A 72,089-nucleotide genomic window follows, 5' to 3' on the forward strand; every position below is an offset into this window, starting at 1 on the left:
AAGTTTATATATATCATATTATAAAACATTTGATAAATACTTTTAAAAACTATTATTTATGTATGAAGTACTATTTATTAATATATATTATTTAAAATTTAAGATTGCAAGTAAATTGTGCTTAAGTACAACTTATTAAAGCTCAATTTTGAATTCGTATAACTGCCCGCAAATAAACATAATTAAATACAAAATAAACATCTCATTTTATATATAAAAAATCTAAAATGTAATTAAGATAATCATTGAGTTCTAACATAATCATTATCTTTATAAAAATTATATTGTTAAGCCAAAAATAAATTACTTTGCTATTAGAACTAAATTAAATTATAATAAAAATTAAATTAAAGAAATTATAAGAAAAACAATAACTTTTAAATAGTTAATTTGATATTAATATCGATATATTTTTTTCAAAATTTTATGATATCTTCAAATGTATTTTTATTTAAAAGTAAAAACATCATTTTTATCAAAACCACATAAATCGTATTATATATCAACAAAGACAAAAAATAAAATAAACCATTAAAATGAAGATATATCTTGTTGCATTATGCGAGCATCATTCTAATAATTTATTAATACATGCATACAATTTCATTTTAACTTCAAAATCGGTCGATAAACATGTCCAAATACAAAATAAATAATAAGTAGTATTAATACGATATAATATTTTTTTTTAATCGGATTTTGTTTTTAATCAAGAATTAAATTATCATTTATAATAAAGTTTAAAATCGTGTTATATTACAAAAATACAAAATTAGATATGTATTTAAATAGTATTGCGTGCATTTTGTTAACCCACGTAAAAAAAACGCATGGGCATAAAAGTAAATTCACACTCGATAGAATATATTTACGTTATTTTACCATGCACTATTTAATAATTTATAATTTATTGGGAATTCCAATTTATTTTTTTAATTGGAAAAAAATACAAAATAAAACCAAAAGGGAATCTCCACTGAAAAAGTGGGGTTAAATCCGGCAAGCAAAGCATATAAAATAGTAATCCATCTTTTCAGGTGGCTTTCCCTATCTATTTAAATTTTCATAATACCCCCATGTGATTCAACAAATTGTTTGTTTAACCCAAAAGTTTGGAAAATTGTACAATCCACCCTGTGTGCAAAAAAACGTTATGTCATGTTTTTATTATCTCGAGATAAACATCAACATTTGTCTGGTATTTTTTTGGATGGATATAACGTTTTATTCTGTATATTAAAAGAAAATACAAGTGTACAAGGAAACGAAAGCGGTTAATTCTATGAGAAGCAAAAAACAAGTCGACAAAGAAGAGCTCAAACGCATGAAAAACCAAAACAAGATTGAAAAGGAAACGGCGAAAAAAACACGGCCAACCGAACAACAACGATACCAACCAAAGCTAACAACCAAGAAGCAGAAACCTATAAATGGTCGACGAAACCTTGAGCGATGCACCAATCTTCCCAAGAGATATTTAGGTTCGACCCAAATCGAAGTCCACTGGAGAAGATAAATACATGTTTGTTATGATGCATTCAAATTGAATAGAAAGTTACCCAGACAATCGCATTCCAAGCATGTCATGTCGACTTCAGGATATAGTGTGAGTCTGTAGAAGAAAACATATCATCTATTGATGATATCGTTATTTGTTATGGATGTTTACGACATGGTATAAATGGTATAACCCCTTTTAACGGACCAAACTGCAAGTGTGGTTTAAAATGTACAAACTCTGAGGTTTGACATTCGGTGAGCAAACCAGGTTAGACCAGATCATAAAAATATGATTTGGTCTAACTTGGTCTCCAATATTTGAAACTTATTATAGGATGAGATGCATCAGATCGGTTCCCAAATCAAGATATTATCATTCTTAGATGCACATTAGGAAGAGATGCATCGGATCGGTTCTCAAATCAAGCGTGATTCATGGGTTTGTTTTAGATTAAAGGTGATTAATAGTCCAAATTCCTTCTTACGCTTATCACCTTAACTTTCTTTCTCACATGATACTTCGTTTATAATAGCATGCTTTATATTTTAGCTTATTTAATATATTTATATATAAACTACGACTAATATATAATGTCCACTCTTAAAGTCGTTACTTTTTAAAAATATATACATATATAATTGCAAATTGGGACAACAACAGCATAACTATTTTCAAACCAAATCGCACCGTTAAACCTTAAAAATCAAAGAAAAAAAACGATGTGGTTTGGTCTTGTTTGATCGGTTATTATAGTTCAACGATTTTTTCGAACACTCTAATATATTGCTTTAAAGCAGATGATTGCTTGAGACTGACAAAAAAAGTTATAATCAGATCGGTGATCAGAGTAGAAGAATAAATATTGAGAAAGTATGAGGGTGTAAAGTGACTATTTCTTGGCTATAAGGACTAAATTAGAAAAATTCAAAACCAAGGGTAGTAAAAACATAAAGGTTCATATCATCAATAAAATGACAAAAATATCCATTTCACTCGTGAGTATTACAGCTACCGTTTTACTTTAGGACCACCGACGAGAAGGGCATATTGGGCAGAAAGAGCCAATTGAAATGACCAAAAGATCCTTATAAAAGGCACCTTTTTCAAGCATTTGACTTCGGAGTTTTGTGTTTGGGAAGACACCTTTTTGCCCCGGGGGAGAAATTCATGAAAGTAATGCTTTTAGTTTATTGAAATATATATATATATATATATGTATATAATATATAATGTTATGAATAATCATTATTATTTTATTGTTTAATAATAAAATAATAAAATAATAAAATTTAAATAACCTTTTCTCTCTTTTTCATACAATTCTTTAAATTTATCGTATCTTATTATTAGACAAATAAATGAAAAGGTGTATCGGGAATTGAACATACACACATACATATATATATATATATATATATATGTCGGGTCCAGGAAAAAACTGTAAAAAGATGAGAAAAACATTGATAATCGTACGTCAGAATCGAATGTATATATGTATATAAATAATTTGTAAGCAATTTGTCTAGTATGTACATGTACATAATATGTTCACGTATATAAAAATAAAGAACAACTTCAATCATTACATGCATATGTACATATTGTCCAAATGAATGATTATTAAGGTGTTTCTTATGTTTTTTTTTATTTTTTGGGATGTTTTTCACTGAACCTCTCCTCTCTCTCTATATATATATTATATTAAGAAGACTATAATTACTGAGATTTATGAGAACCAGTGCATTATTTTTTATTTTATCTGATTTTTTTATTTAAGGTAGAAATTTAATTTAGTGATTAACATATATTTATTTCGCAATATGTTTGTTTTACATGTACTCGGTATATAATAATTGAGTGCATTTAAATGTTTAATAAGTAATTAATTCTGTAATTAAATATTGTTTTAAAAAAATTGTAATTGGAGACAATTGGAATTCAACATGACAAACAATAATTCCACTTTTTAAGATTCTTTGGTCAATAATAAATATAATTTATTTAATAATAATTAGTCTTATTTTAATTGAATTTTTATTTACTAATTGTGACCCATAATTATTAATTACCTTTTAGACGCTTTAATTATTATTTTCTAATTAATGTGGATAAAGTGAAAATCTATTATTCACTTTATCATGCATGTTAATTATGAGTGTATAAAGATATAGGAATGATGATTTCCCAGAACCCGGTAGGGAACTCGGCTCATCCAATCTGAACGGGGACGAGAATTCTTTGCTTAAACGGATCCAGGGGTCGGGGATTCCTGGTGGAATCAAACCGGGGTTGGGGTCAGGTAGCGTATCCCCGACCCGCCCCCTAGTATATTATTTTATTGAATATTTTTTATAATATGTATATACATATATTATTTATTTTCCAAAATTAAGTCTTGACCGAAGACGAGGATCGAGGTTTGACCAGAAAATAAAAGCATTTTAATATTACACTTTTTTTTAAAAATGGTTGCTTATTGGCAAACCTGATCGACCCTACACACAATGAGGTATTTCAGAGCTGGCTTAATGATTAAGGGTTGGAAAGGGGTTAAAGTTCATTTGCTGCAATATTCAAACTTGAACTTGTTTGTGTGTTTGAGCAAAGTCGTTCCGCCTCTTTGTCAACTGAGCTATACACCAGAGCACTACAATTTTTTTATTAACATTATTTGACAACATGAATATGGTCGACAGTTTCTACGTTACAACCCACGTATTTTTATAACCATGTTGCAAGGTTTAAAAATAGAAATTACGTAACCGAATGAACTTTTGTATATATTTGGCACGTGTTGCTTTCATGGGGTTGTGACGCCTAACAGAAATCATGAATACTGAATAAATTCAACAATGCCTTAGAAAGGTTACATCTTAAGATTTAAAACATAAATTTGTCTTAGCTGTTTGACAGTTGCTAAATAGTTTGGTGCAAAATGATTGAGAAGTTTTCATGATATAGTACAAAATGAAGTATAATTGTTTGGTAATTGTTTACAATGAAACTAGGGCGCTTAATGGTTAAGAGAGGCCCCAGATACAAAATCATTCAGAGGGTTTTAGAACCATTAAGAGACGGACTTTTTTTTGCCAAACAAGATTCACCTCTTAACGATTCAGATGTTACCTCTTAATGGAACTAGTAAAGAGGTAAACAAACAACCCCTTAGATAAGTTTAAATGAGATGCATGTCAATGGTTAGTTTTATGCTTGATGAGTCCATGATTTAATGCTAAACCGCTCACAGATCATATCATATAAAATCACGGCATATGAAATACTGACTTTATTTAACATACAACATATGAAACTGAAACAATTGCATGTAACATACAAAAGCTTTTTCTAAAGCATTTTAAAAACAGTTACATATGTAAACTGATAAACATGGGCACAAGAGAATATATACTCGACAGTGAGATCTCAAATCTAAATAAATATATGACTTTTGTCAACTGTGTTCCTACCAGGTATTAGTGATTCACCAAATGGTCATTGGCTTAACGACTCCTAGATTATTGGTAGATCTCAACCTCCGTGGAGGTCAAATGTTCAAGTCTTACCATATGTGAGAAATGCGTTATTTTTGTCGCATATAACTATTAGATAATCCCAAAAATACAGTGACTCTCAATGTATGCTTATACTTATCTAAACACTTGGCATACAGAAAAGAGGTATCTTGCTACATGTGTCGAACCTTGCATCTTGGCTATGCCCCACCTATCACTATCGGTGCTCAAATACAAGTGCCTCGGCTTTGTGCAACCTCCAAGCCGCGTGGGGTGTGTAATTTCTTAAGCAACTTACATGTTGCGTTTGACGTCTTTCAGTATATTCATATTAGTGGCTTTTGGACACAACTTCCCTATGTAACTTCCAAGTATCTTATTAAAGATAGAAAAAAAAAACACTGTATCGGGAGGGGGGGGCGGTTTGACTGTGGATGGGAACAGAGACGGGAGCCTATGAATTTATGAATTCGATGTAGGGTTCCTCATTCGTCATTGGGGAAGGGATGGAATTTTTTCAACGAAGATGGGAATCAGGGTCCATGTACCATGAAACCTCGTTGCCATCTTTATTATCTTACATTGCACAAAAAATCAACGTGCACGACTCCCATCCCTTTTCCAGACCATTTTACATAAGTTTCTACTGTTTTTTATTGCATTAAAAACACATGTAACATGCATTTCTATCCTTAAGCATACGTGAATAATGTTTTTATGTTTTGACTAAACATACATAGGTACTGTTAAATCGTCATATGATGATATTTTCTTCGCTTTTTCGGAACTTGTACATAAATGGGGCCAATCCTAATAAAAGAGGTGAATCTGAGAAACTTCATGGATTGTTTATCTGCTCATCTTACAATCACATGTAGAATTTGAACATGTTCTTCGAATTTGTGTATTTCAGTTTACGACTTTGTCGTTACGATATTAATCCCCACATACTTTTGTCTTTCATGAATGTCATATCTAGTCTGTAACTTTGACGTTTTTATATCATTTGAATCAAGATTTTTGGGGCGTCACATGTTTTTCGACAACACTTGTGAATGTCACAAGTTTACCTGGATATCCTAAAAACGATACTTTTAAAGATAAAACGATGGACCTATGTTGATGGACTAAATAGGCAGTGACGGACTTAAGATTTTTGCAGAACGGGTGTACCTTTTAGGTGAATTGAAGACCTATAAAGTTGCGGTTTCTTATATTGGAAAAGCTGCGCGGTTTGACCAGGGAAAAGTCAATTCTGTTGATTTAGGGAATAAAATACATTTTCTTGAAAATGGAATTGACCTTTTGAGCAAGACACAACACCACGTCTTAAACGTAAGTCCGATGTGCTAACCGAATTCCACCTTTTCGAAATATCTTTTAGTTTTTTGGTCGATTTGAGGGATTTTTTTGGCTGATTTCAATGGACTTTTTCAGTTTTTCGTTTAATATCTCAAAGCATTTTTCATAGTTTAGCAGGTACATGGGACCCCTCTGATTCTCTACAGGTCCGCCCCCTATAAATCAGTACTTGAATTTGATAACATTTACAAAAGTAAAAATAGAAATTTGTTAATTAATATTTGTGCAAGTTGCATAAAAAAAAACGTACTTAACTTGATTCCTATTTTGGGTAACGTACTTACAAAACTTTCATTTTGGTACCTAAGATGTAAAGTTTTAAACATTTAACTACTCGGATAACCGGTTGAAGACTAATTTTAGATTAAAAAAAGTTCATGTCACGAACCACGTCAACAAGTAATACCGAGTTGGATACCACATCAACATGATAACCGGTTAATGTTTCAACCAATTACCCGAGAACTTAAATATTTAAAACTTTACATCTTAGATACCAAAATGAAAGTTTTGAAAATACGTTACACAAAATAAGAATCAAATTAAAATACGTTACTTTTTCATGTAATTTGTCCTTAATATTTTTTTTATAAAGAAAAGCCAAATGCATGTATGTTTTGATGATGATGGCATAATGATGATGATGATGGTTGGAGTGCACATGAAATCCATTATATGATGGTGAGGTATGAGCTGGATGCGGATATTGGAGACTGAGGCAGGTGAGATTACCATGATATGTCATTATCTATCCAATCCATGCATATCATCTTTCACCATCATCATACACCCCATGTCATCATCATGTATATCATTTTTTTTAAATAACCCGTTTTTAGCAGAAACATAAACACTTATTTTGAAAACCGAGTTTAAAAACAAAATTTTAACAGCGTTTCCAACAAATTATTTATAAGAATTCTAAAATTGACACCTTACAAACATTTCAACTAATTTTAAAAAAACTGGTCGAAATAATTATTTCTCTCTCATAAATTGATCTTATAGTCATTTCTTTATTTGATTTACCCAAATGTCACTATTTTCGCAAATGGTACCTCTTTCCTCGCGGACTTAGCTAAAAGACAAAAAAATTACATTTTCTTCCCAGGTCCGCAAGTGGGGGAGGTACCACTTGGGGAACTAGGTAAAAATTGTAATTTTTGTTTTTGTTTTTTAATTAGGTCCACAAGTGGAGGAGGTATCACTTGCAGAGTTAGTGACATTTGGATAAAACCGTGAGATAAATAACCATTTGTATTAGGATAATACTAGAAGGGTATTCACGCAATGTAGCAAAATATATATATATCGATTTCAATGTTTCATTTTATTTTTTGGTCTCTATCGACGTTATAATACGAATTTATGTCGTTTTGAGCAAACAATATTGTTTTTCTTACTAAAATATGAACTTTAAGATATCATAAAAATTAAAAAATATAAAAGTTCTCAATTTTTGTGTAATTTCTTTAATTCAATTTTTTTATTATAATTTAATTTAAGTTTAATGATGAAGTAATTTATTTTTGTTTTATTAATATAATTTTTATAAATATAACAACTAAGTATTCTTTTATAACTCAATAATTATTTTAATTATATTTTAGATTTTATATTTAAAATAAAAATTTTGTATTGTATTTGATTATATTTATCTACAGTTATTTACATGAATTCAAACATGAAGCTTAATAAGTTGCACTTAAGCACAATTTACTTGTAATCTTGAATTTTAAGTAATATGCATCAATAAAAAGTACTTCATGTATAAAAAAAAAATTTTAAGAGTTCTTATTCAAATACTTTATAATATAGTATATATATATATATATATATATATATATATATATAATAAACAAATAATATATCAAATACCTACTTAGATTTTTTATAATCTTTTAATCAAATCATATGCTAATATTGTTATTTTTTTAGAAAATTATTTGACCAACTAATATTCCTTCTAACCTTTTTTAAAATTGATTGTCACTAATTCATCTATTGTTTTTCAAGACTTTGACATGCAAATTAATAATTTTGTAATATATAAATAATAATAAAAAAATATTTTTATATTACAGTCAGTATTTTTTCATTTCTACTGACATTAAAGGAGGTGAATTGTAGGTGATAAAATGCTGGTTGAATGAGTGGGGTAACGCGTCAATTCATTTCATGTTAAAATGGGTCCGGGTGAATTTAATTTGTCGATAATATTTGAGTAAAAAAGTTGATTAGCGGTAACTTTAAGAGCTCGTACACGAAACCAATATTCAGAAACACCAACGTGATTTGCTTATAATATTATTTTAATTTAATAAGTAAGTAATTAATTAAATATGATTGTAAAAAATACATAGTTAAAGTAATGATTTATTGGGCAAAATGCATGAAAAAATAACATATTTTAACTCGATCCTTATTTTAGTAACGTACTTTCAAAACTTCCATCTTGGTACCTAAGAGGTAAAATTTTAAACATTTAAGTATCCGGGTAACTGGTTGAAACATTATCCGGTTATTATGTTGATGTAACGAATGATGTGGTATCCAACTCAGTATTATTTGTTGACGTGGTTAATGACATACAAATTTTTAAATTTAAAATTAATTTTCAACCGGTTACTTCGGTACTTAAATGTTTAAAACTTTATATCTTAGATACCAAAATGAAAGTTTTGAAAGTATTACCCAAAATAGGAATCAAGTTAAGGTACGTTGTTTTTTCATGCAATTTGCTCTAATTTATTTTATTTTAACAACATAAAAATCATAAGCATGTGGACACATTAATAATAAGGTATATTTTATTAGAGTGATCAAATAAAAAAACATGAAACAATTAAACCACATGTGATTTTTTCATTATTGTCGACTTCTTAAGCTCACATTGGGCCCAATTTCAATATTTGAAGATTTGGATCAAACACCTTATAACAAGGCCCATTGGGCTTTTCAAGGAATGGGGAATGTAGGTGTTGTTTGTAGGGCTGTAAACGAACCGAACGAACACGAACGGAGGCTTGTTCATGTTCGTTCGTTTAACTTAACCGAACAAACGAACGAACACGAACGGTAAACGAACGAAAATCTTTGTGTTCGTGTTCGTTCGTTTAGAAATAATGTGTGTTCGTGTTCGTTTATGTTCATTCGTTAACATACTAAACGAACGTAAACGAACAAACATAAACGAACAGCCTAAATAAACATAAACGAACGGGCTAAACGAACATAAACGAACGGGCTAAACGAACATAAATAAATATTATTTGAATTATAAGTAATTAAATAAAAGATTGTATATTAAATTTAATATATAAACGAACATAAACGAACGATAAATGAATGAACGTAAACGAACGGTAAATGAACGAACGTTCACGAACATAAATGAACGAACGTAAACGAACGGTAAATGAACGAACGTTCACGAACATAAATGAACGAACGAGGTTCTTGTTCATGTTCGTTCGTTTAACTAAACGAACAAAAAAAATTGTTCATGTTCGTTCATTTATTAAATAAACGAACATAAACGAACTTCCCGCCGAACGGTTCACGAACGGTTCGCTGAACGTTCGGTTCGTTTACAGCCCTAGTTGTTTGTATTATTGTACACCAGAAGAGTGCTCGTGTAATGCAGCGAGATAAATCTCGATTTTAATGTTTAGTTTTTATTCTTTGTCTCTATCGATATAATACGATTTTATGTGGTTTTAAGAAAACGATAATGTTTTTATTTTATATTGTTTTGAGATAACGATAATGTCTCTATAAAAGATGATGGTTTTGATTAGAAATGGCCAAAATGGGCCCGACTTAGGACCGTGACCGATTATGTTTTTTTTTTTAATGAAAATTCAAGGCTTGCCCTGGTCTGAGACCGTTATGGGACCGGGACCAGTTATACACACGCTCAAATTGAATTCTCCGTGAAAATGCGGAGTACCAACAGATCCAATGAGCATGCCGTAATAAAAGGACAGTCCAACTTCATATATATCCCTTTTCAACTAAATTCAGAAAACACTATCTTTTAAGTGTTGGAACGCTAAATTTCAAAGATCATAAATTATAGAAACATTTTCTCTGTGAAAAAATATTTAAAATAAAATTTAAAATGTATTTAAATGATCCAATTAGAGATTTTAAAATGTATTTTAATAAAACATTATACAAAAAAGATTTTAAAATGTTTAAAATTGATTTTTGGGACCGATTCAGGGACGAACGTAGCCATTTTTGTGGTGGCACATGCCACTTTTTCGTTACTCCGTTATAGTGTAAAAAATCATAGGGCCGTGAAAAGTGTCACTGTATCAATTCGTTGTGTGCCACCATATATATATATATATTTTGAAACTACAAAAGTATCTCTTTATAAAGTCGAGTTTTAAGGCTTTCCTTTCATCCTAGACCCGAGTTCAAATCTCGTCGGTGTCATTTCTTGTTTTTAACTTTTAATTTCAGATCTATCGTAATTATGATTTTTTTTGCAATATAAAACTTGAACACATCACCTCAGAGGCTTAGATATAAAAACAATGAATTAATCAACTGACTAAGAATGGTTTTATGAAAAAATATCTCTATATTTGTTTCTTATAGTCAAATGATGTCACAACTTGAAAATTTTTATTGGTTCGTCCTTGGACTGATTTGGAACCAGCCTGGGTGACCGATTATAGGAACCAAACTTTATACATAAAAAACAGGCCAGGTATTTTTGGTCGAAACCAATTACAAAAGGAAAATCTCAGACGGGACCCGTTTTCAGTTTCGAAGATGGTAAATCTGTAATTCCTTCAAAAACTAGAAGGGGGTCAAGTGCAATTACCATAAACAAAAGGGGTAAAAAAGCACAAATTCATCATTTCCACATTCGTTTCTTCCATTACATCCCACTGTCTAAAAATACAAAGAAACCACCATGTTCTTTCATTCCTTCTTCATTCTTCCACTCTCAAATCCTCTTGTTCTTCTCTGATCACTTAAATTCTCAATCACAAACTACAACAAAAAGCGATTAAATTTAAGCGATGTTGTTTGCATACAAAGCATTCGTTTTTGCAGCTTCCCTTCTTACAGAGTTAGGGAATGTTCTTAGCTTTCATTCAGCTCTGAAGCAATCTCTGAAATGGGTATCTCTCTTTCCATCGATTCCATATATATCTAATCTGGGTTTTCGATTTTCATTTGTTGGGTTCGTCAAATGGGTCCGAATACTGGAATGGAGCTCCGAATGTTTGTTTGAAGAGTAAGTTTCTTGCTTTTTTTTTTTTCTTGAAAACCCTTCATGATTTTTGATACATGATCATCTCTTTGTTGTGGATTGTAGTTAATATGTTATTTAGGGGAGAAAAATACCAAAGTTTTGTATGTTGGGAGGCTCTTTCCTTTGATTGTTTAGATTTTTCTTGAACAACCCTCTACCATTTTTCATAAAAAATCGTTTTTTATGGTTAACCGTGGGCATACGGGCCAGCTTACGTGCACTGACTAATCATTCGGCGACCACGAATGGCCTGAATTCATCGTTGGTGAACCTCCATGACCACAAGGACTTTGGCAGCTGTGTATTCGAATCGAACCAGGAAGTTGAGATTTCCACTACAACCCCTAAGACTTAAGGGCTGTTCGTAAGTTGCTGAATAATTTGATACAAAATGAGTGGTCAGAATGATTAAGAGGTTCTCATGATATAGTGCAAAATGAAATATAGTTGTTTGATAATTGTTTACGATGAAATTAAGGAGCTTAATGGTTCAGGGAGGCCCATGATACAAAATCATTAAGAGGGTTTTAGAACCATTAAGAGATAGATTTTTTTTTGCCAAACAAGAATCACCTCTTAATGATTCAGAGGCTGCCTTTTAATGGAACTATTAAGAGGTAAACAAACAACCACTTAATCAGTGCGCCACAACAACCCGAGTGGTTAAAGAAATCATCTTTTTGTTGAGCATTGTAGTGAATATGTCATTTAGGGAGAAAGAAAACAAAAATTCCACATGTTTAGGAGGCTCTTTCCTTTGCTTAATTTAGTTTTTTCTTGAACCCATGATCATTTCTGCAAAAAGGTTTTGACTTTTTGTTGAATCTTGAGTACTTCATTCATGGGGAAAAAAGTATGGACTTGCTCTTTTACTCATTTCATGTACTTGTTGTTTAAGGGTTTAATGATCTTTATGAAATTATTGCTGATTATCACTCATGAAATCCGAAGGATTATCCATGTTTTCTTTATATGTTTGTGTGTAGGAGAGAAATAATCTGAAATCTGTAAAACGATCGACAAATTTTCAAGGACTAAACTTGGATATTTCTATGTGTTAAGGGAATATTCATATGTGAATCATTGAAAAAATCCATTTGAAGATGCATATGTGAACCCATATGAATAATCTTTAACGTTGATTGACATATGCATCTTCAAATAGATTTCCCCCCATTTTTTCAATGATTCACATATGAATGTCCCCTTCTTACATTCTCACGATATTTAGCCTACTTATTTGAAACGCACCCATGAAAGATATTGGTTTCATTTTCTTGTTTTTTTCTCTTAAAACAGAAAGATTCAAGACCCTAAATCAAGAAGGTTAGATGGCTACAATTGGGGATATTGGGGTAGCAGCAGCTTTTAATATCATTAGTGCTCTCATTTTTCTTATAGCGTTTGCTATCCTTCGGCTTCAACCCGTGAACGATCGGGTATACTTTGCTAAATGGTATATAAAAGGTTTAAGGACGAGCCCTACAGCCTCGGGGACATTTGTAAGGAAGTTTGTCAATTTGGATTATCGGTCATATATAAAGTTTCTTAATTGGGTGCCGGATGCACTGACAATGCCGGAAGCTGAACTCATCGATCATGCTGGTTTGGATTCGGCTGTGTATTTGCGGATTTACTTGCTAGGGTATGCTACTTCACTCCTTTTGCCTGAATCATCTGTGTTGGAGTCCCCCATCAGCTAGACATGGATCCTCAAACCTGTATATATATTTATTATATAATATATACAGGGGAAAGTTCCGTTAGGCCCTAAAATTGATTAGGAACCCTTGAACTGCCCATAGGGCGACAAGTGGCATCTTATTCAGGAATATAGACGTGTTATTCTTCATGAATGTTGTAACATATTCATCATGATTGTTGTGATTCATGATGAATCACACGTCCACATATCATGAATGTTGTGATTCATGATGAATAACACTTCCATATCCACATTCATGATGAATATTCATTCTGAAGAGGGACACATGGCGCGCTGTGAGCGGTTCCCAGGTTCCTAACAAAACTTTCCCCTCTTTCTCTCTCTCTCTCTCTCTCTCTCTATATATATATATATATATATATATATAGAGTAGCTTCCCCTCTTTCTATAAGGCTCTTTTAGAGAGAGATTCAAAGGGGTTCCACATATCACTGGCATGGTATCAAATCGCGTCAAGGGACTCGACAAATGCTTTGTGCTCCGTTCTAGGGGCACCGTCTAGCTCTAGCCTCTATTTGAAGGGGAGTGTTAGAGTCCCACATCAGCTAGATGTATACCATCAAACCTGTACATACGTAGGAAGCTCCCATCCCTCTATAACGGCTCTTTTAAGAGAGATCTTCATAACGATTCCTTATATCACTCACAGTTTGCAATATGGTCTCCTTATAAATTTTTTATGTAATTTATGTATGCAGGTTGAAAATATTTGTTCCCATATTCTTCCTTACGTGGGCTATTCTGATTCCTGTTAATTGGACAAACAACACGTTGGAGCACTCTACGGAAACTTATAGCGAAGTTGACAAGCTTTCTATATCAAACATTCCACACAAATCTCCAAGGCATGGAAATCTTACTTCCAATCATGGTCTTTCCGTTCTATTCATTTTGGCCGTTAATGTCATATGCATCTTGTGTATATACTCCATCCATCCCAAAAATAACCGTTCACAACAAAAAAGGCACACCGTTTTAGAAATGACAATGTGTGGATTAATCTGTCTATATAGACTATGAAGGTTTTTGGTTGGAAGGTTTTTTCATAGATGGAAGAGCATGTTTTTTAATCGAGAGGGGTAGGTTAGGAGAAAAACGTGTCTTTCTGCATAAAGCTCCCCTTGAAGCTTACTGAATAAGACTTTATATTTCATTAAGCGACTATCAAACAATCATGTATAGCTGACCGAATAAGCTGCTAACGAACAGGCCCTTACTTTTGAAAGTAAACACTTATTTTAGGAAGGAGGGAGTAGTAGAGTTTGGTGCCTAACGTATGACGATTGCAGGTTTTGGGCTCATGTAGCAATGGCGTATGTTGTTACAATTTGGACATGCTTCATGTTGAAGAAAGAGTACGAGACAATTGCAAATATGCGGTTTTACTTTCTTCAATCGGAAAAGCATCGCCCCGATCAATTTACCGTAAGTAGAATTGTCTTTCTTAAAACAACTTAAAGATTACACAAATACAAGTCGTCCGCTAGTTGAATTGTCTCTCTTTAGCATATCCATATTTCTCCCTTTCACAAACTATTCACTAGCGGGGGGTCTTCAAGGAAACAACAATAAATTGTAAATGATAAAAACAAAAATAACAATGAATTACAAACCATAGGGATGAAAAACGCTATTTCTAAACCATAGGGACGAAAATAACAATTTTTGACAAACGACAGGGACGAAAAACGTAATTTACTCTATAATATATGTTATGAACTTTTATATGTTGTTTTATTTAAATTGTACTATGACCTCCAAAAAATTGAAACGACCTTGCACCCCACCTGCGGGTGGGATATACTGGGTTCATTTGGTTTATGAATACAGGGTTCAGATACATGAGTCGCTTCATGGGAAAATATTTGATTTCAATGCGTTTCCCGATTTTATTTTCTCTTAACATTTTGAGGAAAAACGATCGTTTGCAGGTTCTTGTGAAGAACGTCCCACCCGATGCTCACGAGTCGGTTAGCGAGATGGTTCAACACTTCTTTTTAGTGAACCACCACGATAACTATCTAACTCATCAGGTCTAACTCTCTTATTTGTTCTCACACATACACACGACACCAACTAAAAATGCCTTTTTTTTCCGTGTGACTATCAAGTTCCCGTTAGTTTTTGTTATTTATGTGGGTCCCGCTATCAAGTTCCCGGTATTTGTGCGGGTCAGGGACGGGGGATATATTACCCCCCCCCCCCCCCCCCCCCCGTTTCCATCCCTACATATACCAGGCTTGTTCGGTTTGCTTAGGTGTCATAGCTTCGATTTTTGCTAATTTAATTCTGTATCATAATCTGTGTTTCAAGCTCGAAATGATTTGCAGGTCGTTTGTAACGCAAACAAGCTCGCAAAACTCGTTAAGACGAAACAGAAGAAGCAAAACTGGCTTGATTACTACCAGATTAAGTATACGAAAGATCCATCAAAACGACCTATGATGAAGGTACGATCTTTGAGGTAGACGTCTTTTGGATTCTGTTTTCTTATATTAAAAACGCTAACAGAAACTTCTTGATCGACAGACTGGTTTTCACGGGCTTTGGGGAGCGAAAGTTGATGCTATCGAGCATCATGAAACCGAAATTGAGAAACTTTCGAACCAAGTAATCATCCATCGTTCATCGGATCATATGCTTCCACTACATTTTATTTGTTAAATCTTTCATAAAAACAAAGTATTACTCATAATTACTCCCTGTCCCAAAATAAACGTTGCAATTTCGAGAAGAATTAGGATATGTTTGTTTTCATGATTTCGTATGTATTTGTGATACGCTTTCATCAATACGGATTATTTTTATATTCAGATAGCCGAAGAGAGAAAAAACGTGATGAATAACCCGAAAGCCATCATGCCCGCGGCATTCGTCTCGTTCAAAACTCGTTGGGGAGCCGCTGTTTGTGCTCAAACACAACAAGCTAGAAACCCGACGCTGTGGTTGACCGAGTGGGCCCCTGAGCCACGAGACGTATATTGGAAAAACCTCGCTATTCCTCACGTCTCGCTAATTATTCGAAAGGTTACAATGGGAGTAGCGTTCTTTTTCCTCACGTTCTTTTTCATGATTCCCATTACGTTTGTGCAATCGCTTGCAAACATTGAAGGTATCGAGAAGGTCGCACCCTTCCTTAAGCCTATAATCCATATGTAAGTTCCCCTCGCTCTTAGGTAAAGATGGATAGGCGGGTATCCGTGAGTACACGACCCTAACAGGACGGGAATTAGTCGGTTTGGCTGGTAACGGGGCGGGGGCGAGGATTTAATTTCATACCCGAAGTAAGGTCGGGGTACGGTTGAGGATGGCATTACCCGAGCGGGGTCGGGGATGGGGGATGTATTACACGTCCGTTTCCAACCCCGCTCTCTGGGTTATTTAGGAGAATAACCTTCTCACATTTTTTTAAATGCACGACATTCTGACAGATTTAAAAATGTACCTCTTCTTAACAGAAGAATGCCTCAAAATCTGTTAGAAGGTTGTGCATTTAATTTAATTTAATTTTTTGTCGGAAGGTTATTCATGTAAATAAGCCGCGTCGCTCATGTACTCATGCTTACTTTAAGTTGCATTGTAACATCTCGGGCCGAAGCAATCGTACGGACCCAAATAGCTTCTAAACACCTAAAATTACGATTTTCAGGCATTCTTGTGTTCGGAAGAAACATTCTTTTGTTAGGCAGAAGTGTTCTTAAATCTATCAGCAGATCATGCATTTAAAAAAACCCTGTCAGAGGGTCATGCATTTAAAGAAATCCTTTCAGAAGGTTATTCTTTTTAAATAAACCCTATATGGTGTGGGACGGGATGTCACATACACGATTTTGACGGGTTTTTTTCGTCTTGTGTTTGTTACTCGGGCTTCCTTAACGGAAATTCATGTAATGCTATGCAGAAAGCCAATCAAGTCGTTCATCCAAGGTTTTTTACCCGGGATCGCGTTAAAGATCTTCCTCATCCTACTACCGAAAATCTTGATGGCGATGTCTAAATTCGAAGGATTTCTAAGTAAATCGCGACTCGAGAGGAGATCCGCTTCGAGATACTATCTTTTCAACTTCGTGAACGTGTTTCTCGGTAGCATTATCGCCGGGGCCGCATTTGAACAACTAAATACATTTCTAAATCAATCCGCAAATCGGTATGTTATTTAAAGCATCTCCAAAAATCGGAACTGGATCATTTTGGTTCGTTTGAATCCGATTATGTAGTCCAAATGATGCATTTTTCTTCGCTTTTTTACAAATCTTTTACGGGCAATGTCAGGATTCCGGAGACGATTGGCATCGCTATTCCGATGAAAGCAACCTTCTTCATTACGTATATAATGGTTGACGGGTGGAGTGGTACCGCCGGAGAGATTTTGCGGTTGAAGCCGTTGGTAATCTATCATTTGAAGAACATTTTTCTAGTTAAAACCGAACGGGATCGAGAAAAGGCTATGCATCCCGGAACCATCGGTTTCAACACCGGAGAACCTCAGATTCAATTCTATTTTCTCATCGGCCTTGTTTACGCCGTGGTGACGCCACTTTTAATCCCGTTTATCTTGGTTTTTTTTGGCCTGGCTTTCGTTGTTTTTCGTCATCAGGTAATTTGCCGGTGTTTCCTTCGAGTTTGTTTACATACCAATTTCTTTACCCGTAAAGTGTCGTTTTTTACAAAATAGGAAAATTTGAAACTTTGTTACTATTATTATCAGTTGAGAAAAAAACAAGAGTAAATTACGATTTTCGTCCTTGTGGTTTGTTAATAATTTCGATTTTCGTCTTTGTTGTTTAGTAATTACGATTTTCATCCCTATGGTTTACAATTTATTGCTACTTTCGTCCCTCGACTAATTCCTACTTTAAAGTGCAAGGGACTAAAACAGTAAAGAATTGTAAACCATAGAGAACAAAATAACAACAAATTATAAATCATAAGGACAAAAATGGCATGATTCATTACACTAAATAGGAACAAAACCAAATTTTGTATCGGAAACCCCAATTTTTAGGGCATGATAAAGAGACAACTGTTTTACTTTTGGGCAAAGGTCAGGACAGTGTACATCCCACACCAGATCCCAGATGGGATATATTAGGTTTGCATGGTTTGGGTTGTAAGTTGTTTGTGTTGAAATGCAGATAATAAATGTATACAACCCGAAATACGAAAGCCGAGCAGCGTTTTGGCCGGATGTCCACGGACGTGTGATCACCGCGTTAATTATATCGCAAGTTCTTTTGATGGGTTTGTTGAGCACGAAACATGCGGCTGCTTCAACTCCGGTTCTCCTTGCACTTCCAGTTCTCACCATCGGTTTCCATATGTATTGTAAAGGCCGGTTTGAACCCGCGTTTACCCGATATCCGTTGCAGGTTCGTAGGAAGTCTTAACGTTTATTTTGTGTTCTTTCTTATATCGAGGAAATTCGTAGAAAAGTCAAATGGTTAAAAGTATTATGATTAGACCCGAGATCTATGAGGGGAAACGGCTCAAGCCTTGATTGATGAAAAGTTTGGTGGGCTCGAGCTTGCCAGGCTTGGAATGAGTTCGAGCTTGGCTCATAGAGTCGGTTTTCATGGGTTTACGTAAACGGAAAATACATCTCACTAGAACGGGTCCATGGGGCCCGTTGGAAAAACAACTTTGGACAACCATTTTCGAAAATATGGACGGACCATGCTGGAAGGTTAAAATTAATGGCCTGGGCGATGAAAAAAGTTCCGGGCATTGGGAAAAAAATTATGTATTTTGAATGTTTTTACGTTATGGGTGATTTATACAAGTGTTTTTTAAATGTAAAACATGTTTTAGCCCATTAGCCCGTTGACAAGCTTACGGAAATGGGCTTTGCTATATCAGACCCATTGAACAAAAAAACAGACATGACTCTTTGCCCGACTCAAGCCCACAAATGATCATCTCTATTTGGGGATAGTTGAGTCTTGACTCGGTTCATATGGTTTCAAGTATCGACAACTAATTTGTAGTAAAAAACCGCTTTTGTCGGGTTTTCAGGAAGCCATCAATAAAGACACTCTCGACCGAGTAAGGGAACCAAACCTAAACTTGAACCTAAAAGGATACCTTGAAAACGCTTACATCCATCCCGTTTTCAAGGATGACGATTTTGACGATGAAGATGCGCTCCATTTGGACGACAGGGCGACGATGGTCCCCACCAAAAGACAGTCCCGTCAAAACACACCAACGGCTAGCAAAACAAGCAACGCTTCAGAGCCGTCACACCCAGAGATCATTGAAGAAAAGCATAAACCATGAATGAGCTTCTACAAGTAGGTCGTGTGAACGACAGTATTGTAAACTACATTAGCGGAACATAGAGAGAAACGATGCGAATGGACAAATGCGTAATTTTAACATCAAACTTTACATAAACCGAAAAGATGTAAAAAAAACTGTCAAATATATACATGAAAAAAAAAAAGTTGAAAACTACTAAGCTGATAGTATTTGCTATTTTATTATTGGTAAAATGCAGCCAAGTTGGTTATACGTTCGTGCAAAGAGTTCATTATCTCGAAGTGAAAGTATCAGCGATGGAAAATTTCCTTGCTGATCCGTCATTAAAGGGGTCTTCCGTCGCTAATCGTCCATCGGTCAAAACCTCGTAGGTAGGGGTGAGCATAGGCGGGTACCCGCCCTTTTTGACAAGAACCGGAACCGGAACCGGAACCGGCGGTTCTTGAGATATTGGAACCGGAACCGGAACCGGAACCGGTTAGAGCGGTTCTTGAATTTTTGGAACCGGAACCGGAACCGGAACCGGAACCGCCGGGAACCGATTCCGGTTCTGAGTACCCGCTTCCTAAAATATTAAAATTTTGTTATTTAGAAATAAAAAATAAAACATTGCCAAAACACTAAATTAAATAAACAAGAATACAAATTATACGGAATAATGGTTACAAATATAGTTTAACGATTATAAACCATAATAAACTAATAGAAAATGTTCATAGTTTAACGATTACATACTATAATTGTAAATGTTCAAAACTTAACGATTACATACTATGAAGTGTAGTTTAGTAGAACTAGAAAGTTGATGAAGAATGAAGATGACCACGTCCTTTGAAGATGTAACATAATATACATTTGGTATTAAAAAAATTAATTATTTTTTTATTGAAAAATACTGGGTACCCGCCGGTTCCGGTTCAAGGTACCCGTCGGTTCCGGGTACCCGGTCCCAGAACCGGTCCTGGCGGATACCCGGCGGGTAACGGTTCCAAAAAATTGAGAACCGGAACCAGAACCACTCATATCGGTTCAGGTTCCGAAACCGGCGGTTCCAAGGCGGTTCCGGTTCCGCAAACGGGTACCCGGTTTCGCTGCTCACCCCTACTCGTAGGTAATGCTATCAGCGAAGAATTAACGACGGAATTCAACGATGGAATTCTCATGGAGTTCATTGGGTGAGGGTTTAATTTTAGAAATTGATCATGGGTTCAAATTCATTCTTCCGTTTCTCGTGTTTAACTCCTATCAAGGACGAACCTGTTTAGGTGGTATAGGTGGCATGTGCCACCGTATTATTCCTTCGTTGATGGGTACATTTTTTAGGTTCGTGAACGATGCAATCGTATCGTTTTAGAACGTGCTATCGTATTATTCCTGAAACTTAAAATGATGCAACTGAAACCCAAGTAATTGGAAGCCCAATTCTAAATTAAACCCAAATAAATTGAAAGCCCCAGTTATGTAAATTAGAAACCTAAATAAATTGAAACTTTAAAGCCCAAATAAATCAAATTGAAACTTTAAAGCCCAAATGTAAAGGCCTTAGCCGGTCAAACAAAGCCGTGGCTGTATACTATGTGGGATGAGACCGAGACGAACATCGGAACAGATGCGAGAGAGACGAGTGCGAATCGCAGAATCGGACGAGACGAAATCGGAAACCGGAGAATGAATCGGACGATTCTCGAGTGCGACCAGGACTAGGAACGAATCAACTCACTTAAGACTCGATCAACTCGCTTGCTACAGTGCTATTTGCCTATTTGGTCTCTATTTTCAGATTTATGCATCCGTTTTTACTCTTGAATCTTTGATTATTTGATGTCTTGATCTGTTGATGATGTTGATTAGATTACTCATGACTCTTGAAGTCTTGAGTCTTGATTATCTGATCAAATATCAATTTAATTTTACATTTTAGATGTCTTGATGACTTGATCAATTTACAATTTTACATTTTACAGTTTTACGTTACTGATTACTTCATCAATACAATTTTAGATGTCTTGATCTTGATTGTGTCGTTGTGAATTGTGATAAATATTAATTCTTCGGTGTTTTCGTCTCTGTTTCATGTTAGTTTATTTATTGTTGTATTTACATTTTACAGTTCATTGCCTCATTACTTTGTGTTGATAACATGATATGGACATTTTTTTGAAACGAAAAGCTTCATCAACCGGTAATAATGCATCCAATATTAATGTGATTGATGTTAATAATCTTACTTGAAATCCATCAGAGAGACCCAAAATTATAACCCAAATCAAAGAGATGAAATTAGACGAAAATATTTGGTAAAAGGGGCCTTGTCAACCACAAGGTCATGATTTTCCAACCAAAGTTATAGGAGCTAAAGCAAGACGGTTTGTTGTTACTTGGTTTGATCAATTTCAATGATTGGAATACATTGTAAAAGTAGACAGAGCATATTGTTTGCCTTGTTACTTGTTCAGAGACCAAGGTGGAAATCATGAGATGGATGCATTTGTGATGAAGGGATTCAATAGTTGGAGTAAAAAAAACAGACTTACGCTTCATGATGGCACGTTAATAATTCAGGAGTTGTTTCTTAATTCTATAAAAACCATACCTTTTGTAATGGGTATATATTGACCGTTCTCAAAAGATGAAGACGTATCGGATACAAGTTTAAGAGTTGTTTATTGGTCCTATAAAAAACCATAATCCGTCCCTAACTTCTATTCTCACACGATCATTTGTCGAACAAAATAATCGTTATATAAAAAATAGAAAGTTATGGTAAAAAATTAATTTTAAAATAAAAACATAAAATTATTTAATTTAATTTTATAAATTTTAGGATTGCTTATTTAAAACAACTTATGTTGTTCTATTAAAACATGATTTTCTATAAAAATCCTTATCAATTTATTATAAGTTAGAAGAGTTTAACTTCTTAAAAAAACTCCTTGTTACCGGTTTGACACCGATATAAGTTGTTTACTCAAACACTAAAAAATGCTTATTACTGATATCACACCGAAATAAGTCAAATAAATAACTTTTACAGGCAAACCCAAACCCTCTTTGTTGCGATTAAAATTATGCGATTCTGTTAAATGTTGTACGGTAAGGCCTGCAAAGAAAGGCAAAGAACATAGAAATATGGCAAGCCCACTGTTTTGCATCCTCTGTTTCCAATATACGTACCTTCCCCCATTCTCTCTCTACAATCAAAGATTTCGGATTCAGTTTTGTTGTGTATATCTCTTGATGTTCGCATGAAATCCGTCAGATCGTTTTTCGATTTGAGCGATAGCAGAATCGTTCACCATTGATGGTATTCCTTTTGTCGTGATTTGCGGAGCTAAAATCAACGAATTCGGTGAGTTTTCTTCGCTGTTATCGTTGAATTTCTCGTAATTAGGATTTCGTTTCTTTTTGTTTCTGTGGATTACGTACATTCATATGATTGCAATTTGCACGTATATGATTTGGCAGTGATTCATTCGATTGGAGAAAGTGGTTGTAAACTTAGTTGGAATAGAGATTCTACCTAATTCCTAAATCGTGAAGAACTCACTTCTGAAATTTTATTGAATGTTCATATTTTAGTTATATGTATAATGTATATGATCTTAGTTATTGCATGATATTGATGAATTCCACATGATTAAATTGGTCTGTGATCATGGAAGAGCATGTTAGATTGTTGATTAGTGTTCTAACTTATCGAACTATTAATTATCATACTGTGTGAAGAATTATGTTTGTGGATGACAAAGTTCAGTGTTTTATGATAAGTGTCAAACTAGAGATTCAATCAATTTGATCATAGTTACTTGATTACTCACGGATTCGGGAAATTGACCAAACTAGCTACTTTGGACAACATTATTCACTTCTTTTTATCTTTTTTTTTTTCCTTTTAATTTGACCCAAATAGCAAGATTTCACAAGTATCCATCTCAACAACATGCAAATTGTACTTTTTATGCATTAAATATGACTGGTGGGGCCGCTTGCGGACGAGTGTGGCGGCTTGTAAAGTGTCAATTTGGCTTGCAAAATGGCCGACAGGAATCATATTTTATTCATAAAAAGTATATTTTGCAAGTTGTGAAATGGTCACTTGCGAAATCTTGGCTATTTTGGTTCAAACATGAAAAAGTTGGCTAAAAAATGAAGATGTTGGTGCAAAATGGCTAATTTGTCAATTTCCTTGACTCCTCCAAAGAATTGGTACGAAGTTTGATGAAGATGATTAACTATAGATCAGATGTTTAAAATTCCCCCTGAAAAAAAAAACTTGTGGACCATAATCAAAGTTACTCATTTCAAGAGATTGATGTTACTTTTTTGGGGGACATCCTAAAATGGAAAGGGTTGTATCTTTTCGGATGTAGGGAATATATATTATATGATGTTTGATTTGTTGTGTTCAACAGGATCTAGAATGTTTCTAAACGTAGTTTTATTGATTGGGTGAGTTGATATAATCTAATGTTTGAGTCTTTATCTGTTTCATTTTTGTAACATCCCCGGCCAACCATACCAGATATCGTCCGCTTAGTAACCATGAGTCCAGGTATGGACAACATGTGGTACGATTGGCCGGGGATGTAACAATTTTCAATAGAATAAAAACTGTAGATGATCTAATAATGGAATTGCACCTTCTTGAAAAATTACGAAATTTCTAATCCAAGCGGTGTAGGCAAATTCTGTTCCCTAAATGTTTCTCTCTGTTATATGTGTTGGCAGTGAAGATGGAGGTGCTAATTCCTGATGAAAACGAGGTGAGAAAATATGCTACTAATGAAATAAATAAAAGACAAAAAGTCACAACTTGTGTTCTTGGTTTTGGAAGAAAGAGAAAGGTCCAAGAGCTTATTGATTCTCGAAAACGGGATGACCAGGAGTCATCAATGAAAAGGACAAGAATTCCTATCAAGAAACACTCTCATTGTTTGCAAACTAAAGATTTTCATGGTAGGAATATCATGCAAAATCGTGCCATTGTCTCCAAGAATTGTTTTTCTGATGACTTGATGAAAGGAAGAGATGTAAATACAAAAATAGATGCTGGGTCAACTCGAAAAGATAGAAACTTGATCAAGAAATGCGGGGCTCATAGAATCAAAGGCCTGTATGGGAGATCAAAATGCTCAATAAGCAAGAAAACATCTTTGAATTACGAAAATGATGTCGGTGACTTTGATGAGGACTATAGAGAGGAAGAAGACGAAGATGATTATGGGTTCACTCCATATCCATCACGAAGATCTAATGCTTCAAAATACAACCGAAAAAAGGATCAAGATCCCATCATTCCAGATGAGAAACTAACCTCTGAAGTTGAAGATCAAGATGATGGTGAAATTGAAGTGAACTATAAAGACGCATTTTTAAGGTCAGTAGATGAGCTGAATGGTATAGAGAGAAATGGAAAGGAGCCTTATAAGTGTCACCAATGTAAGAGAACCGACAGAAAAATCGTTGTTCCTTGCACCAAGTGTAAAGAAAAGTTATATTGTACCCGGTGCATCAAGCAATGGTAAATCTCTACCAGAATCCTGCTTTGAGATTGTGGAGCATTTTTGTTCCAATTTTTGGCCATTTTATTACTTTAGATAATCTTGTTTTTTGTCATTAACCAAATATATTTCTTGAAAATTCAGGTATCCTCAATTGTCAGAAGAAGAAATCGCGGAGCTATGCCCGTTTTGTCGTGGAAACTGCAATTGCAATGTGTGCTTATACTCGAACATTAAGGTTTGTGATGTATTCTACAGACGGGAAAATGTGGAAGAAATTCATGTGCTAACCAATTAATGTTGATGCTACTAAAAACAGATGCCAAAAATGGACTTTGATGATGATGTGAAGTTGCAGCATCTTCACTATCTAATCAACTCACTCCTTCCGTTTTTAAAACAAATTCGGGAAGAACAAATGGAGGAGATAGCCATGGAAGCACTTACTGAAGGTAATCATTTGAAAGTAAATCTTGATAATATTTTTCTCTCAAATCGTGTGTTCGAAAGGGAAGTCTTTGTTTAGGCCATGTTTGGGAACCATAAGCTAACTTATTTTTTGATCTTATTCTTTTGGTTTGCCATGAACTAGCTTATTGAAACCCTACTTGAAGTAGCGTTTCAATAAGCTCCAGGGGTTATTTCTCACTTTTTTCTAATTATGCCCCTTATATTTTTCCAATTAATATTTCAATATGTCCGTTTAGGTCATTTTACATTGTTAACTAGCTTATCAAGTAGTTTTTACCAAACATTACTAGTTTATCAACTATGTTATCAGCAACAACTAGCTTAACAGCCACTCATTTATATAAAAAACCTCAACTGAACAAAAGCGTTCATTTTCTGTGTAGGGGTTTCACAGTCTTCAATCAAAATAGAGCAGACCAACTGTAGCAATGATGAGCGCGTCTATTGGTAATTTTCTTATAACCAGATTTGTGTGTGTATGTGTATACACACACACACAAATATATATATGGAGGAAAGTTCTTTTAGGAACCCAAAATTGATTAGGAACCGCCTGCAGCGAGCCATCAGCCATGTGTCCCTCTTCAAGATGAATATTCATCATGAATAACACGTTCATGTTGAATATGGACGTGTTATTCATAATGAATCACAAATTCATGAATGAATATGTTACACTATTCATGATGGATAACATGTGAATATTCTTGATGAATATGCCATGTGTCGTGTTGTGGGCGGTTCTCGTCTAATCAATTTTAGGCTCCTAAAGGAACCTGCCCCTATATACATGTATGCGTGACTACATTCTCTTCAATACCTTATACTGTAAGTATGCTATTTATTGGAGCAGCAACAACTGCTCCACATCAATCATTGATCTTCATCGAAGTTGTTCAAAATGCTCATACGAGCTCTGTCTTAGTTGCTGTCGTGAAATACGAAAGAATGGCTCTCTTGATCAAAGAAAAGTTGATTTCGGGTACTACTACTATAGAGGTTCCGACTATATTCATGGCGGAGATCCGCTACCAGCCACTGTTCATGAGAATAGTTCAACTAGCCAATCTGGTTCTGCTACAAAATGGGTAGCTGAAAATGATGGAAGGTTATGTTGTCCTCCAAAAGAAATTGGCGGATGTGGGAATTCTTTATTGGAGCTCAAGCGCATCTTACCAGAAGGTTGGATCTCAAATCTGGAAGCAAGAGCGGAATGTGTGTTGAATAACTTGAGAATTGATCAACCAAATCTTATGTCATTTTCATTGGAAACTAGCGGTGATATGTATTTAAGAGCAGCTAATAGGGAAGGATCGGACGATAACTACCTATATTGCCCTGCATCCAAAGATGTCTCGAAGAAGGAGGAGTTCATCCGTTTTCGTCATCACTGGGCTAAGGGAGAACCAGTAATTGTCAGGCAGGTCATGGAGCAGACAACTGGTTTAAGCTGGGAGCCGATGGTTATGTGGCGTGCATTATGTGAACATGTGGATCCTAACGTCACTTCAAAGATGTCGGACGTGAAAACCATTGATTGCTTGGCTGGCTGTGAGGTAATTCTGCTCTATCCCAAAGTAAGGGCTTGTTTGTTAGCAGCTTAATAAGCTTAATGGGACTTACAACTTATTCGGTTGGCTATACATAACTGTATGATAGTGGCTTAATGATATAGAAAGTGACTTATTTTGTTCAAGCCTCTAGGGGGAGCTTTATGCCGAAAGACAAGTTTTTCCCAAACCTGCCCATCACAATTAATAAAGACACTCCTTTCATCTAAGAAAAAACCCTCCCAAACAAAAACCTTCCTAATCTATACATACAAATTAATCGACACAAACAGTTTTGTCCATACAGGACCTAATGGAAAACCAACCAAACAGCCCCTAAGTGTCCGCATTTCTATTCTAGTTTGTTCCAAAAGAAGTGTCCAATTTCAAAAGCAAGTGCTTACTTTCCAATTCTACCCTTGATTACGAGATGGGGAAATTCATTACTTTCTCTACTATTAAGGGTAAAACTGTCATTTAGTCAATTAAAAAGTGAATAATTACACATTTCTAAAACTAAGTGTCTTTTTCATTGTGGACGTTGATTTTGGGACGAAGTACTCATCATCAACCTCTGAATACGTTCTAATATGCAGGTTGAAATTAGCACTCGGAAGTTTTTCAAAGGTTACACTGAAGGAAGACAATATTTAAATTCGTGGCCTGAGATGTTGAAGCTGAAGGATTGGCCCCCGTCTGATAAGTTCGAGGACCTTCTTCCACGCCATTGTGATGAATTCATTAGTGCATTGCCTTTCCGAGAATACACTGATCCAAGGATGGGATTTCTTAATCTTGCTGTGAAGTTACCACCCGATGTTCTGAAACCCGATCTCGGCCCAAAGACATATATTGCATATGGAATGGACCAAGAACTTGGAAGAGGGGATTCTGTGACCAAGCTTCATTGTGATATGTCGGATGCGGTATTATTCCAATTCTAATGCTAGTATACCATTTTTCTTTAGTTTAGCGGTTCAATGCAAATAATAATCTCCTGTCCGAAATGCCATGTCCTGTTCCCATTAACCAGTCACGTGAAAACACATCATCTTAACGAGATTGAGGATATAAATTTATATCTCCACATGATTGGTATGACATGGAAGAGATATGAGATTTGAGGACATGACAAATTTTATTCATTCAATGCCTTCCAGTATGCATTTAATATTAATATTTGTTTTTTCGTTCTTGTTACCTTTCGTTTCTCCTTTCTTGCTTTTTTAACTTGTTTAAAACTTACAATTTGTATTCACGAAATCTTTTTCTCAAAACTTTTTTATAAGATGGGGGGTCTTCACGGAAACATCTCTTTGGGACAGAGGTAAGATGTATAAAATGTAGCGTACATCTTACCTCCCCTGACCCTAACTCGTGTGGAATTTATCAGGTTCGTTTGGTTTGGTTTATTATAGTCATGTATAAAATTCTGGGGTCCGTCGGTTAAATGACCTTCTGACAGGTTTGAGAACGCCACTACATAACAAAAGAATGCCTAGAAACCTGTCAGAAGGTCATAGATTTAAAAAACACTTGTCGAGAGGTCATTTAGCTAATAACCCAAAAATTTTGATGTGTGTAATGATTCAGGTGAATATTTTGACACACACCATGAAAGTATCAATTAGCAATGAGCAGCAGTTAGCGATCGAAAAGTTAAAGAGAAGACATCGGACTCAGGATGAAAGAGAGAAGAACGGAAATCTTGTTCGATGTGGTAATGGCTTTAATGGAGGGAAAGACGAATCTATCTCTTCAAACGAGAATATTGTAAGTGAAAGGGGAGTTTCGTCTTATGATCTTCCTCCACAAGAAGATACGAAGGAAACTGGTGGTGCTCTTTGGGATATATTCCGGAGGGAAGATGTGCCGATGCTGGAGGAGTATTTATCTAAGCACTCCAAAGAATTTCGACACACCTATGGTTGTCCCGTTAGTCAGGTATGTTTATAATCTTCAGTTTTTCGGGGGGTGTGTGTGTGTGTATATGTATATATTTCTTGATGGGTAATAAATTGCTTGGAGATGTAACGTACTTTAGTCCGATTCCTATTTTGTGTAACGTGCTATGAAAACTTCATTTTGCTACCTCTGATGTGACATTTCAAACATTTAGGTAAAGGGGTATGGGTATGGGTTGGTTAAATACACCACAATATATTACTAAATGCACCTCTACCTACTAATTTCCTCCTCACACATATCAACATCAAGACTTACTTTTTACATTTTCAATATATGAGTTGACTGATTGTCTTATTCTGACATAAACACGGGTTGCGTATCTCAACACCCTTTGGTAACTTTTTTTGAAGCATAAAATAATTATACAAGGCAAAATAAAACAAATGAAACTCACACACCCTCCTCACATCTTGTGAGGTTTGAACCTCTGACCTCCTAGGAGGCCAAAGACTCCTACACTGCTAGGCCAAAGTCCCTTTGGTACTTTGTTTACATCTAAAATTGTATTTTGATTTGATTCCTATTTTTTGCAACGTACTTGGTTTAAATGTTTGAAGTATCACATCTGAGATACTAAAATGAAGGTTTTTAAAGTAAGTTGAATTTAATAGCAATTAGACCAAACTACGTTGTATTTTCATTCAATTTGAAAATATGTTAATTTCTTGAATTTTATATATTTTGTAGCCAACCCTTGAGGCTTGAATGATTTGTGTAGGTTTATCACCCTATTCATGATCAAGCATTTTACTTGACTTTGGAGCATAAAAGGAAGCTAAAAGAGGAATATGGTTAGTATTTACCAACTTACCCCTTACATTCCAAAATTTTAGTCCAATAAGGTCTTGTACAGGGAAACAGTTGGGAGTATTTATGGAAACAACCTACCCTTCGTGGTAGAACCGTAGAAGCAAAGTTTGCATACATCCTACCACCAGATCCTATCTCTGTGTGTGACATACTGACACACGTCATTAGTGTTCATAAGTTGTAGCAACTAATGTGATCGTTGTGAACCGTTTAGGTGTAGAACCATGGACATTTGAACAGTGGGTGGGAGAGGCAGTTTTCATTCCGGCCGGATGTCCACACCAAGTGCGAAATCTCAAAGTAAGTTCCTTTTCTCCTTTCTTTTTATATTTCCGTGTTTCACTTGTCACACATTATCACACTCACTAGGATATCGTTTGTACAATCATGTAGTTCATGCATAGGCCAAACATAGTTCGGCTTAAGGGATACAGTTCAATTATGGAAAATGGTAGTATGGGCCAAACACATTAGGGGTCGTTTGGTTCATGGAATTTGAAGGAATCCGATGGAATTGGAATCACAATTCCTTGGCCTTGAACTGATTGGATTCCGCCGAATTCCATAGATGAGGGATTTGATCATTCCTTTAGATAAGTCAAGGAATTGAATTCCATTCCTTGACCCATGTCAAAGATTTTATAATTTGATCTTAAAAAACAAAAAAATAACAAATGAATCTATTTTAACCAACACCACCACCTGGCACCATTGCACCACCACCACCGTCACCGTCACCGCCACCGCCACCGCCACCAGTTAATAATATTATTATTTTTATCATTACTCAACATCTATAATTTAAGCTAGAAAGTACGGATATCTTGTAACGGGTATTTTGGTCATTTATCATTATTTCATTACAATTCTAAAGTTATATTATGAGAACCAAGAGACAGATTTCAATTCCTTTGACAAATCCCATTCTATTTTTTGTCAACCAAATACGTGGCCAAACCAGATTCAAATCCAATTCCATTCAAATTCTGAATGCAATTCCTTTTTAACACATTCCATTCATTCCCACCCCTTTAATCTGCTTTGCAATCATGGAAATGTAGAACAAGGAATACGATGTTATCGATACACCAATGATTAGGCTTCCTATGCTGCGTATAAATTATCGAAATAATTAGGCCTTATTTTGCGACCTCCCTCCCTCGAGCCCTGTGGCTACTCACTACCGTCTCTCTCTCGGGTCAACATGTTCACTAATTTTCCTTCCGGTATGTATTCCTAAGTTCCTATCTCCATCTCTTGCATATAGCGCCCTCTTATGTCAGGTCAATCTTTCTATCGAGAACAGCAACCAATTTCCCTCTCAGTCTCCGGCTCTCCGCGTTATGGATTTCCCTCTCTTGTAACTTTTTCAATGTAAGACTCGAGCTGGAGCTCAAGTCGTATTTGAGTTATGAGCTCGAGGTCGATGCTCATTTACGGGCTTGAACTCACGATCAATTAACTCGTTTAATGCCTCGCGGTTGCTAATAATTATATATTTATTGTGTGATTTATGAACATATTGTCATGTTCGGCTTGAAAAAGTGTATGCTCGAATAGCTCGGCTCGGCTCGAAAAATTTTGATCTAGTTTCGAATGAGCCAAGTCAATCATTTATGAAGCTCGGGTCGTTATGGTAAACAAGTTTTATTTTGTGTTTGAGATCGACTCACTCGAGAATTATTAAGCTCGGGCTCGAGATAAACAAGCACGAGCTCGAGTAGCTTGTTGAAAGCTTGACTCGTTTACACCCCTAGTAAGAGTCCACAACCAACTTCAAGAAAGCAACCGGACAAACCTCCGGTGGTCCTTTCAAGGACTCAAAACGATGACGAGGGAGTAAAGGTCTCATCAGTTGAGCTACCCAAAGGGTTAATGGAGCCTAATGTTGCTAGGCGTGAACCTCCATTAGTATTTTATTCTTTGCGATGGATTGGATTAGATCCGGTTGAAGGATTCAAGGTACGAACAAAAGCTTATCGAGGAATCTTGCAAGCAAAAAATGGTAAATCGGGCGATTCCCAACAACTATGATGCTCGTTACATGTAGTGATCAATCCCTCGAGCTAATGTGACGTGCTTTAAAAACGTGAGCCTGCTTTGCGACTTGCAAGGAAATTTGATAATAACACTATGTTGGTTGGGGAGTTGATCCTTGTGTCATCAGGAGGGTGGGGTCAAAATCTCTACGATTGGTGCACCGGACATGACAGACCAGAACAAGGATCACTGTTACATGTTTGACATAACTTTATGTGGAACAGACGTGTTCCACCCCTATCTCATTAGACAAAGTGGAACAAACCTATGTTTTACCAATACATCATCAAAATAAAAAACAATTCTCTTCTAAAACATCAAATACATCTCCATCTTTACATTTTTATCTATCTTTTAAATTTTATTTATCGCATTTTATTCTCTTTAAACTTTCATTTTACTGTCCTCAAAATATTATTTTTATACGTTTTCTATAATTTTGTTACTTTATGTAATTTATTAAATATTATTAAGAAAAGATAATATAGAAAAGGTATAAAATAAAATTTGGAAATTAAAAGACTTCCTATTTTGGTATCATTTTAGTCGATGAAAACTTTCTACTGATATATTTTGTTAAAAATATTTATTTTATTATAATTTAATAAATTACTTAAATTAGTCAGAACGTAGAAAGATAGAAGAACCTTATTTGGGGTTTACTAGTCATGCTCTATCCAGTCATATTTTACCAAACATTGAACAATTGCCATGACATGCCCGTTTGGGTACCAAACACATCCTAAAAGAGGGTGTTTGTGATATTTTAGGCGAATGTCAAATTACGAATGAACAATGAAAATATTGAGTATGTAAGTCATAAGGTGTATGAGAAAATATCAAACTTATAAACACAATAAAAGTTCTGAATCTTCTTTATAATTCGTGATTTCAACTCTTTTTTTTAATATTTCGATTTGCTTATTTCTTCTACTTTATTTCTCTCTCATTTTTGTGTTATTACTTGCTCGAAAATTGGCATTCAACAATTCCAGTGGGGGGGGGGGGGTGTGAGTTCTTGGCCTCCTAGGAGGTCAAATGTTCAAACCTCACTAAATGTGAGGAGAGCGTGTGAGTTTAATTATTTTATTTACCATATATAAATATTATATACTTCAAAAAAAAAAAAATCGGGTGACACATCCACACCCACAATGGCGATGATTCATCCAAAGATCCTGTTGTTAAGTTCTCGTCAAACATGGTCGAAAATCCGAAGTTTGGAATTCATACAACAAGGTGATTCTTGCAAGTTCGAAAAGGAAGGCACAATGCAAATCGTGTGACGATATCCTTACGACGGAAGGAAACTTAACCTTGAGATGTTGAGCCAAAAGACATGTCCAGCGGTAAAGTCGTCAAAGGGGGTTCAAGTCGCCCCATCCTCTAACAAATAAGGCACATTTTGGATGTATGATGTGGGTTGAACTGAAGAATGACAACACAATGTGTCATTCAAGAAGAGATGCCATTTGGGCTCTTTGCAACATCTTAACCCAAGACCGAGATTGGGACTTGCCAAGACCAATTTCTGGTCATCTCTACATGAAGGTTCAAATGAGAATGAGAAAAAGATTGAGAAGATGAGAATAAGTCACAACTGTTAGATAAGATGATCCAAGGGCGAGATCAGAACCACGACCTATTTTGTATTTTTAAATAAGCACCCCGTTCCTTTGCCGATTGAGCTATACGTAAGACACTATATATTAATAATATCTTTAACGACATCTTTAAAATGTAGATTTTAGAGTTCTTTGTTCTTGCTTCAATAAAATGTCTACAACATTTTCGAGAACTGAGGGGCTGTTTACCCAAATGCTTACCCGGTAAGTGCTTACCTATAGGAGTCAATACTATAATTTATTTTGATGAGTAAGATTTTAGTATATCCAAACGTATTGAATGCAACAATTTACCGGGTAAGCGCTTACCTGGATAAGAGTTGTAATTTTCACTTACCGGGTAAAACTCTTCATTCTTCTCATCGCTTTTACCTGGTAAAATTCTTGGCCCTTGTCATGTTCATCCGGTAAGGAAATTTATTCGGTAAGCACTTGCCAAGTAACCGTTTAGTAAACGGCCCCTAAGAAAATATTCTCTTTATTTGGAAAAGAGAGAAAATCTCTAAATTTAAATTTTAAAGGGAAAAAGATACATTTAGGGATATTTGGTTAGAGGTATTAAGCAGTAATCAATGTGAATGAAAATAAAAGAAACTGTTCGATGTGAAGGTTTGGTTTCATGTGAGACCAACTTGTTTTCCTGAAACCCATGAGACTACTTTTTTACACCTGAAACTTAAAGCAAAACGTTGTGATGATAACCTTCACAGTGTTTTTGCTGTGAAGGTTCGACTACTTGTTACCTTCACAGCGTTTTGCTGTGAAGTTTCAAGTGTAAAAAAATGGTTTCAAGAAAACAGATTGGTCTCACGTGATCCCATGTCTATATATATATATATATATATATATATATATATATATATATATATATATATATATATATATATATATAGACTTATGTTTTCTATTATTACTTAATGAGTCAATAATTTAACAATTTAAAGTAGGTCATATATTAAAAATTAACAAGACACTAGAAAGTAAAAAAAAAAATCAAATAGCGTTTTATAAAAACCGCACATTAGGCCATGACATGTTATAGGATTAACGTGGAGTCAAACGTAAGTTTTGAACCACGACATGTCACGACGGCTGTTGCCACTAGCCTTTTAAAACACTGTTTGGAAATAACAAAATGGAGTTGTCGGAGAATTCTTTAAATTAGGAGAAAAATCCACCCTCTCTTCTATTTTCTCCGTTTTGAAATTCTTTTTGGAGGAGCAGACGCATAAAAAAAGCTAAAAAGCTCTAAGGACTCGTTTGGTTTGACAGAATGTTTTTAAGGGATTTGGATTTCGTAGAAAGATTTAGAATATTTGATGTCTTTGGTTTGTAGAATTTTGAAAGTAATTGAATTCCATTTTATATAAATAATTATAAAACCAAATCATCAAAAATAATTAAATTACTTTTTTATTAATTAATTACAAACAAATCCTATGAAATCCCATAAAATACCAATTATCCCCATACAGGATTTCTAAATCCCATTTTTGTAAGATTTCATTGAAATCCCATGACTTTAAGCTGTATTCTCGTTTTTTTACAATGAAAAGGAAGCGAAAGGGAAGAAAAGTAGGAGGGAAAGAAAAAAATTGTGTTCTCGAGTTTTTTAAGGGAAATGGAAGGAAAATAATGTTAATTTTCCTCCCAAAACTTTCGTCCGAGTATATGGGAGGAAAGGGAAGGAAAGAAAAAGAATGAATTTATAAAAATTAAAAAATATTTCTAAAATTACACACACCCCCATTAATTAACGTTCCGACATCAAGTAAATAAGGGCAAATGTGTAAAAATTACAACTTTCCTAATTTATTTTCTTTCCTTTCAGTTTCAAGAATATTGATAAAAAAATCGCTTTCTTTTCCTTTTTTTTCTTCCTAAAATTCAAGAACACAACGTTAATTTCGGATTTTCATTTAAATCAAATACGAGATTGAAATGAAATCCAATAAATGATTAAATTACTCAATTGTTTTCCATTTTCATACCGTTTCTTGCCGTGTTTCCTCAAGATTTTTTCAAGTGTCATTAACTACAATGAGTTGTGGTTACCGATAACTTTATAGTTTCTTGAAGTGGTTGATGGGATCGAAAATTAATCCAAGTTGCAAAAATAAATTGCGAGTTATAAAACTTCCAAGAAATGTGTAAAATACATTCAAAAAGGCCAGTTTTTTTTTTCAAAATTAGACGTTACATTTTTGGTGAGACTTAAACCTCTGATTTACACAAAATAGAGGTTGAGTTCTACCTGTAAACTTATTGCTGGGTTAATGTCTTAATGACTCTTTGGTTCAATTCTGTATACGTTTACATGTAGTTAAACAAATCATATATATTCTGCTTTCGCTTTCGTTCATTGGTTATTTTCTTGCAGTCGTGTACAAAAGTTGCGGTGGATTTTGTTTCTCCAGAAAACGTACATGAATGCATCCGATTAACAGATGAGTTTCGCAAGCTTCCAAGTGGTCACAAAGCCAGAGAAGACAAACTAGAGGTATGGAAAATAATTTAATTCAGTCGTTTATGTTTCATCTTTAATCTAGTAAAAATGAATTAAAAACGTATCTTTTTATGGACCAGATAAAGAAAATGGTCTTGAACGCTATGGATAAAGCGCTTGCCGATTTCGAGGAGTTGATGCATGCACGCTAGTCGCCTTAGGATGTTGGGGTGCAGTTTTGATTGAGCCCCATAACGAATAAAAATTTGTTGTCCCAAAATTCATTATCTAGAGGAATTTTGGGACATCAGATTTTCTTCCAACACCCAAGAAAGAAGCTTATTTGCAAATTTTATATTTTATTGTGGTTGATATCAGCTACATTCGTTTTTACCCTTTTTGAAATATTGATGTCTGTAGCTTCGGCCTTTCCCTACTGGAAAAATACTAACGATAATGATGTTTACGTAGCTATTTTGTAACCTTTTTGGAGTGTTTTAATTTAATGCTTTTATTGCATAATATCTATGGTTTGTTATATCAACGTTTTGGTGCAGAATTGCATACGGATCAATCATGAAAAACTCTGGTCTAGTTGAAGCCTGATCAATATGCTTTGAAAAAAACCCTTTGATTAGTCTTGGCAAGGTAAAGACCAAAAAACCGGGACCAATTGTTTGGGGATCAAAAAGTCTTGGATTGGTCAGGTCTTAAATAAGGACAATCTAATGTATGTAAAAGACACCTTATTTAGACATCTAATGGTAAAAAACCAACCAATAATCGTATCCAATAATGGAACTCATCATATCTTACGTTGGGAGTAAGGGTAGGGGGTATTAGTCACTGTCCGGAGCGTCTGCCGGTTGTACGAGAGGTAAATAGTGTATTCATTCCATCGGCAGATAAATTATGCTCGAGTACAAACAAAAAACCCCACATATATGCATTACACGCACACCTCTAAAAATCTGATGGGATGCTCGGGTATCTGTTGGTAACTCGTCAGTAGTTAGTATTTGGATTGGTTTAAAGTTCGGTTAAGAATAAATCAGGCTAAAACACAAACTTGGTTGCAATTTGGAAACACCATTACAAAACAATAGGTTTAAGCAAAAAAAAAACAACCTTTATCATGTTTGTTAGCATGTAAAAATCAATGTAACCGAGATAAGTCAAGTTCTAGAAGTACAAAGTCCACAAAAAGACAACATAACATTACAACACAAACCAAATGGTCTTTGGCTTCCTAGGAGGTCAGGGGTTCAAACCTCACCATAAGTGAGGAGGGTGTGTGAGTTTAGTTGTTGCATTTGACATATACAAATATAAATTATATATTTTAAAAAAGTTTACAACACAAACCATAAATTTAACTTTTCCTTATAGCATATTATATAATTTTAATGAAACATTTTATAAAAATCAAACTTCAAATACTCATCTTTCGTAAAACCAATTTTCCCCAAAAATTCAAGACTTGTGAGTCGTTTATCAGGCGTTTATTGGGTACTGTTTTGTGTCATCAAAATGGATTGTTTGGTATACTTGCTATGCCTTTTAATAGATAAGACTTCTGATCCTTGTGATGCTCACCTGTTAAGGTAAATGACACCCAATAAACACTTATCTGATAAACATTTGGTAAACAAACTTTAACGGCTCAATCAATATAAACCCACCAAACATAATTCAAATGTAACAAAACCCACAAGTTTTCTTGAACCAAAACCCCAAATTTTTAATTAAAGAAGACAATAAAAAGCAAATCGGTAAACTTAGGGGCCGTTTATTAAACGCTTGTCCGGGTAAACGCTTACCAAGTCACATTACCTTATCTGATGAATATAGTAAGGACCAAGAACTTACCAGCGAGACAAGGACCAGAATTTTATCCAGTAAGTAAGAGCGGCGACTCTTACCATGATAATCGTTTGTCGGGTAAATTATTGCATATGATATCGTTTTGGTGGACTAAAAACTTGCTCAGTAAGTAAATGACAATGCTAAATTTTACCGATAAATACTTATCGGATAAGTGTATGATAAACAAAGAGTAATGATGAAGATATTTATATTGAAGAAGGTGGTGTTTTAGGGTTCCTACCAATCCCACCTCCTAGCCCTAGTGGTGTGTCAAGTTACATAAATACCCTTTTGTTTTGATGGTAATCAACTTCTCTAATGGGCTTGACCATTTGGATCCGACGGACAAGGACATTCCACGTTGTGGGTATTGATTGGGGTTTCGAAACTTACCTTTTTTACCCTTTGTAAAAAATGTCTCGTTATTCTTTGTTAGGAAATCAAATGGATGAAATTGAATGACACCAATGGATTTGGATTTGTAACTTACCTATAAGTATGTAACAACTAATTCGATCTGACTGCAATCGATCAACTAGACCCTAAATCAGATCGGATAGTTCTTGGATGATAGTTTAGAATCTAGTAAAACTGAACCAACAATCTGATTAATATGACAGATCGGTTAGCGAAGATGGCTCAGTTTAAGTAGATCCCTCACCCCTCACCGGCTCACGAAAAGAGAGCCCTACGGGAGAGAGTTTCGGTACTTCAGGCATATCTATCAATGGGCAAAGACAGGAGAGCCTTCTATCTCTTCCAGTCTTATAAAAGAAAGAAAGCACGATGAACAGGCTTGAGTGTCGATAGGTGACTTTAGGGTAGACACCTATCTCTTATTATACTTTAGCAACGGGAGAAGTCGGGATTGTTGCTCTAAATGAAAGGAAATCTGAGGTTGTTATGTTAGTTGCAGCGCGCCTTCCCTCTTTATAACACTTCAGAAAGATTTTGCAGTCTTTTCTTATGATGACATGGTCGAGAGAGTCATTATGCATCGGGTTAGTAGGTCGACTTGACCACCTATCGTGGATGATTACTAGAAGGATCAGATTGACCTTTTTCAGATCCTTTTCTTCTTATTCATTTGGTTACCGTCCAGTTAATAAATACGTATAATCAGTTATATGTTACAATATTGTTGGTTGATATTCATATGTAGTGTTTATGAAGAATTAATAAAAATTATGAATAATTGGTTAAAATGGTGGATTAATTGGTTGAAAATTGGATCAAAATAATGGATGAATTGTCTGGTTTGACGGATAATCAATACCAATATCAAATGGATGAACCAATCCAATCCAACGCCAATCATCAACTCGACTGGATAAGATGGGTTGTCCACTATTAATTGAATAGATCAGATGATAAAATCCAACATCTAATGAATGATTGGATTAGATCTGATCCATCTAAATCCATTAGCTTTTAATAGGTGAACATCATTCTTTTACCTTAAGAACGAATAGCGGTGATTAGCGAAGTCGAGTGGAATAAGCACTTGGGAAGAATCGACGTTAAAATTGCTATATTAAGTCTCCCACATGCCCCTCATGTTCAGGGTTTCATTTTACTCTCTGTATAATTCTGTTTGATCATAATTTTAATTGTACAACTTTCCGTTGCTAAATGTATAAATCTTTAAAGCATTAAAGAAAAAAATAAATAAACAAAAGGCGCCCACCCTTTTCCTTTTCGGGTCAAACCGATCCCGCCTTGTTCACTTCTCCATTTAACGGAATCCAGTTAACGAAGTTAGAACAAATCACCAAAACGAAAATGAAACCACGAGAATTCTACACATACTTTTTTAGGGTTAAAGACCTCCTTCGTAATTTCCCTGAAACTAAATTGTCATTTATACCACCCTCAGGCGTGTAGCTTAGTTGACAAAATGATCGAACAACCTTACTCAAATACATAACAAGTTAAAGTTCAAATCACACGGGAGACGAAATTAAATCCTTCTGCCAGTCTTAGCCATTGAGTCAGCTCTGGAATTCATTCTCACATGTAGTTTCTAGAGGCTTTCTAGTGGCGTCAATCGAGATTGTCGATATTCAATCTTTTCCTCAAATATTTGTAATTTTCTCTAAATTAAAGTAAAATTAATTAATTATTTTTATGTTAATTTTAAGGGGTGTTTGGTTAAAGGTATTAAACAGTAATTAATGATATTGAAAATAAAAGAAACTGTTTGGTTTTTTTATAGTATAATGAACTCATTCCCCTAGAAACCTAAATTTCATTCCTGGTTAAACAAGAATTTTCATTTCCTGTTATTTTCATATTCATTATTTTCATTCCTCAACCTGAGCCAAAAGACTCTTTGGTTGTATCCAAGTTTGGTTTGAGATTGACTCAAAATGTCAAAAGTATGAAAATGTATCAGTTTCAAATCTAAGGAGGAATAAAAATTCTCTTGTAGCCATGAAGATTCAAATACGATAACTTCGAACTATCTGTAAACTAGGTAATCGTCTTGGAATTAATCGGCTCGTATACTTGTTGGATATTTAGGTTAATAAAAAAAAAATCACAACATTCCATTCTTAGTTTTTAACCACTGAAATCCAAACGCTCCATAAAACCCCAAAATCATATGAATTCAAGATTCTTGCAATAAAACCCGAATTATGATTCCAAGTGTCATCATCGATCGACTGATTCTTGGGTTTTGGTGGGAGGTTTGTATTTCTCCATAAAGACAAATTCTTTGTCAAAATCCCTCCTCCTGCTGTATGTTTTCAGAGATTCACACAGTACACACGTTTCCCCACCTCCATTGAAGCACCCATTGAAGCTTTCGACCATTTCTTGAAGAATTTACCTCCAAATTTTATACGTATCGTATGATGAATTTGCCATAAAAAGTGGAGGATACCAGAAGGAACAATGACGAAAAGGGTACCGCCTGGTTCATCTTCTTCGTTATCGACACCCCAAAATTTGTGGCTGATTTGGAAGCTTGTGATTCTTCTGAGCATCACTTTTTTAGTTCTAACACTTGTTCGGATTCAGCTTTACTATGACACTTCCCCACAGTTCTCATCGTCTTCTTCAGCTCGAGTTTATCGGCGATCTCAGCTTCCGATTTGGAAAGATGATGAAGGTTTTGAAGGAAACCCTAGAATTGCTTTCCTCTTTCTAGTTCGTCGAGATCTCCCCCTTGATTTCCTCTGGCAAAGCTTCTTCGAGGTAATTAGCATTAAATGATTCATTAATCAGGTGTCATTTGCGTCCTATGATTCGTTTATGTATCATTTGATTGGACCAAAATTTTTGATTTATCGGATGAACTTTCATCGTGATAATTAAATATATGAAAAACAAAATACGAATTTATTGAATGATTTGCGAACTCTATTGATGGATCATTACGATGAAATGCATAGAGTAATAACATATGTGCAGAATGCTGATGCAGCAAATTACTCAATTTATGTTCATTCTTCTGAGGCTGGTTTAGTGTTCGATGAAATGTCTACAAGATCAAGCTTCTTTTATAATCGACAATTAAGCAATAGCATTAAGGTGATGATTTTATAGATTCTTTTATCTTTGTAATCATTGAATTTTAATAGCATTCGAGTTGTCTCTTATCTTGTGGAATGATTTTAGTGGTGATGTTGCAGGTAGGTTGGGGTGAATCAAGCATGATAGAAGCTGAAAGATTGCTACTTCGAGCAGCCCTTGAAAATCCAGCAAACCGGAGGTTTCTTCTCTTATCAGACAGGTATATCTTCTTGTTCACTTCATGGGTATCGTAGAAATAGTTCATAATAATTGCTGTAAATTGTTTTGGGTATTCAAGAAGAAAAACGAATTTCACATAGAATGTACATCACCAGAAATACCAGTTAGGGTGTGTTTGTTATGTAGGACAGAGAAATACAAAAACTTTGTGAAATCCCTCATAGGTTTCGGAAGGAAACAAAGGTTGCCTTATAAGGGAGTGATGACTACATCTAATAAACATGTTATAAAACCATGAGTTCAGGTGTCGATAAAGCTGACAATATCTAGTACAGTTGGGTGGGGATGTTACAAACTTGTTGTCCATATTTGACATTAGCCTGTGAAGTACTCAAGGACACGGCCCGAGTGGAACCAAGTTGCATTTTTTCTCTCCCATCAAAATAAGTGGGACAAAACCACGGAGATGGGATAAGACTGGTAAGTTACTTAACCCATTTATGTCAAATTAAAACCCTAAAACCTTCTAGAATTCTTTCACCTACCTACCTCGCTCTCATCCATTCGGTCCTGTCCGCTTACCAAATACACCCTTATAACAACAAATATAGGAGAAGCCAACACTCCTAGTTCTATTTGACATTATCTTAATTCGATGACACATATGAATCGTACCATAGAATGTTAAATGTTTAAACCAAACCAAACTAGCCCAACATATCTCACTTGTAGGCGAGGTCTGGGGATGGTGGGATGGATGCAGACATGATCTCTATTCCAGAGATTAGAGCAATTGTTTCGGTGAAGAACCGTGACTTTTGGAGCATGGGGGATGGGGAGCACTTCTAGGATTTATTCATCTCGTTCTTATTTTTGAAGGGTTTTTCCACGTGGCCTTTGGGAACTAGGTATATATGTTATTAAACCAAACCAAACAAGACCAGACCAAACCAAACCAAACCAAACCAGTATCTCCCACTCGAAAGTAGGGTCTGAGAGGGGTAGGATGGATGCAGACCTTATCTCAACCACTAGGTTTATATGTTATTGTAGATTTTAAATGTTTTTTTATCCTATTGATTTTTTTTGTGCAGTTGTGTGCCTCTCTACAACTTTACCTATAGTTACCATTACCTGATGGGTTCTTCTAAAAGTTTCGTAGACAGGTAATGACCAGTGCAGTTACTATCTCTATTAGTGTCTTTTAAGCTGCAATCTATATGCTTTTTGTCATAAAACTTGGTGACGGTATGTGTTATGATCTGGGGTTTATGTTTCTTGTGGTTTAGCTTTCTTGATATGAAAGAAGGTCGCTACAATCCCAAGATGTCTCCTGTTATACCAATGAGGAAATGGCGAAAAGGCTCACAGGTTAAGCATTTTGAAACCCTATTCGCATGTGAAATTATGCATTTCCCTCTCAATTCCATCCTGTTGATCTAGAAACTTCAAATTTTCCGGTCATATTGATCTGTTCTACTTGAAAATTTTCAGTGGTTTGCATTAGTTCGAAGTCATGCAAAAGCTGTTGCATATGATGATGTCGTATTTCCAGTTTTCAAGAAGTTATGTAAGGTATAGCACGTGTTTATATTCTGTATATAGCAATAATTTATGCTAGTTAGTTTCTGAATCTTATCCCAACCAAACAAAACGAGCACAGTATCTCCCACCCAGAGATGGGGCTGGGGATGGTGGGATGTACCAAAACCTGATCTCTACCGCAAAGGGTAAAGCGGTTGATTCCATGGAAACCCGTGACTTGTGAAAAGTGTACAGAGAGTTTGAGCCCAAAAAAAGAAGAAAGAAAAGCAGGTAAGGAGCAAAAAATAACATACAAACAAAAGTAGGTAAAATAGTCTAGTAGCCTAACGGCTGACTCACTAACCCTAACCCTAGCCCTGTCTATTCCTCACTGCGTTATTAAGCTAAACGACCTCCTGACAAGTGTTCTTTTAAATCTATGACCTTCTGACAAGTTTTTAGGTGTTTTTGTGTATGGAAGTGACATTATTTAGTTAAGCACTGACATTTTCAAACCTGTCAGAGGGTCATGGATTTAAAAGAAAATTGTCAGAAGGTCGTGGATTTAAAAGAAAATTGTCAGAAGGTCATGGATTCAAAAGAAAATTGTCAGAAGGTCATGGATTTAAATGAAAATTGTTAGGTCATGGATTTAAACGAAAATTGTCAAGTCATGGATTTAAACGAAAATTGTAAGAAGGCCATTTAACCAAAGGACCCGTATCTCAGTCTCCCATCTACACTAGCTACAGATCCCCAATAGTTTGCTATTGGTTTTCATTTTACTAACGTTCTTTATTTGATGATTTGCAGAGACGTCCACCCTTAGATGCCAGTAAAGGAAAGCAGAATCTTGTAAGTTAAATTTATTGCACATTGACCTGCGTTTTTGATACTTGGTTCGAATGTTGAAATAAATATACCCACTTGCTTGTATAAGTGGTTTCATCTAAATACATGCTCATAGACTCCTATATTTGGTCGGTTATTCACCGAAACAACCGTTCTATGGGGTAGGGGTCAAGTCTGCCTACATCCCAGCCGTAGACCCTGCTTTCAAGCGGGATATACTGATATCGTTTAGTTTGGTTATATTTGGTTGGTTATGACGTCGGTGAGTCTAGTGCATTGAACTCATCTATACGAGTCTATACACAAAACTAGCATCCGTAGGAAATCCTAAAGAGAACAAGAAACTGCTGATTTCACGTGATTTGCTTATTTAAATGAAATCATAAATTAAACGGACGGATCGGGAAAAAACCTTGAGTCAGATTTGTAACCGTAGATTAACATTTTCTAGAATTCGACGCGATTTCCGTTACTATATGGTAATATTTTGTTGCTTTTGCAGAAACTTCAGAAGCAGCATAATTGCATTCCCGACGAGCATTACGTTCAGACATTACTTGCGGTTAGAAAACACATTTAGTTTCTTATGAAATCTTATATATTTCTTTTGAGTCGATTCTTATCTTTCCTTTATGTCGAATTACTTGTTTTCTAAGATGAGTGATCTCGAGGGTGAGCTTGAACGACGAACGGTGACATACACTTCATGGATGGTTTCATCTACAAACATGGAAACGAGAAGCTGGCATCCTGTAACGTATAATTATGCAAGTTCTAACCCCGAACAAATCAAAAGGATCAAGGTAAATGCTTTATATCTTCGTATTTGTAGATTGTTAACTAATAAGCTCGAGTTTTGTGAAAATAAGGTCCAATTTGCTTATATAGCTCTTCATTCTCCTTTTCATGGATTCTGTTGGAGTCCAACATTAGCTAGACTTGGACCATTTCTTCGTATGATATGTTGGAATATCCCTTCTCTCTTTTAAGGATGCGTATGTGGGACAGGTCAGAGCGGGATAGGATAGAAAGAAAACTTGTTGTCCCATGTGTGGTGCGACATTTAGGGCATGCTTGTTAGGAGCTTAATGAGCTTTATGGGACTCAATAACTTATTCGGGTATAGCTGTTTGGTAGTGGCTTAATGATATACATGACGTTTGGTGAGACATTTAGGGCATGTTTGTTAGGAGGTTAATGAGTTTAATGGGACTCTCAACTTATGCTGTCATCTATACATTACTGTTTGGTAGTCGCTTAATGATATAGAAAACGGTTTATTCAGTAAGCTTTTAGGGGGAGATTTATGCAAAAAACCAAGTTTTTTTCAAACATGCCCCTTCCAATTAAAAAAATAGCTCCTTCCATCTATGATTACCCCCCCAAACAAAAATCTTCACAATCTATACTGATAGGTTAATCCACATAGATAGCTTTATCCATCTATGGAAAAAAACCCAACCAAAAAACCCCTTAGACCTGGACAAGACTCTAGTGAGTGGGACAAAATTGCATTCTTTTGTGCTACCAAAATAGATGGAACAAAAAATCATGAAGAGGGGACAAAATTAATAAATTACTAAACTACCCATGCCAAATTAAAACCCTAAAACCATATACAATTCTTTCAGCTGTCTACCTCACTCTTGTTGATCCGGTCTTGTTTGCATACCAAACGCATCTTGAGGGCTTTTTTGGAGAGTAATCTCATGGAGTTATACATATCCTCTCATGGTATCAGAGCCAAAGTCTACTACCACTTTAGTGTTACTCAGAGCTATGGGCGCTTTGTACACGTCTAGCCCCCGCTCTCGACACTCTGGTACAATTTGGCCTCCATTGGAGGGGGCATGTGGGAGTCCCACACGGCTAGACTTGGACTATTTCTATTGGGCAGTTTCAATTGCAAACTTAAGTTCCATTATGAACAAGGGGACAAATGAGAACGTGCCACGTGTCTAAGACATTCACCGCATATTTATCATGAATGTTGTATGAGGTATCATTCTTGATTGTTATAAAAAATTCACGTTTATTATTCATGATGAATGGGAAAATATGGGGAACGTGTCTCGCTCTCCTTTATCCCCCATTCACAACGGAAAACAGGTTTGTAACTGAACTTTCCTCTTCTCCTCGTATATGTTGGAACACCCATTTTATTTTTAATGGTTCTTTTGGAGAGTAATCTAAAGTGTCTGTTTGTTAGCAGCTTAATTGAGCTTATCAGGACTCGCAACTTATTCGGTCAGCTATACATGACTCTCTGGTAGTGGTTTAATGATATAGAAAGTGACTTATTCAGTAAGCTTTTAGGGGGAGCTTTATACAGAAAGCCAAGTCTTTCCAAACCTGCCCCTCCCAAACAAATCCCCAGACCTTCCATTTATAAGAAAACCCCAAACAAAAACTTTCTGTCTTTATAGACAAATTAATCCATACAAACATCTTTATACATACAGGACTTGATAGAAAACCAACCAAACCCCCCTACAAATCCCAATATTTGTTTTTAGTAAAACCGCGGCTTGAACCACTTGTGGGTTTAATCTGGTTTGATTTGATTTAATCAAGCACCTCGGTTTGTCCTTTTCACCTTTAATCTTTGTAAAATTTGCAGGATATCAACCATGTGTTATACGAGACTGAACACCGAACGGAGTGGTGTCGAAGTAATGCAGTGCTAGTCCCTTGTTTTCTCTTTGCTCGAAAGTTCTCGAGAGACGGGGCTATGCGGCTTTTGAGCCAAGGAGTGTCGGGAAACTTTGACGCATCTGCTTTGCTACGTACGACCCCCTGAACTCAATTATACATGTTTTGTACTCTTTCATCACATTATTTGAACCATTTATATGATAGGAAAAAATACAGAGTACACAGAGTTGAAAAAAAGGATGCTTTTAGAAGCAAAAGTTTTAGCAAAGGTTTCTTGAGGTCATGTTAGTTAGGAGTATATTAGTAAATGGTGTAGTATGTGAAACAACATTTGTAAAAGTTGGTGATTATGTAGCTAAAGATTTCATTTATTACTTAGTTGGTTTTTTTTAGTTTCAGCTCTTAATTACCATTTATGTTTGATTCATTCAGACATTTTGTAGTCAAGACTGTTTGCTTTTTTTATTATTTTCAAAGTCTCTTATCACTTAATAGGGTCTGAATAAATAAGAGGTAAATTAATATCTTAATTTCTTTTATTTCTCCTTTTCTTTGATTCTCTTTCACTATTGCTTCTTTTTCCACAAGGAACCCTACTGTCCTTTCATCATCCATGTGAAATGCATGCCCCTCCTTCTCTCTCTCTCTCTCTCTCTCTCTCTCTATATATGTATATATATATGTATAATTTCTGTACGTGTAGGTTAACTTAGAAGATTAATGTGAAACAAAACTTCTATCGGCGATCTCTCTTTTATCAAAAGTATCGATTTTTTTCACGAACTCACCGACGGTATTCCCGATAGCATCGGAAGTCTGAAAGGTATCCAAAAGGTTCTTACTATGTTTCATCTGTTAAACAATTGTTGAGATGGATTTCCGCAATGGAAATTTTATAAAAATCAAGAGAATTCTGCAAAATGTTTGCACCTGATTTTACATAAACAAACTATTGATTTAGATTTCAGACTTCAGATGTTTGTCAGTTTAAAAAACAGACATTTTTATTGATTCAGATTTCAGACTTCAATACCACATCTTATTAATCAGAAGTGGAATAAGATTTCAGACTTCAACGCCTCTTAAAAAACAAATGCCACCTTATTAATTATGAATTCTACTTTAAACTTGGTATCACACGAAAGCAACATGTTTTTGTGAGACTACAAAAAGAACACTGAACTTTCATAGCAAATCATTGTAAATTTACAAAAAGCATTGATCCTTCGCAGTTTTTATTTATTTATTGTGGAGGTTCAATGTATTTTTATGCCTTGAGAGTTGGTCTCATGAAAATAGGGTGGGGTCTACTTTATTTTCTTACATTTTTCATAATGTGGGTCTTTATGAAAGTAACTATTCTATGCTTTAAGTATATGTTAGATCTGTATCCATTTCAACTTCTTAAAAGTAAGATATACTAGGATCATCTGGTTTATATATATATATATATATATATATATATATATATATATATATATATTTTCTAATCATGAAATCCAATAATTATCATTTTATATTTTTTTGGAATATATAATATTTATATATGTTTTTTTAAGTATATAATATTTATATACGGCAAATAGAACAAATAATCGCGCACATCCTCCTCACATTTGGTGAGGTTTGAACCCCTAACCTCCTAGATTACCAAAAACTCACATACCACTAGGCCAAAGACCCTTTGATTTATATATGTTAAGAGAAACTTGTACACATTTTTTATGTTTGGTGAAATTTAAACTGATATGACCTCTAAAAAGGTTGGATTCCTCAATACTGTTGAATTAATGACCCTTTAGTTAATGATCGATTCCATTTTTTGTATTACTCGGCCCAACTTGGGACCGAAATAAATTGTTATATAATCGAAGTTATTACTTTATCCAATTTCAACTGTAATATTTAATAGAAGTCAAATGTAAAGTAACACATATACCATCAAAGTCATCATAAGAGTCTTTATTTTATCATATATAAGAATAAATGAATATATTTTTTAAAGTATATAATAGTTATATACGGTAAATTGTATAAATAAACTCACACATCCTCTCCATTTTTGGTGTTGTTTGAACCTCTAACCTGCTAGGAGGCCAAAGACTCACATACCGCTAGGTCAAAACGCCCTTTAGTATTTTATGGATATTCTTTTAACGGTGGAGTGGGTATCTGCACAAATTTATGCGTAAAGATTAATCCCCTGATCGACCATGAATGGCTTGTAGTAATTGTTGATGAATTTACATAACCGCAAGAGTTTTGACAACATCTGAATTCAACAAAGAGAATATTCTCTTTTTTTTCCAACTCCTTTACTTAGAGTTGATGCCAAAATCTTAGTTCTTGATTGGAACTCAAAGCTTCAAGATTCCTTATTATGTTGGGGAATGATTACCATCACATATCCAAATATCAACCATTTTTTAAATAATTGTTTTCCAAGTTATCAAGATTTCCTCTTCTAGATTGAATGCATGAACCCTAAAAAGCAAGACTTGCAACTCAAGCTTTCTTTTTTTTCAACCCTCTCTTGTCCTACCATTTCTTTTTATACCCTTTATGTTTGGCCTTCCTGACACTTCGGTCCCAATCGTGTTTCAAGTATATTACGTTAAACAAAATACATCAAAATGTAACGAAGTTTGTTTTAGTTTTTGATTTGGTGTAACAATCATTTTACCTCATAAACTGATATTCAGCAACATCAGTTGCTTTTGATGTGATATTTTGCCAGTAATCAAGAACTACAATATAACTTGACAACTTGACATCTACATCATTATAGGTACAAGATCTAATGGTTACCGGACAAAATGTGAACGAAATAGGAAAAATCGAACATTTGTTACACTAATTGAAAAGAAAATTGTTGTTATAGTAAATAAGAAGTAAGACAAATTTCGTTTCATATTGGACTATTACATTAATTCAAAACTTGAGGGATCAAAGTGTCATCAACACCAAAGATAAAGGGCTTTGGGGTAAACTATCACATTTGTATGCCTCCTATAAAAACCCATTTCCTCCAACCAAACCAATTAACCAAAGCACCCTCCATCTATTCCCATGGGGTTGCTAATGGTCCTCTTTGCTCTTTCACTCTCCATTATCCCTTTTTCTGCATCCGTTTCCGATAATGAAGTAATTCACGACTTAGAATTATCCCATACTAACCCTCGTACGAACTTAGAAACTCAACTTCTTGCTCTGAATCCATTCTACCAATGTGACATATATCCCAGGGTGTGTCGAGCAAAGAATGGCGTAGCCCCTGATTGCTGCAAGAAGAAATGTGTGAATGTGGATACAGATCGCTTGAACTGTGGATATTGTGGGAAGAAGTGCACATCTAACGAGGGCTGTTGCAAACAGAAGTGTGTCAATATGTTAACAGATCGATTGAACTGCGGATTCTGTGGAATGAAATGCAAGTATAATGAAAGTTGTTGCAGAGGAAAATGCAAGAACACATATGTTGACAAGAGGAATTGTGGGGTGTGTCAAAACAAGTGCAAAGATGGAGAGACTTGTGATTATGGCATGTGCAATTATGCATGAATGGCTTCTTCAATTCTCACACATTATGCAAATAAATTCTCATTTTAATTTAATTTAAAATTATATGAAAATTATAGCGTTGAATCCTTCAAACAAAATAGTTATTGATATGATTATCGTTGTTTCATTTTTGTTTATGGATTCAGTCTTTCACTGTGATACTCATATTCATATATATACATACAAGATGTACAATGTGATACCTTTTATAAGACAATAAAAATAACGAAAAATGCACACTATGATACATTTCATAAAACAGAGAAAATACATTGTGATACACATGAAATAGTGTGAATGTTATCATTATGATATACTTTGATTTACAAACGTCTTTAAAATACGATGTATATTACGTAATTGATATACTAGGTAACTAATTTTAATTATATATTTTCTTCTAAATAATTTAATTAAATATTTTGATTAATTGTCAAAAATAGAATTACTATATTACCCTTTTAGTTTATTTAAGAAATATATTTAAATATCTCAAACGAGTGGTTCACATTGAATCTCACGATTACTATAAACTAATTTGTTCTCCTTTGAATGAGCTCCTATATATAAAGAGAGAGAGAGATTTGGAATCATGTGAAACCAAAAGTTTTTCGTGAGACCCATAAGACTAATTCTCAACCCTGAATTATATCTACAATCTGAATATTCATAATCACAAAAGTGCTAAAAAATTCTCAATATTCACATAATTGTGAAGGTGAAAAACTAGAATTTGATTGTGACTTCAGAGACGCCGGTCAAACTCAGCAATTTTAATTCTTTCTATTTTTCTCCCCAAGACTTTTACTTTTTCCACATTTTCCACCTCCACCTTCTCCGCACATATATCGCCGGAAAACTCAACATCACCACCATCTCCGGCGCCATACTCCTCCCTCCGATCATCTCAAATCTTCGAACAAATGGATAATTCTACACAAGATTCCCCTCTCAGATCCGAAACCTCAGTAACCTACGAATCCCCTTACACTCTCTACGCAATGGCCATCTCCTCCGCCGCCGCCACACACCGATCATCCCACCGCCGGATCGCTCTCGGCAGCTTCATTGAAGAATACACAAATCGAGTCGATATCGTCACTTTCGACGAAGAAACCCTTTCCGTGAAATCAAACCCTAGTCTCTCCTTCGATCATCCTTATCCTCCCACAAAATTAATGTTCCACCCTAACCCTAAATCCTCCGCCGACATCCTAGCTTCCTCCGGCGACTTCCTCCGCCTCTGGGGACTCCGAGAGAACTCAATTGAACCAATCTCGGTGCTCAATAACAGCAAAGCCAGCGAATTTTGTGCGCCATTGACGTCATTCGATTGGAACGAAGTTGAACCGAAGAGAATTGGGACTTCTTCAATCGATACAACGTGTACGATTTGGGACGTTGAAAGAGGCGTGGTTGAAACTCAATTGATCGCTCATGATAAGGAGGTTCATGACATCGCTTGGGGGGAAGCCGGCGTGTTTGCATCAGTTTCTGCAGATGGATCCGTTAGGGTTTTTGATCTTCGTGATAAAGAACATTCAACCATAATCTACGAAAGCCCACAGCCTGATACGCCATTGTTGAGATTAGCTTGGAACAAACAGGATTTGAGGTACATGGCCACGATCTTAATGGACAGTAACAAGATTGTGATTCTCGATATCCGATCTCCGACGATGCCGGTGGCAGAATTGGAGAGACATAAAGGTAGTGTTAATGCAATTGCTTGGGCTCCGGCGAGTTCCCGCCATATCTGTTCAGCCGGAGATGATTCTCAAGCACTGATTTGGGAGTTGCCTCCTGTGGCTGGTCCAATGGGGATCGATCCAATTTCGATGTATTCAGCTGGTTCGGAGATTAATCAGCTCCAATGGTCTGCAGCACAACCCGATTGGATCGCCATTGCTTTCTCTAACAAGATTCAGCTTTTGAAAGTTTAAGGTACCAAGAGATCTTTTCTAGTTTCTATATCTGTTCGATTATACATCTTTCAAGAATTTGATTTACATTAGGTTCTACACATGTATGTATATATCAGTATCAAGATGTTCTTGAATTTGTTTAGATTCATAATTAGTGTTTTGGGTTTTCTGTTCATGTGATCTTTTGATGATTTCTTTTTATGGGTTCTATTTGGAGTATGTTTTAGCTGTTTAATTAGCTTAATGAGACTATTAGCTTATTCGATCAGTTATACATGATTATTTGGTAGTGACTTAATGCTATAGAAAGTCATTGGTTCTAGTTTTATGTGGAAAGTCAAGTTTTTTCCAAACCTGTACTTTCCAGTTAAAAAAACATGTTTTTTTATTACCCTGAATATCCAACCTGCTATGCGAGCCGACTAATCCTAGGTCGGCTATCTGTTTTGCGGGTAGTCTGGAGTCACCACATTTGAACCTCCGTGATCATAAGGGGATTTTCATTTCTCATTGGATTTAAACCTGGGACCTACAGTCACTTTTGACTTTTGGAGCCTAAGTTTAAACCGATAAGGCACCACCCTTGTGGTTATTAAAAAACATGTTCCTTTCATCTATGAAAAACCCTCCCAAATAATAACTCCCTGCAATTTATTAAGACAAATTAATCCATACAAACAAATTTACCGGTACAAAGCTTAATGAAAAACCAACCAAAGAGCCTTTCTAAAGAAGATGTGAATATGGGCATCAAATTGGTGAAAGAAGGAATAGAACCTTATGATGTTATCTTGGTTGTTTTCGATTGTTGGTTGTTTGTGTGGTTATTCGGATTCAAATGCAAGAAGATTCGTCGGGTTCGTTTGGTTTGGTATTGTGGTAGATTTGTACGTGTGAGTATAATTCAGTTTGACAGTCTGACATATTTGTATCTGTGTGGGATTTACTTGCTTCATTTGGTTTGATAATGCAGCAGATGTGTCTTATGAAAGTCAGCGCTACAACTTTTTTTTTACGACTCTGTCGCACGGCTCTCCGTCCTAATCGCCAATCGAAATATGCCCAAATTTGGGTTTTTCGGCAATGTTCAATTATTTCCATGACGTGATATTTGAGAGTGTTAACTGAAGACGTAATGAACCAAAGACCCGGCTTTAGAAAGCGAGAAAAGTTATGATACGTCATTTTTCACTTTTAAGTTATTTCGAAACAAAAACTTAATGAAGCTGTAACGTAATAAGCTTTGCAGGATCAAGTTTTGGCTGTGAAAAACAAATGAAATCCACGTTTTATTTGTATAAAAACCAAAGGACAGATTGATAATTTTAGGGGCTTAATGGTATATATGACTTATCGGTTGTTTGAGAGTTGTTGAATGGTTTGATAAATAATGATTAAGTGGTCAGAATGATTAAGAGACTTTCATGATGTAGTGTAAAATGAAATATAATTGTTTACAATGAAATTAAGGCACCGAATGGTTAAGAGAGGTCTAAAATACAAAATCATTCAGAGGATTTTAGAACCATTAAGAGACAGATTTTTTTTTTTAGCAAACAAGATTCACCTCTTAACGATTCAGAGACTGCCTCTTAATGGAACTATTAAGGTAAATAAACAACCCCTTACATATTCATTTGTTTATGGTTATTTGCTCACTCAGAAAATAAGCTTTCGGATGTAAATTTTGATTTGTTTGTGATACATTTCCTTTGTTGCTTTGCATTAAAAATGGATTTCAAGATTGTGTTCTTTTACATCTAAATTCAGACAGATTATTCAGTTCCGAAAATAGATGATATTTTATCTTAACTGATGAAACAACTTAATCCATACAAAACTTAATCCCTCAGCCTCCACTTTGCGTGGCAAATTGCGAGACTCGTCCTAGTGGAAGCATCAGATCCTTCAACACCTCGTATTCCTCCATACTTATTTGAGCATCATCAAAAACCTGCAGGTCGTAAAGCCGATTTAGATTCTAAGTAGGAACTTGAACACAAGTCGTAGCTAGGGGTGTGAACGAGTAGAGCTTCTAACGAGCTACTCGAGCTCGAGCTTAATAATTATCAAGCTCAAGTCGATCTCGAACACAAATCAATAGAATTCACTAAACTTAACGAATCGAGCTCCATAACACCAATGTTTGACTCACAACTTATGCAGCCGGCTATACGTGACTGTTTGGTAGTGGCATTATAATATAGAAAGTGACTTGTTCAATAAGATTCCAGGGGGAGCTTTATGTAGAAAACCAAATTTTTCCCAAACCTGCCCCTCCCAATTAAAAAACACGCTCCTTCCATCTATGAAAAAAAACCTCACAAACAAAAACCTTTTCAATCTATACATACAGATTAATCCAAACATACAACTTTATCCATACAAGACTTAAATGAAAAACCAGCCAAACAGAAATGAAGAGATGTCTTACCTTTTGGAAGAACCTTCTATCAGTCAAATGTGGGGCTATAGCAGGGATCCGGGAGACGGAAAGAGCTTCAGCGAACAAAAGAACAAACACCTGCCATTGTTTCATTCTGAGAGACGGAAGTGGATCAAGAAACGACATGGTGTCGAGTAAACAACCCTGTGAATGAGTAATTATAGTCAAAGTCAATCAACAATAAAGACGACACCTATGATCATACAGAAGTTCAACAAAGTGACATTAGGACAAACATTCATGGGTAAAAGCGAGGTGAATGAGAATTTCAAGAATCATGCATAAACTTCAGCACATGAGTTCAAGTCGTAAGGGACTATAACAAACAATCGTGTATCAGCAACTAATAAGGTGGTAAATTGAGAAATCATTACCATCCCATATTCGATAGTAGAAACTGGAGTTCGAAGTCTCAGATCATGAACAAGTCCTGGCAAGGCTCGAGAAAGACAACCTGCAAGAGTTTGCTTTATTTCTGAAGACCGACCATCTGTCAATACAATTTTCCGTGGATACTCCCTCCCATTAATTGATGCATACTCTTCATGAAAACTATCATCACGTCCATATAGATACGCCAAAGTAGATGAGGAAATCCATGCAAACAAAGACATAAACATCGTCGCAAATGGTGATAGCTGAAAGTTGTGAAAATGTGCATCAGAAAAACCTTCTTGAACATTCAAGATCGCAATAAAAATAAAAAACCACGTTGGACTAGTACTTACATCTACGACAAACTCCTCCGGTGGACTATCAAACCAAGAATCCCCGGAATCAAAGAAATCAGACTCAACAATACCGGTTCTTATGGGCCACTTCAAGCGTGCTGGTTCTGGATCAGTGGCGGCACCCTCAATCTCCTCAGATGTGATTTCATTGTCATCAAGGGGAGGTGGCAGTATAAGAAGTCCAGCTTCTGAAACTGGATCCCGAAAGAGCGTGGGAAGAAAAAGTGAAAAACATAAAACCTCTAGAGATAATAGGATAATAGTGAAAGGAGGGTAAATTTGTTTGTTAGCAGCTTCATAGGACTCATAGCTTATTCGTTCAGCTATAGATGACTTTTTGGTAGTGGCTTAATGATATAAGGGTGGCTTATTCAGTAAGCTTCTAGGGGGGGGGGAGCTTTATGCCGAAATTCAAGTTTTTTCCAGAACCGTTCTTCCCAATTAAAAAACACGCTCCGTCCATCTATGAGAAAACTTCCCAAACAAAAACCTTTCCAATCTATACGACTTAATGAAAAATCAACCAAACAACCCCCAAGTCATGTATGAAAAAAGTTGTCTCTGTACAAATTGGGAATGTTTTGTTTGGGAGGGTGTTTTCATAGATGTAAATAGCATGTTTTTTAATTTGGAATGATAGGTTCGGAAAAAACTTAGGCTTCTGCATAAAGCTCCCCCATGAGGCTTACTGAATCAAGACACTTTCTATATCATGAAGCCACTACCAAATAGCCATGTATAGCTGACCGAATAAGCTATGAGTTTCATTACGCTCATTAAGCTACATACAAACAGACCTTTAGTGTAGTATCAGAGAAGTTCCATACAAGCACAAAATGTGCAACTTACCAGCATCACAAACATCAGATTCCCCAGAAGCAACAGCGTCTGCTGCCTGGCTCAACGCTACCGCACAGGCTTCTGCTGATGCAAATCGGAGTACATTATCATCATCATCATCATCGTCAATACTCTTGTCTATCATGCCAAAACCTTTGCTTGTTTCCTTTTCATTTTCTATCCCATTGAACTCACATAATGTTCGATTATGTGCACCATCAGTTTTTTCATCAGCCCAAGTGACAGAGTGATTTGTCCTTAAAGCACCCGAAGATTTCAGAGAAGATTTCAGCCCACTAGAACTTGGTTGAGCTTCTTTACCACAAATACGTGCCTTGACACTTTCCGTAACATTTACATCGACCACATTTTGGCAAGCGCTGGAAGGAACATAGCTTAATTTATTTAAGTTGGTCTCGGGTACGTTTTGTGCATTGCATGATGAATCAGCTGATGCGGTTAAACCATCATCAGTTCCCTTGTGATTCATTTTCTTTCTAGAGTCCTTTGACATAGCACCAGCAGTTTTTTTTGTTTGCCCAGAAGGTTCTTTAGATATGCTATAACCATTGTCTTGAGTAATTATGGTACTCATGAAATTCATCTCATCAAAGATACTCTTTTCTTCCCTTTTGTGCTTGGAATCTTTCAATTTAGACCCTGAAACACAAATACATAATCATTGTAGCATAAAATGAACATTATTAGAATTATGAAATTCCAACTCAAACCTAAAGGGAAAGGTCATTGAGCAGAGGAATATGCATGCAAGATATAAAAAAATACTACCACCTCAGCCAGAGATGGACCTAGAATTTTTTTCAAGTAGTGGCACCATTTGATTGTAAGAAACAAATATTGAGATATTTTTCACAATATCATCATTGGTCTATGGTTAGTTCATTGTTGCAAGGTTTTTTCTAGAAACATAATCAATCTGAAATTAAAAGCTAAAAACTAAGAAAATGACACTAACGGGATTCGAACTCAGGTCTGAGGTGGAAGAAAAGCCTTGCAAACCAACGCTACCAAGAGAAACTTGTGTCCTCATTGTAGTTCCAAAAGATATACGATGACACACAACAAATTGATATAGTGACACTTTTCACGACCCTGTAATTTTTTACACTGCCACGGAGAAACAAAGTCGTGGCCGTGCCACTGTATCCAATACACTGGGTCCGTCCCTGACCTCAGAGTCCAATTTTTGAAACAGGATTTCCAAAGAAGAAGAAAAATGTTATGACCTCTAGAGATAAATAGGATGATGGTTAATTTCGAATGAGCATATTACTTGCTAACTTTTATGATAAAACCAATCAGTAATGAGTATTTATCAACTATAACAATTCATTTCATACCTGTCCTGTTTTTTGCGCTGCGGTCGTGCTGTGGAACATAGCCCTCGATTGCATTTGAAGGACCAATCCATTCCTCCATAGACACAATTCCCCCACCAACACTTCCTTCTTCCTTCTCCTTAATTGACAAATTACCCATTCCAAAGTCACCATTCTCCCCCAAAACCTCTTCTGCCTTCAAAGTCAAACCATCAAACAACCTTACCACCTTATCCAGTTTGGCTGTATCAAGATCCAAGGACCGTTCATGCTGCAAACTTTCAGCATACGCCCGACTGTCAACTACGCATTTCGTTGAACAATACATGTGTGTTTCTACAAGGTCATAAACTTTGTGCTCTTTCAAAGAAATATGGTATCTGCCCTTCTTTGGAGGCATTGATGAGGAAGGGGAAGGCAATGAGTTGGGGCAAAGTGGGTAACCACACATTTTAGCAATTGATCGTTCGGTGACCACATCATGGTAATCTGACTTGGAGAGCAAAGAGCCAGCTACCAACAAATGGGTTTCAGATTTGATACCTTCTAGTAGACATAGTTGCAGCTTGTGTATCACATCTTTTACAGCTATTGGTGATGAAGATGATGATGTCTTTGACATTTTTTCGATTTATTAGTCTAATCAGTGCTGTTCCTTCACTGTTCCTCTGTACGTAGAATAAATTAAAAAACAAATACATAAGAATGTTATATTACAGTACAAATGCATAAAATTGAGAACATATCAGTCAGAACTCAGAAGGAGAAAGAAGTGCATCAAAATACATAAAGATGCACATTATATTGAGGCAAGAACAGAATTAAAACATCACTTAAACCCCTAAGATCTAAAGTCTTGTCTATTCTTAAGGACAACTGGACAAGTTAAATGCGTCAATAAAAACTTTCTAAATCAAAACGACCACAACATTTATTAAGCACATGAAACTCCAGTTTGCAGCCAAATTTTGATTTCACGTCATCTTCTGGAAGTATCATATGAGAAAGATGCAAGGTTGGCACCGGTTCTAACAAAATTTCTAAACTACAAAGTGAGAAAGACCTATTAGAGTTTATTGATTCAACCCATGCAAATTTGCCTACAAAAACGCACCCCAATTGTATTCACTGATGCCATTTTCTGTTCCATCCTTTAAACATCAAGATGATATCCACTGAAGCACACACTTGAATGCAGGTTTAGTAACAATTAGCAGAAGCTTAGGTGAACTGATGCAAATCATATGAACTGGTGCAAAGTGCATTGGGCTTATCTTAACCTAAAAGGCGCCACTAACTATGTAAATAAAGCATCAAAGTTCCCATTTTGGCATTGATTTTCAGTCGAGTTCCATCCTACAAATAAGCATACGTGTGGAACAAATGTACCCAATTCACAATTATATGTCCATGCATTCATAATGGAAAATGGTCAAGATGCAGATGTAGATATAGTTAAAGTAGGTTTGGGTATGTTTGTACAGCCTTGGTCTTTTATCTTCTACGACAGAATTTTGGAATTCAGGATGCTCTTTTATTCCCAAAAAACCAAGTGACAACACTAAAACTTCCGGTTTGCAACATATATGAAACAACGATAATATAACTTTTATGAAATACGGAAGACAATTATTAATCTTGCTGTTATTCATGTCACTGAGGCATTTCATCAAACACATTGTTAGCAAGTACAAAAGGTAAAGAAGTTGAATTCACATAAAAGATTACCACTTTAATCCAAGTTCATGGCAGAGATAAACAACAAAATTTAGGTGAATAAAGAAACTTAATTCACCAAAAAGGAAGCCAAACAAAGTGAATTGAGATGCCAGAGATCAACACAAAAGGGCAAGTGAATCGAGATACCAGAGCCGACGAGCTGACGACCAGCAACCAAAATCGATAAGCAGAGCAGGACGACCATCTACGAACAGAAGTGAGCAGCAAACTTGACGATGAAGGGCGCACAGATTTGACGAGAAGGAAGGACGATAGCGGAATGATACGACGAACGATTCAGACACCGATGGAATGGTTAAGAGGTAAACAACGTAAATAACTTTTTCTTGAGTGAATTACATTTTTGGTCCCTATAGTTTGGTGTTATAAACATTTTTGGTCCCTATAGTTTGGTGTTATTAACGAGCTAGGTCTATGTGGTCACATATTTTTAAGAAACCGTGTCTCAAATACGAGCACAACGACTCAATTTATTGATTTATTTAGAGACCCAATTCGTTAAAAAACTGCAACCACGTTGACTCATCTTGTTAACAAATGCAACCACAAGAACCCAACTTATCAAAAAACACAACTGCAGGAACATGGTTCGTTAACTTTTTTGAAACGAGAACGAGATCCATTAAAAATGTAATTCACCCTGTTTTCCTTTTACAGAAAATGTTAGTGGTATTTGGGTTATAGGTAGAATCTGATCTCTTTGAAAGTCAAGAGTTCAAAACTCATTAAAGGTGAGGAACTGTGTAAGTTTTACCATATGAGAGGGAAAACAATTCATAAATGCAAGGACAGAGTCGGAATTTCAAATAAGGAGGAGCAACGAGAATAGAGAAATAAAATATTTTTTAACCAACTTACCGTCCACTAGTGATGGCCAAAAATCGGTCCCGGCCGGGCCCAAGATTTCTCATAACCGGTCCCGGTTGAATAAATGAAGACTGGTCAGACTAGTTTATAACCGGTTATGGGCTGCCGGTTCCGGTCCCACCCTTGAAAAAGATATTTTTTAATGATATATATTTTTAATACATTATTAGATTTGTGGTACGGATCACTTAAATACACTTTAAAAATATGTTTTATTACGAGAATTGTGAACATTTTTTTTTTGCGTTTTTTTGCAAATTGAAAACTTGGTATGTAAACCTCTCAACTTTGTTACATATTTATAGTGTTTAGAGGCCAAAAAATACAAAAAAAGGGGTAAAAAACGACTAGTTAACAACTATATTTAAAAAAAATAATTTTTTTAATATTTCGGGCTGGGCCAGGCCGCTCCATAACCCGTCTTGGTCCCACAAATCCGACAAAAACCACAACCGGATGTAACCGGCGGTCCCATAACCGGTCCTCTCCGGTCCAGGGCCAGGCCGGGACGGGCCTGTTTGGCCATCACTATCGTCCACTAACAGGTTTGGTCCTCTGGGTATGCAATCACGACCCTTTGTTTCACCGTGGCTTTACATCGCTATTTAACCTAGTTTTTGTAATCCTAAGAGTTATAAGTTTAAAGCTTAATATGAACGAGTATATGTATTTTATTTGTTTTCGGATGTATTTAACACTACAACATATTTAGCACGATAGTACGCCTATAATGTCTAACTGTTCTAATAGAATCCTTTATAGAAACGTAATTTTATACGAGTAAAATATAAATCGTCTTATCTAAAAGTGCTACCATAAATTTATAGCACGTTTTTGGGCATTTTAACAAAAAATTTAGGACGCTTCTAAAATAAAATGTCGTATTAGCTATTTTATTGAGCACTACCCTTTTTTATAGAACATTTATGTTCATAAGACCATTTTTTTACATATTGTTGTATAAAATAACTAATATAACACTTTATTTAAAAACGTCCTAGAAAACTTGTTGAAACGCCTAAAGCATTATATAATTTAACACTTTTAGATATGATGCTTTTTAGTTTGATCCTATAAATTTAAGTCATATATTTTTTTTTTTTATTAAAACGCTTAAATATTTTATGCTTCATATAAATCGAATTTTATTATAGTGTAAAATACATAAACTTCATTAAGAAAAAAAATATAATCCAAAGTCAAAGTTGACTTTTCTAGTGGAGTCTTTGGCTATAAAATACAATCGAAAAACCTAAATTTCAATCCTATTAACTTCCAAGAATCCCCCAATTTGCACAAGTGTTCATATCAATCTCATCCATGTATACGATTGTTAATGAGTTGGGTTGATCGGGTTCAAGACATTTGAACAACCCATTTCATTGTTTGTGGTTTGAAAAATCTTAACCCAATCCAACCCAAACCAAAGTGCAATCCAATCTAACTCAAACCGTACGGGTTGGTCAGGTTGATAATTTGGTACATTAAAATATTCTTTAAACCTTGAATATTTATTTATCTGCTCATAATTTCTTTTACATCATCAACCATTTGATACAATTTATTCATACTTCTTACATATATCACATTCAGTTAATTTTCTCAATCTGCATATATATATATATATATATATATATATATATAGTTACTGGACATATATACGAATGAGTTAAGTAGAGATGTGAATAGATTGAAAATATGTGTATACGAAGAACGTATGTGATAGTGTAATTGTATAATGTATATATTAATAGAAATTCAACAATCATATTAAATCCAATAAATAAAAGAATATTAGATTCATCGGGTTAGGTTGGGTTCAAATACTAGTAACCAAATATATACCTACGATTTGAAAATTTTACAACTCGATTAGTCATCGAGTTGCTTCGGGTTAAGTTATTTCGTGTTGGATTGATCGGGTTGGTCGGGTTTTTTAGCATCCTTACCATGAACAATCTAAAAAAATCTTGATAACCCTAATCATCCTAATGGCCTTTGCACCGTAAAACGTAATAACAACTCAACAATAATTTAACTGGTAAAATCTTGAATTTGCTCCATTAATTAGCACTGGTTTGAATGCATAACAAAACTTTATAATTACATAATTTAATTTTTTAATCATTTGATAAAAATAATTTGTATTTTTATTGTATTTTGAAGACTTATGCATAGAAAAATACCATGCAAAGTCAAAATGACTCTTTTTAGTGGAGCCTTTGCTACAAAATACCATCCAAAAACCTAACTTTTTTCAACCTTAGACAACTATGACACCCCATTTTCCATTCTTGGTCAAATCAAACCCCTTATAAATATATATTCACACATGAATCTCTCCCATCACTCCACCAAAACCTTCATTTCCCATACATCCATACCCTCTCTTTCTCTCTCTAAAACACCATGCATAACCTAAAGAAAATCTTGATAACCCTAATCATTCTCATGGCTTTAGCTTTCAATCTTTCTGCAACACCAATTGAAGAGGATGACCAAGATGTCATTCCCACTTCTGGTTCACTGAGAGGGGCTAGTCGGTTCCTCGCCCAACACTCAACAGGCTTGATGAGATGCAACAAGAACCCGAGACTTTGTCGTGCAAAAGGCAGCCCAGGTCCAGACTGTTGCAAGAAGACGTGTGTCAACGTCATGACTGATAAACAAAACTGTGGGATGTGCGGGAAGAAATGCAGGCGCCAAGAGATTTGTTGCAAGGGGAAATGTGTGAATCCGATGATGGATAAACGTCACTGTGGAGGGTGCAACAATAGATGCAAAAGAGGAAATTCTTGCACTTACGGAATGTGCAACTATGCATAAAACAAATACAATCAGTCGGCTAAAGCAAATACTACAAATACCAATTCATTTATTTACAAAGTTGATATGTAACTAAGTTTACATTCATTTGTCGTTTGATTGTATCCATATGTTAATCATTTAATTAAATTTGATTATAAGTTTAAGCCAATAAATTTAACCTTTTTATTGTAATAGTGTTTTTTTGTTGAATGAAATTTGTATGTAACGTATATATCAATTTATAATCTGGAAAAGTATACATTGCTATAATTTTGGAGAATCAAAAATAGAATTATTTCTGATCTACAAGAAGACATTGCTACAAAATTGGGTTTATAGGATGCCCCCAATCTCTAAACGTCCCAATAGATCGTTTTATAGAACTTAATTTATAAGACCAAAAATAAAAAAATGTCTCATCTAAAGGCGTTGTAATAAGCTTATATAACGTTTTGGACGTCTTAACAAGTTTTTTAGGACATTTTTAATACAAAGCGTCGCATTAGCAACTTTATAGGAGAAAGTGTCCTATAAACTCAACTTTTTATAGAACACTTGTTTTTATAGGACAGTTTTTCAAATAGTGTCCTATAAATTTGTTAATGAGACGTTTTATATTAAAAGTGTCCTAAAAAACTTATTACGACGTCAAAAAACGTCATATAAACTTATTACAATGCCTTTAGAAATGACACTTTATTTTTTGGTCATATAAACTAAGTCCTATAAAGAGGTTTATTAGGACGCTTAGAAACTAGGAGCGTACTATAAAACCGATTTTGTTATAGTGAGAACGTAAAAATTGATATGATATTTTGTTGTAAATATTCAATCATATTGAAAATTACAACAATATAACAATTTAAAAGCGTAAAAATTGATATGATATTTTGTTCATATGAACAAAATAGCATTTGCAATGTGATACCATGGTCCGAAGTATCAAGTTGAGCATATCATCTCAAAAGTTTATAGCAACCCGCTAATGAGTTTATATTACATCAAATAGACTAAACTCTTCATAGTCTAAACATCAAAATCCTCTAACTACTCGCTATCACAAATGCAACTCTCCAAGTTCGACGAGTCACATCTTACCCTTACCCTTATGACTGTTGTAACGTCACTATATAGGATATACATTTATTGAACCTATAAACTTAATCTTGATAAATATACTATTAAAAAGAATATTAAAAGAATTACATTTATTGAACCTATCTATACTATATTATAAAGTATTTGACAAAAACTCTTAAAACCCATCTTTTATACATGAAATACTGCTTATTGATGCATATTACTTAAAATTCAAGATTACAATTAAATTGTGTTTAAATACAACTTATTAAGCTCTATGTTTGAATTCGTATAACTAACTGTAGATAAACATAATCAAATACATGATAAAATTCTTATTTTAAATATAAAATCTAAAATATAATTAAGATAATAATTGAGTTCTAACAGAATACTTAGTTATTATCTTTATAAAAATTATATTATTATTTAAAAACCATTTAGAAGTCAACATAATCTAATTCATTTCAATCATTTGATAAATCAAATTTTCAATTGTACTTTGAAACAACTTAATGAATAAGAAAAACCATTTAGAAGTCAAAATTGACTCTTTTTTAATTAGTGGAGCCTTTGCTACAAAAAATACCATCCAAAAACCTAACTTATTTTCAACCCTAGACTACCATGACACCCCAATTTTCAAACTTGGTCTAATCTACCCCCTATAAATACATTCCCATATTACTCTCTCTCATCACTCCACATCGATCATTTGCCATACATCAAGATCCTCTCTTTCTCTCTCTAAAACACCATGCATAATCTAAAGAAAATCTTGATAACCCTAATCATTGTCATGGCTTTAGCTCTCAATCTTTCTGCAACACCAATGGAAGATGACGAGCAAGATGTTATTCCCACTTCTGTTTCGCTAAGAGGGTCTAGCCGGTTCCTCGCCCAACACTCAACAGGATTGGTGAAATGCAACAAAAACCCTAGACTTTGTCGTGCGAAAGGCAGCCCAGGTCCGGACTGTTGCAAGAAGACATGTGTCAACGTCATGACCGATAAACAAAACTGTGGGATGTGTGGGAAGAAATGCAAGCGCCAAGAGATTTGTTGCAAGGGGAAATGTGTGAATCCGATGATGGATAAACGTCACTGTGGAGGGTGCAACAATAGATGCAAAAGAGGAAATTCTTGCACTTATGGAATGTGCAATTATGCATAAAACACATAAGATTAGTCGGCTAAAGCAAATCTTGCAAATACCAATTCATTTATTTACAAAGTTGATATGTAACTAAGTTTACATTCATTTGTCTTCTGATTGTATCTATATGTTAATCATTTAATTAATTTTGATTATAAGCTTAAGCCAATAAATTTAGATATTGTTCTATCGTAATGGTATGTGTATGTATATATATATATATATATGTATATATATATATATATATATATATTTAAATGAAATTTGTAAATGCATATACGACGCTACATAAATGGTTGAATAACCGATCTCCAATCAAATATTGTTTATAATTAACATGGCATCAGAGTTCCAGATACGTGTTTGTAAAAGTTATTCATCTTCTGATTGATATTCAATCGAACTAAACTAAACCTATTGAGATCAAAATCGAGATCTGAAGTCTACCTAAGCTAGAATATTTGCCAAACATGTCTCGAAGTGACATATCAGGGTCACGTATTCACATTCTTAAAAACCTTAGGATTGATAAAATCCCTTCGAAGCTAGATAACGATAACTATAACAAACTAAAATGGATGTTTTAGCTATACGATGTCTAACCGTCTTTGGGCATCCCAGGCCAATAAAGTATTTTTTAGGACTTCGAGTTTATAATTAGACCAACAATTATTGGTTATAAATAATTACGCTATAATAAATTGTTATAACGAAATTGAAAACCTAAGGATGCGTTTGGTAGACTGGACAGAGACATGACAGAACATGATAGGGATCTTTGTCCCATGTTTGGTATGAATTTTATGTGGAACAAACAGCAACAAAGTGAAACATGCCTGTTCCACCCCTATCCTAATACCCCATGGAACATAGTGGAACACACTTATATTTTATCAATATAACCTCAAAATAAAACTTAATTCAATTCTAAAACATCAAATAGGTCTATTTTTTTACATTTTATTCATTCTTTAAATTTTATTTATTGTATTTTATGTTTCTTAAACTTTCATTTTACTGTCCTCAAAATGTTATTTTTATACGGTTTCTGTATTTTTATTAATTTATGTAATCTATTATATATAAATAATAAAAAATAATGTAGAAAACTATATAAACTTTTTATTTGGTGTCATTTTAATTGTTTTGACAAAAACTTGAAATGATATATTTTGTTATAAAAAATAATTATTCTATTATAATTTAATAAATTACATAGATTAATTAAAATAAACAACTCATCAAGGGTAAATTGGTCATTTTACTTGTTCTATTCTGTCCAGTTTTATCTTACCAAACGTTGAACAGTTGTCCAGTCCTGTCCTGTCCTGTCCTGTCCTGACACTAAACACACCCTAATAAGACATAAGAAATAAATCCTCCTATTACCCTTTATATATAATATTTTTTTAAAAATGTCATATATAACAAATTTTATAAAAGAGATAATCAAACACTTTTCAAAACCGTCATACATAAACGTAAATACGACGATTTAGTTTTTGAGTCATCGTTCAACTTGTCGATAAAAAATTTCTAATCACTTAATTTCGTCTTAACAACTTATTGTAACACAATTATATATACAAGATATGCATTTTATTCAACATATAAACGTAATCTTATCAAGTAAACTACTAAAAGGAAGATTAAACGGTAAATACAAAATATTCATTAAACGAATGATTAAATTTACTAGTTGATAACATGAAATGAAAATATAACATGAGAGCGGATTCCATTTTTTATGTCGTTAACTAATTTATCATAATTAATGTCGACATGATCCGTTTAATGAATATCGTATCATTACTTGAATCAGTTGATTATTAATTGTAACAAGGTTTTTCAAAACTAGACTATAAAAGAATCCAATGACAGCTGCATAAATGACTACAATTTGTTTTTCAATTGGAAGTGATGAATATTGTAGTCACTATAATAAAATCGGGTTTATAGGACACTCCCAAATTTTCAGTGTCCTAATGGACTTAGTTTATAAGACCAAAAAAAAAAGTGTCCTATCTAAAGGTGTTGTAATAAGTTTATATGACATTTTTTGACGTCGTAATAAGCTTTTTAGGACATTTTTCTATTTGAAAAACTGTCATATAAAAACAAATATCCTATAAAAATTGAGTTTATAGGCCACTTTCTCAACAGTGTCCTATAAAGTTGTTAATGCGACACTTTGTATTAAAAATGTCCTAAAAAACTTGTTAAGAAGCCCAAAAAGGTCATATAAACTTATTGCAACACCTTTAGATATGACATTTTATATTTTGGTCCTATAAATTAAGTCTTATAAAAAGGTCTATTGGGACACTTAGAGATTGGGGGTGTCCTATAAACTCAATTTTGTTGTAGTGTCTATTGAGTAATACCCGAGTCACGGCATCCAGGTCCGACCCAAATTGAGCAAGGGCGGCCACTTCACCATATTGTGCCAATTCTAGTTTTGAACTACCGCACACTTGTTTCATAGTTTTCAACTGAGCGGGCAAACCCAACACGACTGACAGATAAACCGACGTTAATAGCAGGTCTAATTCCACTAGAAAATTTAACACTTAATTCGATATAATCTAATTCATTTTAATTATTTTATAAATCGAATTTCTTGTTCTAACTAATTGTATTGTGAAACGACTTATGAACAAGAAAATACCATTCAGAAGTCTGAATTGACTCTTGTTAATTAGTGCACCCTTTGCCACAAAAATACCATCCAAAAACCTAACTTATTTTATTTTCTACACCCCAATTTTCAAACTTGGTCTAATCTACCCCCTATAAATACATTCCCATATTACTCTCTCTCATCACTCCACATCGATCATTTGCCATACATCAAGATCCTCTCTTTCTCTCTCTAAAACACCATGCATAAYCTAAAGAAAATCTTGATAACCCTAATCATTGTCATGGCTTTAGCTCTCAATCTTTCTGCAACACCAATGSAAGATGAYGAGCAAGATGTTATTCCCACTTCTGTTTCGCTAAGAGGGTCTAGCCGGTTCCTCGCCCAACACTCAATAGGGTTGGTGAAATGCAACAAAAACCCAAGACTTTGTCGTGCGAAAGGCAGCCCAGGTCCAGACTGTTGCAAGAAGACATGTGTCAATGTTATGACCGATAAACAAAACTGTGGGATGTGTGGGAAGAAATGCAGGCGCCAAGAGATTTGTTGTAAAGGGAAATGTGTGAATCCGACGATGGACAAACGTCACTGTGGAGGGTGCAACAATAGATGCAAAAGAGGGAATTCTTGCACTTATGGAATGTGCAGTTATGCATAAAACAAAGAAGATTGGTCGGGTTAAATGCAAATGTTGCAAATACAGATTCATTTTAATTACTTAGTGTTTTAATGCATGACTATGTTTGCATTCATATATATGTCTTTCCGTTGTATCTATATGTACATCATTTATTCATCTTCGATTATAAGTTGAAGCCAATAAATTTGATACTTTTTATTTTAATGGTAGTTGTTTTTTTATCAAATGAAGTTCGAATATATCATAAATAAAAATAAATTTTAATTGGAAAATTATATAGAGAAACATAGTATCAATTTCAATTATGGCACGGGTTCTGTACCACAATGTGATGCGTTATAATTTTGTGTTGTTAGGGACAGATCATGAGTTTGAGGAAATATTCAAAAAGTTGATTGAAAATGTGGTAACGTAATAGGTCTTAATAAAGCTAGCTAGGCATTTTATCATGTTTGTTAGCAGTTTAATGTAACTTACAACTTATTCAGTCATCTATACATGAATGTTGGGAACTTGCTTAATGATACAGAAAGTGTTTTCTTCAATAAGCTTCTAGGGGGAGCACTTTTTGTGTAGAAAACCAAGTTTTAATCTAAACCTGTCCCTCCGAATTAAAAAAAAAACATTATCTTTCCATCTATTAAAAGATCATCTGAAACAAAAAAGTTTCAACCTATACAAACAGATTAATTTACACAGACAGTTGCATTGGTACTTAACAGAAACCAACTAAACAACCCCTTAATTTCTCATGAAAAACGACTGGTCTGATGCTACAGAGAAGAGTTAAGTTATCACTTTAAAAAGAGTAAAGTGTAACAAGTATTTTGGGAAAGGTCGATAAATGCTGAGGTATATATTAGGGTGTTCATCTAAATCGTTAAACTGTACAAACCGCTCACGTCGTATCGCACCGCATTGCAAAGTGCGGTTTAGAACTCTCGCGATGCGGTTTGCAGTTTGCAATTTTACCAAATCGCACTATACGGTGCGGTTTTAAGTTATTAAATTGACAATATTAATAAATTAACTTTAAGGCTCATATGGCCATACCCACACGTCCAACTCATACGACACAACTTACAACTCACAACTCACACGTCTAATTTAGTTTAAAATTTCTTTTTTTTTTACTTCTTAGTCAATTTTTAATCATGCAGTATGTATTGTGAATCTGATGTATTGGAACTCTTTATTTTTTGAACAACGATCACTTTATTGTTGATCTTATAATGCATTTTTAAGCTTTAATTATTGAAGTAGGCATAAAGTGCGATAAGTACAAACCGTATAAACCGCACCGCATTTACAGTGCGGTTTGAGGTTTATTCGGTGTGGTTTGTGGTTCGGAAAAATGCTCCAACCGCATATGCAGTGCAATTTGCGGTTTGTCTTCAAATCACACCAAACCGCACCGTGAATACCTCTAATATATATATATATATATATATTAAAGCATTGTAGCATATGTTAAACACAAGGTTTTCAATAGAGATTTATTTTATATATGTAGTCACATGAAACTATGAACCCTAAAAATATAAAGTGACAATAATTTCATAACTTAAAACATAATTCCATACAGTATTCTAGAGTTGGTTCTAACGTCTAAGCAATAAACCGATGTTTTAAAAAGCCATAAAATCTATACTTACTAAAATAATTGTCGGTATCAAAATATATATTAAAACGTACTTTTATATTAACTTTGAACAAGAAAATACCATGCAAAATTCAAATAAACTCTTGTTAGTGGAGTCTTTGCTACAAAATACCACTCAAAAACCTAACTTTATATTCAACCCTAGACTCCTTCACACCTCCCAATTTTCAAACTCAAACCCTATCTCATGCACAATCTCCCCCTATAAATACATTCCTCCATCAATCTCTTCTATAACTCCATCCAAACCTTCATATTCTCTCTCTCTCTCTCTCTCACATACACACACCATGAGTAGTCTAAAGAAAATATTGATAACCCTAATCATAATTTTCATGGCTTTAGCCATCAATCTTTCTGCAACGCCAATCGAAGACGATGATGAAGATGATGTTTCTGCTTTTGGTTCTCTAAGAGGGGCTAGCCGGTTCCTCGCCCAACACTCAACGGGCTTGGTGAAATGCGACAAGAACCCAAGACTTTGTCGGGCGAAAACGAGCCCAGGTCCGGATTGTTGCAAGAAGAAATGCGTCAATGTTAAGACCGATAAACAAAATTGTGGGTTGTGTGGGAAGAAATGCAAGCACCAAGAAATTTGTTGCAACGGAAAATGTGTGAACACTATGATGGACAAGCGTCATTGTGGGGGATGCAACAATAGATGCAAAAGAGGGAATTCTTGTAGATACGGAATGTGCAGTTACGCATAAAACAGAAGATTATTTTTTTAAACATCATATTTTAATTACCAATATATATATATATATATATATATATATATATATATATATAATTACAAATTTACTTGTCATTGGGTCATTATGGATGTATTCATGTAGCATAATTTAATTATTTTTATTAATATAAATGATTGCAATTAATTTGAATTTTTGATTTACCATTTATTGTTAATTCATATATCAATCGTGTGTGTATTTAATTAATTTGGATAGTCCATCATGAAACAAGCATAACAAAGTTGATACACACATACAGGGTTGGTCGTAAGATTTTTGATATCCTGTGTGAAAATAATAAAAAATGCCTCTAAACCTATTTTTTTAAGCCAATGAAACAACGAAACATACGATTTCTTATTGAGTTTAGAACCTATTCAAGCTAAGTGTCTCATTCCCATGTTGATTTTTATTAATTATAATAAAAAAAATACAATGGGGGGACATAAAAACCAAAACCCCGAATACAAAATATAGAATGATAAAAGAATAAATCCTGAATTAAGATCGTGCTTCCTTCTTTTCCAGTTTTTCTTTTTCCAAATTGAAATTAGCAAAATAGAAACTTTATTTCAATATATAGGACTTAAAAGACAAGAAAAACTATTAGTTTATAACTAAGATAGTAAATTATATCCAAATTACTGTTATATTAAGCAAAAAGTAAAACTCAAAAGTTATAAGTCTAACGACTAAAGGCTAAGGGCCTATCCGCTAGCAGCTTAATAAGTTTAATGGAACTAGCAACTTATTTTTTAAACTATGCATGACTGTTTCGTAGTGACTTAATGATATAGAAAGTGATTTATCCAGTAAACTTCTAGGGGAGCTTTCTATAGAAAGCCAAGTTTTTTTTCCCTTCCAAACATGTCCTTTCAAACTCAAAAAACGCTCCTTACATTTGAGTAAGGAGCGAAAAGAACCCTCCAAAACAAAACTTAACAGGTTGACCATGTGCATTTAGTATTCATCACTACTATACCTTGGACCTGTTTTTTATAATTAAAGCTCAATTGTCCAATTTCCAAACTATTAAATCCAAAATTAGTAATAGATGACAACTTGATGCCCTGTGTGGCTGCACGGGTTGCACGTGGCGCACACACACACACATATATATGTGTGCGTGTGTGTATACAGGGTTGGGTTCACGAGACTAGTCAGTTTTCGTGAGACCCGTAAAACCATTTTTTTACACTTAAAACTTTATAGCAAAACATTGTGAAGATAAAAAAGTCGAACCTAATGAGTTAGTCATGCCAATATCTAC

At 34.8% G+C, this 72,089-nt stretch overlaps 6 protein-coding genes across 9 annotated transcripts; 5 read left to right on the plus strand and 1 right to left on the minus strand.

Moving 5' to 3' along the window:
- The first annotated feature begins 12,984 nt into the window (after nt 1-12,984).
- Nucleotides 12,985-19,658, plus strand: LOC112519950 (calcium permeable stress-gated cation channel 1-like). The gene is made up of 11 exons (XM_025128267.1): nt 12,985-13,298; nt 14,078-14,224; nt 14,669-14,804; nt 15,311-15,412; nt 15,710-15,829; nt 15,909-15,989; nt 16,194-16,534; nt 17,281-17,526; nt 17,652-17,976; nt 18,515-18,748; nt 19,392-19,658. Exons 1-11 carry the CDS (start codon nt 12,985-12,987, stop codon nt 19,653-19,655), a joined length of 2,310 nt encoding a protein of 769 aa, XP_024984035.1. The 3' UTR covers nt 19,656-19,658.
- A 4,380-nt stretch (nt 19,659-24,038) lies between these two features.
- LOC112509058 (lysine-specific demethylase JMJ25-like) lies at nt 24,039-36,260 on the plus strand. The gene is made up of 12 exons (XM_025113956.1): nt 24,039-24,086; nt 24,366-25,158; nt 25,283-25,376; nt 25,458-25,590; nt 25,993-26,056; nt 26,463-27,165; nt 27,756-28,085; nt 28,753-29,103; nt 29,846-29,918; nt 30,152-30,237; nt 35,983-36,102; nt 36,189-36,260. The coding sequence occupies exons 2-12, from the start codon at nt 24,371-24,373 to the stop codon at nt 36,258-36,260; spliced, it is 2,814 nt and encodes a 937-aa protein (XP_024969724.1). The 5' UTR covers nt 24,039-24,086; nt 24,366-24,370.
- A 4,354-nt stretch (nt 36,261-40,614) lies between these two features.
- LOC112513198 lies at nt 40,615-46,995 on the plus strand. 3 transcript variants are annotated; one of them, XM_025119401.1, is made up of 11 exons: nt 40,615-40,824; nt 40,939-41,115; nt 41,332-41,451; nt 41,553-41,653; nt 42,708-42,779; nt 42,903-42,984; nt 43,108-43,188; nt 43,951-43,992; nt 44,492-44,551; nt 44,646-44,792; nt 46,610-46,995. In XM_025119401.1, exons 1-11 carry the CDS (start codon nt 40,813-40,815, stop codon nt 46,787-46,789), a joined length of 1,074 nt encoding a protein of 357 aa, XP_024975169.1. In that variant the 5' UTR covers nt 40,615-40,812; the 3' UTR covers nt 46,790-46,995. The 3 variants fall into 3 exon arrangements, with proteins under 3 accessions (XP_024975169.1, XP_024975151.1, XP_024975161.1); XM_025119383.1 differs by having other exon boundaries at nt 40,615-41,115; XM_025119393.1 differs by lacking the exon at nt 42,708-42,779 and having other exon boundaries at nt 40,615-41,115.
- Nucleotides 46,996-51,057: 4,062 nt separating this feature from the next.
- On the plus strand, nt 51,058-52,360 carry LOC112513212 (protein TRANSPARENT TESTA GLABRA 1). The gene has a single exon (XM_025119414.1). The coding sequence runs from the start codon at nt 51,129-51,131 to the stop codon at nt 52,146-52,148; it is 1,020 nt and encodes a 339-aa protein (XP_024975182.1). The 5' UTR covers nt 51,058-51,128; the 3' UTR covers nt 52,149-52,360.
- Nucleotides 52,361-53,882: 1,522 nt separating this feature from the next.
- On the minus strand, nt 53,883-59,512 carry LOC112501911 (putative RNA polymerase II subunit B1 CTD phosphatase RPAP2 homolog). 2 transcript variants are annotated; one of them, XM_025105682.1, is made up of 7 exons: nt 59,354-59,512; nt 57,509-58,155; nt 56,157-56,807; nt 55,305-55,501; nt 54,951-55,214; nt 54,565-54,720; nt 53,883-54,084 (listed from the first exon to the last, which is right to left on the minus strand). In XM_025105682.1, exons 2-7 carry the CDS (start codon nt 58,107-58,109, stop codon nt 53,980-53,982), a joined length of 1,974 nt encoding a protein of 657 aa, XP_024961450.1. In that variant the 5' UTR covers nt 58,110-58,155; nt 59,354-59,512; the 3' UTR covers nt 53,883-53,979. The 2 variants fall into 2 exon arrangements, with proteins under 2 accessions (XP_024961450.1, XP_024961458.1); XM_025105690.1 differs by lacking the exon at nt 53,883-54,084 and having other exon boundaries at nt 54,629-54,720; nt 54,951-55,030; nt 55,117-55,214.
- Nucleotides 59,513-62,477: 2,965 nt separating this feature from the next.
- On the plus strand, nt 62,478-63,004 carry LOC112501260 (stigma-specific STIG1-like protein 1). The gene has a single exon (XM_025104975.1). It carries the CDS (start codon nt 62,504-62,506, stop codon nt 62,918-62,920), a length of 417 nt encoding a protein of 138 aa, XP_024960743.1. The 5' UTR covers nt 62,478-62,503; the 3' UTR covers nt 62,921-63,004.
- Nucleotides 63,005-72,089: the final 9,085 nt, after the last annotated feature.

Source organism: Cynara cardunculus, assembly GCF_001531365.2.
Source record: "Cynara cardunculus var. scolymus isolate 2C chromosome LG 1, CcrdV1, whole genome shotgun sequence".
In the NCBI taxonomy this organism is placed as follows: Eukaryota; Viridiplantae; Streptophyta; class Magnoliopsida; order Asterales; family Asteraceae; genus Cynara; species Cynara cardunculus.

Bases quoted from the DNA above. Each gene is read 5' to 3' on its own strand.
- LOC112501911 (XM_025105682.1), bottom strand. From the start codon at position 58,109: ATGTCAAAGACATCATCATCTTCATCACCAATAGCTGTAAAAGATGTG. The intron at 55,215-55,304 runs GTAAGTACTAGT...CACAACTTTCAG, and splicing joins CGGAGGAGTTTGTCGTAGAT to CTATCACCATTTGCGACGAT. The intron at 54,085-54,564 runs GTAAGACATCTC...TACGACCTGCAG, and splicing joins ATAGAAGGTTCTTCCAAAAG to GTTTTTGATGATGCTCAAAT.
- LOC112509058 (XM_025113956.1), top strand. From the start codon at position 24,371: ATGGAGGTGCTAATTCCTGATGAAAACGAGGTGAGAAAATATGCTACT. The intron at 29,104-29,845 runs GTATGTTTATAA...TGATTTGTGTAG, and splicing joins ATGGTTGTCCCGTTAGTCAG to GTTTATCACCCTATTCATGA. The intron at 36,103-36,188 runs GTATGGAAAATA...TTTATGGACCAG, and splicing joins CCAGAGAAGACAAACTAGAG to ATAAAGAAAATGGTCTTGAA.
- LOC112513212 (XM_025119414.1), top strand. From the start codon at position 51,129: ATGGATAATTCTACACAAGATTCCCCTCTCAGATCCGAAACCTCAGTA.
- LOC112501260 (XM_025104975.1), top strand. From the start codon at position 62,504: ATGCATAACCTAAAGAAAATCTTGATAACCCTAATCATTCTCATGGCT.
- LOC112519950 (XM_025128267.1), top strand. From the start codon at position 12,985: ATGGCTACAATTGGGGATATTGGGGTAGCAGCAGCTTTTAATATCATT. The intron at 15,990-16,193 runs GTAATCATCCAT...TTTTATATTCAG, and splicing joins TTGAGAAACTTTCGAACCAA to ATAGCCGAAGAGAGAAAAAA. The intron at 17,977-18,514 runs GTAATTTGCCGG...GTTGAAATGCAG, and splicing joins TCGTTGTTTTTCGTCATCAG to ATAATAAATGTATACAACCC.
- LOC112513198 (XM_025119383.1), top strand. From the start codon at position 40,813: ATGACGAAAAGGGTACCGCCTGGTTCATCTTCTTCGTTATCGACACCC. The intron at 41,452-41,552 runs GTGATGATTTTA...GTGATGTTGCAG, and splicing joins AATTAAGCAATAGCATTAAG to GTAGGTTGGGGTGAATCAAG. The intron at 41,654-42,707 runs GTATATCTTCTT...TTTTTTGTGCAG, and splicing joins TTTCTTCTCTTATCAGACAG to TTGTGTGCCTCTCTACAACT.